Source organism: Argentina anserina, chromosome 1 (genome assembly GCF_933775445.1).
Source record: "Argentina anserina chromosome 1, drPotAnse1.1, whole genome shotgun sequence".
Taxonomy (NCBI): Eukaryota; Viridiplantae; Streptophyta; class Magnoliopsida; order Rosales; family Rosaceae; genus Argentina; species Argentina anserina.
Genome location: NC_065872.1, coordinates 21,855,466 through 21,918,260, shown reverse-complemented (window position 1 = coordinate 21,918,260; position 62,795 = coordinate 21,855,466). Strand labels below are relative to the sequence as shown.

The following is a 62,795-nucleotide window of genomic DNA, read 5'->3' as shown; positions in this document are numbered from 1 at the left end:
ATTTATGAACCGAGCGGAAATCAGAGATAACATTATTCGTAACTAAGCGTTACGTTAATCGTCGCCATTTAAAGTAAATCAGGTTTTCACTAAGTTACTATAAGTCAAAGTAAAACCATTAAAATCATTTAATAAATAGTAAAAATGTAACTTAGATTAAAACAATCAACGTAAAACTGTAACTTTCTGTTATGGGAAATAACGTAATTTCACATGGATGGTAAAATTAAAAATTAAGACTGTTACGGTAAAAACCAGTCTTTTCACCCCCATCAATTTCCGAATAGCAAATCCGGCAAGAAAACGAGCTTCTAAGTGTTCCAAATCAACAAACAAAACCAACAAAGAAATACCAACAGTCCAACAACTCCGAAATAATAAAACAGAGGCAACATAGTATAATTTTCTACCTCCGAAGATCTAAAATGCAGACGTGAAAGCAGGGATGCTCTTCGCCTTGATCCAGAGCTGCTGCATTGCGCATCTTCATTGTTATTGTCCCAAACGTCTTCCAAAAGAAAAGAAAAAAGTCGCCGGAGTTGTTTCTTGGCAAGGACAAAATAGAGGAGGAAAAGGATGTTAAGATTAGGTATGATTCCAGATATTAGAATAGGAATTGAACTGTGTATTCACGGAATCAAGCTTACCAAGATAAAGTTGATATGCCCATCAGAGAGCCTTGGTTATGCCGAGAAGGAGGAGGATTTAAGGGGGTGCAGCAATGACGAAACAAGAAAATCGAAGAATTTGAGTTAAGCTTCAAACCGATGAAATCAAGATAAAGATGAATTGGGAATGAAGGAAGAAGATCAAGCTTACCAATAGATAACAAAAGAGCTCACCGGAGCTCAAGAACTCGTCGGAATCCCAAGATTGCTCCACTGCTTCGTTTTTTATTTGGGGGAAACACGACACCAATCCCACATGTAAGGCATGGGTCTTGTAGAGAAAGAGAAGGGAAGAATTTGGTGGTGGTGTGCCCGTCCGGTTTGGCCGGACGGCGGCGATGTGAGGAGAACCAGCGGTGGTCAGTCTCAGTGAAGACTGAAAAGAAAGAGAGCAATGCTCTCTGTTAAGTTATCGAGAGAAAAAGAAAGAGTGAGAGAGAGTGAGGTGGCACACGAGCTAAAAAGAAAAGGAAATGGGCCAAAGTTTGGACCCGGGTCATGGGTTTAATGAGTAACTCTTTCAAAGCCCTAAAATCAAACTCAATTGAAAATAAGTTTTCAAAAAAACATTTTTAAAACAAGTAAAACCTTTAGAAATTTATAAAAATAAACCGAGCATCGGAAAAATATTTCAAAAACATTTTCGAGCTCGTGGCGACGTGTAATTTAATATTGACGTATTAAATTACATTTTCAATAATTATCTTAAATGTCCATTAATTAGTCCTAATGTGTCGGTTAAACGAGATTAAAAATCTCAAGTATTACACTACTGCTATATTATGATGTTGTTTATTGTGGTCAAAATTTTTAATTTTCGAAGTCCCTTAAAATATATGCTTCACTATACTCAAATGCAAGTCCATAAGGTAAGAAACAAGTTGTAGTTTGAAACTTCTCAAAATTGTCAACATTGTGACCGGAAAAATAGAATTTGCCGGAAATAAATTCAAAAAGAAGAGAGAGAGAAACTTGTTCTTTATTGGTGTGGTAACATGGTAATTATCATGAAATTAGTGGTATTTTGAATATTTTGACTTTATTTATTTAATCAGTTTTGGGGTTACTCAATTTTAAGTTTGGGTTGATGTCTTTATAAACAAAATTTACTATCATCTCAACACAAGTTTTAAAAAAAAAAACTTGTATTCTAAAATGAAGCTTGTTGTAATGTCTTCTTCTAAGCGTGGTCCGGCTTATACGATAGATGAAGATTTGTAATTCACTACTACAATAACTCAATCACACAACACAAATGAGACAACAAAATGAAGGTAACCGCTTGTCTCATGACTCGATTCTCTTTATACAACTAAACTTATCACTATGTGTTGTGTTATCAACAACTTTTGATTTTTAAATTTCATTACACAATACATTTGAAAATTGTGTGTTGTATAGAAATCTTCCATCAAATTTTTGCAAAATGCAAAACTATAGAGACAACAAATTCAAACTACTAGTTGCATGACTAGTATTTTTACAACACACAATATATGTTTTGTTGTTTAAAGGAAACTCATTTTACGTATAATTTGGTCTGACCATGTTCCAATATGTGTTGGGGATGCCAACTGAACTTGCTAAAAAGTTTGTACAACATAAAATAAATCTTGTCTTGTATGAATAATCATTTATACAACTGATACAAATTTTGTGTTGTGTGTTTATGTTTGAGAACTTTCAACATGTTCTTAGGGATGCCAAGTGCATTTGATTGTACAACAGAAAATGAATCTTGGCTTGTATGAATAAACATTTATTCATCTAATACAACTTTTGTGTTGTGTGCTTATGTTTCAAAACTATCAACATGTTCTTAGGGAGGCCAAGTGCATTTGATTGTACAATAGAAAATGAATTTTCTCTTGTATGAATAATCATTTATACAACTAATACAACTTTTGTGTTGTGTGCTTATGTTTCAAAATTTTCAATATGTTCTAAGGGATGCCAAGTCATTTGATTATAAAACAGAAAATGATACTTGTTTTGTATGAATAATCATTTATACAACTAATACATTTTGTCTGTTGTGAGATTATGGTTCGATATAAGCTGGGGAATGCCACTTGCAATGGGTGAAACACTAGTACAACATAACAGATTTTTTAGATGTAGGAATTTAGTTTAGTATTTAGAGTTTATGGTTTAGTGTTTAGAGTTTAAGGTTTAGGGTTTGAATAAGGGGCTAGGCTTTAGGGCTTCAAATGAAATTTAATTTTATATTTAAGTAAAAAAATGAAATTATGAAAAATAATTTAAAAATAATTGAATACAAGGCAGTATTGTGGCACATATGTCATATTTGACTATTAAATAATATTCAAAAAACAAAAATTCTTCAAAAAATCATAGAAAATAGCTTAGGTGTGATAGGAGCACAAAATGTGACGTTCTTAATGTTTATATGCCCTATTCTTATGCTTTGTTACTTCTTATTTAGTTGCTTTAGGTTCATATTTGTTATATGTATGTTTGAAGTAGAGCTATTTCGAATTGAGATGATTTGATGATGAAATTGTGCTAAGTGTTAGAACTCCTGATTGAGCTAGGATTCCTTACTCGACTAGGACTCTACTTTCCTATTTTCATTCTTTCCTATTCCTTAATCGACGATCTCTTTTCAGGAAAGACAAATCATATTTGGAAAGAAAGGAGAGTTGCCGAGTTGCATTCCTAGTTGAACAAGGAAATCATATTCGAGTTGAAGAAGGAGAAGAGGAGGCCGGCCTAGCTACTCCTAGTTGGACCAAGATTGTTGCCGAGCTGCCCTTTAGTGATCTCCCTATTGGACTTGGTTTCCTACATCAAGTTGGATATGGAGTACATAAATCAAATCCATAACAAAGAGGATTTCAGTTTCCCAATTGGATTCTATTTCCTTTTGGCATGGCAAGAAGGCTTCCTAGACCTCTATATATAGAGGCCGGCCTCTCCATTCAGCAACATCATCAGCCCTACACACAAACACAGCCATAGCTCTGCCGAATTCATCCTTCACCATTCCAAGAAATCCTAAAACCGATTCCATCATTCCCCACCTATCAATAGCCTTCAAACACGCTTGTGAAGAAGGTTTCATCCATAGAAGTCTCGGCTACACTTGTGGATTGCTTGATTTATAAAGTGTAATCATGATTCACTCTTGGTTAATTTCGTGTTTGGTTTTGTTCTTGTTCTTGGATGAAGCTTGCGATTTGTTTAGAGTAATCTTGTATCAATTTTGTCTATGAAATAGCTACTTGATTCAATTTATATAGATGATTCGAAAATTGTTTTGGTTTTATGATTTTCTGTTTTTGGTTTCTGCCGAATGCATGTATGATCAATTTTCGATACCTATGTGTTATGACTATGCTTGTAGCATGATATTTAGGTTGTTGGATTAAAGACTTATGCTAAGAACATGTTTATTCTTGTTTATGTGAATTGCGAATTGCATGGTTGTTGGTTAAGTAAGTGACATACTTGATGAATTCAATGTGCATGGCTTTGGAATTACATGATTAAGATGAACATGTTAGAATTTCGATTATGGCTGCTTGGTTTTGATCGAATGTGTTAAGTGTCTATGTGTTTAGGTTACTGCTTAGAACCCTAAATGCATGATCCATCCATGGTTGCTCAAATATATGTCTCGGCATGATTCTATGAATGGACATAGAACTTGTTTCGATTCCCTTTGTATGATTTGTTTTGGTGATTGTTTATGTGTTGGTTGGTTGATCACATGTATATATTAGTTTAGGTTTTATTTTACTGTTTTTATGATTCAATCCAAAATCTATATCAAACCTTAAAACCTTTATGAATTCGTGTAAGTATTGTGATCCTAAGCCCTGGCTGGATCCCCGGTTTGTGAACGATACCCTCTTGCTTTATACTACTATGATGTGTTCAGGGTTAAATATTGATGTCGAGTAATCGAGCAATCATCAAATGGCGCCGTTGCCGGGGATCCATTAGAGATGGATCCCTAACTTTTACTACGAATTCATTGTGAATATTGTACATTTATATATTCTTATTCTTATTCTTATTTCGTGTAACATATAGTAATGTATCTTAGGTTGTTGTTTTGGTGCTTGAGTGAATGATTGTTGTAGGTTGTAAATCGAACGGAATAGGTAAAGTCCATTTTGTTAATATTAGCCTTAACCCTTCATGCTAGCTTTCGAGTTTGCATGAGGTCGAGGGCGGCTTTTATTAACACTTGGAGATTTGTCTAACACATGAGGTTAAGTCCAGCTGAGTAAGGGGCATGCTCTTTTATTACTCTGGTGCATGGGACCAAAATTGGATCTCAGAGAACTACTGACTGACATACATCTCGGTGATGGAGTCGATAGGGAGTTCGCTCTCCGTAGTTCAACAAATGAGTCCTACCATATTCACTATCTCTGATTGAGCTAAAGGCCTTCTGAAACAAAGACTTGATCTTGTGTCTAGGCATCCATACTTAGGCCGCACGTCCACCTTGATTTACAACTTAGAATCAATCGGTCATTCGATCATTGAAATAGCAAAAAGAACTTGTGAATTGTATGAACTTGTGACAACGTAAAGAACTAACACTTGTAAACTTGACATAGTTGCCGTGCCGTTCCCCTTAAGTGTGCGTGTGTGTGACTAAGGGAAGGCACAAATTTTATGTATCCATCATGTATTCTTCAATGCTAACTCGTTACCTTTCATATAACAGGTACTATGCATGTCCGAATTTTCTAAGAAGACACAAGAGCTCAAGGATCGAATTCAAGCACTTAGAGATTTAAACAACTCTTTCATAAGTAGACCTTTGAATTTCGAAACATCTCCAAGCAATTCAATCTTAAACTCTTCACCTAGATCAGAAGAAGAGGAAGATCTGTCATTTTCCTTCGTCTTAAATTCAGACTTAGACACAATTGGGGGCCGTGACATAATTCCTGTTGGTGCTCCAATGGCACTCAAGAATGCATTCATTCCTACCACTCCGGAATCACCCTCATGCATTGCTTTCACTCCACCTGATGAAGCTAACTTCTCCATTCCTGTTCAATTGCTTGGGCAGCTGCCTAAGTACTCTGGCTCTTCAATGGAAGACCCTAATGTTCACCTTAGGGAGTTCTTGGACATTTGCAAGCTCCAATCGATTCATCATCTTTCTCAAGAAGGCTTGAGGTTGCTTTTGTTTCCATTTACCCTTAAGGATGATGCTAAATGTTGGTTGTATTCTTTGCCTGCAGGAATCATCACCACATGGGACGAAATGACTAGGAGGTTCTTGAAGCAATTCTTCCCTGCTCAACTCACGAAAAGACTTAGGAGGGAGATTCAGAACTTCACTCAAAAAGATGGTGATTCACTCTATGAGGCTTGGGAGGAATTTCAGGAACTACAAAGGAAGTGCCCTCACCATGGTATTTCGTTGGATGACTTGGTGCAATTCTTCTATGAAGGACTCGACACCACCAATAAGAGCATGGTGGACTCGGCATGTGGCTGCACCTTCATGAACAAGACCGGTCAAGAAGCTTATACCTTGATTGATGACTTGGCTGACAACAATCGCCAATTTAGTTCCAAGGAGAAGAGAGGAAGCAAGAGCCGTGGGGTGTATGATGTTGATGCAAGGAACCAGATGGCGACTTTAGAAAGGAAGCTTGACGTGCTAGTCAAGGCATTCAATGGTTCGAACATCAACCCTCAAGCATGCGGCATTTGTTCTTTCAAGGATCACACGACTGAAAATTGTCCAAATGGTGCAATGACTGAAGAAGAGTTGAACTTTATGGGGCAACAAAGGCCTAGGTACGATCCATACTCGAACACATACAACCCTGGACTTAGAGATCATCCAAATTTTCGTTGGAGCAACAATGCTCAACCATCCAATGCTCAAGGTCAAGGACCTCGTCCTTCAGGTTTGTTTGTGAGGCCTCAGGTACCTCAAGGTTCTGCTCCCTTTAACTCTAATGTTCATGGTTCGAATAATGCATCTTCACCTAATTATGATGAACTTTTGAAGTCTCTTGCTCAAGGGCAACAAAATCTAAACTCTGCTACTCAAGCATTAGTTACAGGTCAACAAGCTCATTCTAAGGATATAACCGAGCTTAAGAAGCAGATGGGACAAGTGATCGATTTCATGGGCAAGATCCATGAAGGAGGGAAGTTGCCAAGCCAAACTGAGCCTAATCCGAACGTGAAGGCCATGGTGACACGAAGTGGGAGGACCTTGGATGCTCCAATGCAGCAACACAAGAAGGCCGTGCCTTCTAAAGGTAAGGAGGCCGAGAATTGCAATGTCAAAGACTTAGAGAAGGACCCTGCCTCCTCTAAAGCCAATAATGTCGTGCCCCTACCAAAAGAAGATCATGCCGTGCATGACAAAGGTAAGGATCCTAACTCTAGCGGTTTGGTTTCAACTAATGATCTTCCTCGTGTTCCATTCCCTAGTAGATTTGCAAAGCAAAAGAAGGATGACTCTGATCAAGCCATGCTCGACATTTTCAAGAAGGTGGAAGTGAACATGCCTCTTATTGAATGCATACAACAAAATCCTAAGTATGCTAAGTTTTTGAAAGAATTGTGCACCAACAAGAGGATGACTCGAGAGAAGGAGGTTGTTACAATGAGTGAGACGGTTTCTGCCGTGCTCCAAAGGAAGCTACCACCAAAGCTTAAGGATCCAGGGAGTTTTTCTATCCCTTGTACAATCGGAAACATGACATTTGAAAAGATAATGTTAGACTTAGGTGCATCTATTAATGTAATGCCGCACTATATCTATGAGAACCTAGGTCTAGGTGATTTGAAACGTGATAATGTTGTGATTCGATTGGCTGATTGTTCCAACAAAGTCCCTTTGGGCTATGTTGAAGATGTTCTTGTTCAGGTATCGAGCTTGATCTTTCCTGCCGACTTCTATGTCATAGACATGGAGCCAACGGAGGCAGATGACAAGGAGGTTCCTATCTTGTTAGGCCGCCCCTTCATGAGGACTGCAAGAACAAAAATAGATGTGTTTAGTGGATCACTCACCTTTGAGTTCGATGGTGAAGTGATTAGCTTCAACATCTTTGAAGCTATGAGGTATCATCTTTCGGAGTTAAGTGATTGTTTTTCAGTTGACATACTTGATTCCCTTGCAGATAACTATCTAGATACCTTGACAAATGACGAGTTGGCACTCACCATTGCCCAAGGGGCCGGATTTACAAGTGATGGTTCTAACATTGCGGTGCTAGAAGCTAAGGATGCCGTGCCATCTTTCATTCATGAAAACGTGACCTCTCTTGAGGTTGCACGTGAGGTAAGCTTTGTCTCTCCTAGTCCAATTCTCTTAACTACTAACAAGAATCTTCCTTCTGTGGTGCAAGCTCCAAAGCTTGATCTTAAGGTTCTTCCGGACCACTTGAAGTATGCGTTTTTAGGAGAAGAGGATACATTGCCCGTGATCATTTCATCTGCACTAAATGAGGAGCAAGAAGAGAGATTGATTGAAGTGTTGAAGAGACACAAGACGGCAATAGGATGGACCTTAGCCGACATCAAGGGGATCAGCCCGACCATGTGTGTGCATCGAATATTGCTAGAAGATGGTGCCAAACCAACCAAGGAAGGTCAGAGACGCCTTCACCCACCAATGATGCAAGTTGTAAATGATGAAATCACTAAGTTGCACGATTATGGCGTGATCTACCCCATCTCGGATAGTAGGTGGATCTCTCCTATTCAAGTTGTGCCAAAGAAGTCAGGCAACACGGTGGTGAAGAACAAGGACAACGAGTTGGTGCTTCAAAGGACAGTGACCGGACATAGGGTATGTATTGACTATAGGAAGCTCAATGCGACAACGAGGAAGGATCACATGCCATTACCATTCATTGATCAAATGCTTGAGAGGTTAGCTGGTCACTCTTTCTATTGTTTCCTTGATGGATATAGTGGATACAACCAAATAAGTGTTGCGGAAGAAGATCAAGAGAAGACTACATTCACATGCCCTTTTGGTACGTTTGCTTATCGTCGCATGCCTTTTGGTTTGTGCAACGCCCCAGGTATGTTTCAACGTTGTATGTATCACATTTTCTCCGAGTATATTGGTTCTAAAATTGAAGTTTTCATGGATGATTTTTCTGTCTATGGTGAAGATTTCGAAACTTGCTTAGAAAATGTTGAACTTGTGCTCAAACGTTGTGAAGAAACTAACTTGGTTTTGAATTGGGAAAAATGTCACTTTATGGTCACACAAGGCATTGTCTTAGGTCATATTGTTTCATCTAGAGGAATTGAGGTTGATAAGTCTAAAATAGATCTTGTGTGTCACTTACCCCTCCCCACGAGTGTGAGGGATGTTCGATCGTTTCTTGGACATGCAGGTTTCTATCGTAGGTTTGTTAAGGATTTTTCCAAGATTGCGAGACCAATGAGTTCATTGCTTCAAAAGGACGTCCCATTCCACTTTGATGATGATTGCAAGCTTGCATTCGAGACCTTGAAGAAGCTCCTAACTTCAGCACCGATCATGGCACCGCCGGATTGGTCCTTGCCATTCGAGTTGATGTGTGATGCCTTCGACTATGCAGTTGGAGCCGTGCTAGGGCAGAGGAAGGACAAGCAGCCCTACGCCATCTACTATGCCTCACGAACACTCAATGATGCTCAACAAAACTATACCACCACTGAAAAAGAACTTCTTGCCGTGATCTTTGCTCTAGATAAGTTTCGTTCTTACTTACTTCAATCTAAAGTTATTGTTTACATTGACCATGCAGCTTTGAAGTATTTAATGACAAAGAAGGATGCCAAACCGAGATTGATTCGATGGATTCTTCTACTCCAAGAATTTGATCTCGAGATCAAGGACAAGAAGGGAAGTGACAATGTTGTGGCGGATCATTTGAGTCGTTTGGTAAGAGATGCCGAGCCCTTGGCCATCCAAGAGAGTTTTCCGGATGAGCAACTCTTTCGAGTTGAGGTAAGTGAGCCATGGTATGCAGATATTGTCAATTATCTTGTTTCTAAGCAATTTCCTGATACATTATCGCATGCTCAAAAGAATAGACTCAAGGCATTAGCTAAGTATTATGTTTGGGATGAACCATACTTGTGGAAACATTGTGTTGATCAAATCATTAGGAGGTGTGTCCCTGAACATGAGCATCATTCTATACTTACTTTTTGCCATTCTGAATCTTGTGGAGGACATTTTGGTTCACGTAGGACTGCCCTTAAGGTATTAGAATGTGGTTTCTTTTGGCCTACGATTTTCAAAGATGCATATCATTTTTGCATGACTTGTGATAGGTGCCAACGCATGGGAAACTTAGGATCTAGAGATCAAATGCCTATGACACCGATTATCTATGTTGAAATTTTTGATTGTTGGGGTATTGATTTCATGGGACCTTTTCCTAGCTCAAATGGGTTCTTATACATACTCGTTTGTGTTGACTATGTTTCGAAATGGGTGGAAGCAAAGGCCACCCGGACTAATGATTCTCGAGTTGTTGCAGATTTCCTTCGTTCTAACATTTTCTCTAGGTTTGGTATGCCGAGAGTTATCATTAGTGATGGAGGATCTCACTTTTGCAACCGGACCATTGAGGCGTTGTTGAAGAAGTATGGAATTAAGCATAAGGTTGCTAAGCCTTGTCACCCTCAAACAAGTGGACAAGTAGAGTTATCTAATCGTGAGATCAAGAGAATTTTAGAGAAGTCTGTTGGACCATCACGCAAGGATTGGTCTCAACGATTGGATGATGCTCTTTGGGCCTATAGGACGGCATACAAGACTCCCCTAGGCATGTCACCATTTCGACTAGTCTATGGCAAGGCGTGCCATCTTCCCGTGGAGCTTGAACATCGTGCATGGTGGGTTGTGAAGAATTTTAACATGGACATTGATGAGGCCGGATTGCATAGGAAGTTGCAATTGCATGAGCTTGAAGAGATCCGAAATGAGGCCTATGATTCGGCAATGGTTTACAAGGAGAAGACTAAGACATTCCATGACCGCATGATTAGAAAGAAACACTTTGTCGTTGGACAGAAAGTTCTTTTGTTTAATTCTCGACTTAGATTGTTTCCGGGCAAGCTCCGTTCTAGGTGGCTTGGACCGTTTGTTGTTACTAATATTTTTCCTTCTGGTGCTATTCAGATCAAAAGCATGGTGCATGGAAAGGAATTCACGGTCAATGGACATCGCTTGAAGCCGTACTATGACAATTTCGTGGAACACAATGTGGAGGAGACGTCTCTCCTTGATCCTACGGCAAGCAAGTGATGATTTGAAGATAGTCTAGGCTATAGACTCTAAACTTAAGCCAATGAAGGAGCCATCAACGAGTGTTTGCATTTTCTTATCCCTTAACTGTTTCTAATTTTCGTTGCTTATCATATTGTACATTGAGGGCAATGTAAGTTTTAAGTGTGGGGTGGGGTATACATCATTCGTTGTATTCTATTGTTTGATGCTTATGTGTTTCAATTTTGTGTTTTGATTTTCGAATTTTAGTGTCATTTTTAGTTTGTTTTTCGAATTTTAAGTTGTTTAGTTGTTTTGTTCTTGTTTTGAGTCCTAGGTATGCCTTTGACTGTCTAGGATGAGTTGATCTTTGAATTTATGGTTGATAGATGATCATGATATTGGAATGAACTTCATTGTTATTTGATGGTTAATCGATGTGTAGATTTTGTACGAACATGTAGTAGATGAGGATTTTGAAACTTAGGTACAGAATGAGCATGTTCCTTACTTGTTTAAATTCATGTAAACCTATGTGAGATTCGAGCCATATACTTGTGCATTTCTTGGAGAGTTTTATTCTATCGTTTCTTGGCTTTATAACCTCATTACATCTATTTTGATCAATTCATATGCCATAGAATTGCAATGAACTAGAGAATGCTAGAACTTACTTTGTGAAACTTTCGAAGCTTTATGTCATAATATGCTCTGATTTTGAAAATGATTGTTGGATCTTTTTAGGATTTCCACCACTTAAGCCAAAAAACCGTATTCCCTATTTGAGCCCTGCTTGGGACACCTTAGTTTTAACCCCTTTGAGCCTACGTTAAGCCTTTTCTTTCATTACCAACATGTTATATCCTTGCTTAGTATAGTTATATCTCTACCTTGTCTTTGAGGCGTGGCAGAGCCGATTCTTGGATGTTAATATGGAGTGATGATTCGATTCAAGTGTGGGGTTATGCTATTGTATGTTATGCCGTGAAAAGAGTATGAAAAGAAAAAAATGTATTGATGCCGTGTGAAAAGAAGAAGAAAGAAAACATTCATGGTGCACGGCAAGAAAAGAAAAAATGAAAGAATGATGAAAGATCTCGGCATACATACTTGTTTATGTGAATTTGGAGTTGTGATGTATTTGTTGAAGGCTCAATAATGTTATACTTTAGCCTTTGTTCGTTTTCACAATGTTTAAAGTGATGAATGGGTCCAACATGATGATATTTGGCCCTTGTTTTATGGAGTATGGCGACATAAGGTGGATGTTTTGCTCTGCTAAGTCTTGAGGATGACCTTTGTGATTCCTTTTACCTTGAAAATATATCAATGCCGAGCCTAGCCTACCCTTTTATGAAAGATCCGCATGATTCTTAAAATGAGTAGCTCTTGATTTGTGGAGTTTGTTTCACGAGTAAGCATATGGTTTGGGTTCATTTGTGCATATGATTGGTATCTTTCATGAGGTTTTCGATTTTCACTATGTTCATAATTCTTGTGTGTGAAAAGCTTTTAAGCATATGCCATGTTCTTGAGAGAAAAGATTTGGAGTGCATATCCCTTGTGAGTTGAATTTGAACTTGTCTTGAACATGTCGAGCTTAAAATCATCTTTGTTTCTGCCATGTCTTACTTGTTAAACGAAATTTCATGTTTATTAACCATTGAATTCATTTTATCTAATTCGATTGAGTGTTATTCTTGATGCTATGAGTTTGAAGATCTCTGAGACAAAATGTTGAAGGCATTAGTGTTGTGTCGTTAGTTTTAGTGTATTGATTTTCGTTTTATGTTTTGATTTCTACTTTTAGTGTTTGCTAAGGGACTAGCAAAGTCTAAGTGTGGGGTTGTTGATAGGAGCACAAAATGTGACGTTCTTAATGTTTATATGCCCTATTCTTATGCTTTGTTACTTCTTATTTAGTTGCTTTAGGTTCATATTTGTTATATGTATGTTTGAAGTAGAGCTATTTCGAATTGAGATGATTTGATGATGAAATTGTGCTAAGTGTTAGAACTCCTGATTGAGCTAGGATTCCTTACTCGACTAGGACTCTACTTTCCTATTTTCATTCTTTCCTATTCCTTAATCGACGATCTCTTTTCAGGAAAGACAAATCATATTTGGAAAGAAAGGAGAGTTGCCGAGTTGCATTCCTAGTTGAACAAGGAAATCATATTCGAGTTGAAGAAGGAGAAGAGGAGGCCGACCTAGCTACTCCTAGTTGGACCAAGATTGTTGCCGAGCTGCCCTTTAGTGATCTCCCTATTGGACTTGGTTTCCTACATCAAGTTGGATATGGAGTACATAAATCAAATCCATAACAAAGAGGATTTCAGTTTCCCAATTGGATTCTATTTCCTTTTGGCATGGCAAGAAGGCTTCCTAGACCTCTATATATAGAGGCCGGCCTCTCCATTCAGCAACATCATCAGCCCTACACACAAACACAGCCATAGCTCTGCCGAATTCATCCTTCACCATTCCAAGAAATCCTAAAACCGATTCCATCATTCCCCACCTATCAATAGCCTTCAAACACGCTTGTGAAGAAGGTTTCATCCATAGAAGTCTCGGCTACACTTGTGGATTGCTTGATTTATAAAGTGTAATCATGATTCACTCTTGGTTAATTTCGTTTTTGGTTTTGTTCTTGTTCTTGGATGAAGCTTGCGATTTGTTTAGAGTAATCTTGTATCAATTTTGTCTATGAAATAGCTACTTGATTCAATTTATATAGATGATTCGAAAATTGTTTTGGTTTTATGATTTTCTGTTTTTGGTTTCTGCCGAATGCATGTATGATCAATTTTCGATACCTATGTGTTATGACTATGCTTGTAGCATGATATTTAGGTTGTTGGATTAAAGACTTATGCTAAGAACATGTTTATTCTTGTTTATGTGAATTGCGAATTGCATGGTTGTTGGTTAAGTAAGTGACATACTTGATGAATTCAATGTGCATGGCTTTGGAATTACATGATTAAGATGAACATGTTAGAATTTCGATTATGGCTGCTTGGTTTTGATCGAATGTGTTAAGTGTCTATGTGTTTAGGTTACTGCTTAGAACCCTAAATGCATGATCCATCCATGGTTGCTCAAATATATGTCTCGGCATGATTCTATGAATGGACATAGAACTTGTTTCGATTCCCTTTGTATGATTTGTTTTGGTGATTGTTTATGTGTTGGTTGGTTGATCACATGTATATATTAGTTTAGGTTTTATTTTACTGTTTTTATGATTCAATCCAAAATCTATATCAAACCTTAAAACCTTTATGAATTCGTGTAAGTATTGTGATCCTAAGCCCTGGCTGGATCCCCGGTTTGTGAACGATACCCTCTTGCTTTATACTACTATGATGTGTTCAGGGTTAAATATTGATGTCGAGTAATCGAGCAATCATCAAGGTGTCCGAAAATGTTGTAAAAAAAACATTATGCTCACACGACAGTACGCTCTACGCATCCTATAAAAATTTCAATAGATTTATTTTCGCGTAACACGGCTACCCTTAGGGAAGTATAATGAAAATATATGATCTGTACTTTATATATAAGGGTTGACCGGATCGAGCAAGATCTAATCATTGTCGAAAATAAATGAAATTTGAACCTTAATTATATTTAATATGGCGACCACATCCTACGGTCGATTTTTAAAAATATGGTTTACTCAATATAGTTGATTTAAAATGACACGCGTTCAATAGTCATTAGTACACATGTCGTGGTTTAAATGATCAATAGTCACAAATACATAAACTTCGATCAATCGTGAGCTAGTATAGTGTACGTCATCAACAAAACACTTGTGTGGTACCAAATCGACATGATTTCGGCAATTTTTAGATCTTGATTCGCAAGATTAACCCTAAACACAACCGATACATATATACTTATTACATGAAATTTTTTTTTAACTACTCATCTTCAATTTTCTTTATGTTTAAGGAAATTAGACCGTACGTAAGATGTGATCACTATAGTGAAATATAACTTTACGTATTACAAGAGTCAATCACCTATTTACGATAAAATGTGTGATTCACTCTAAACATATAGTTAAAACAAATTCACACAACAATGATGGGATGTTAGAATCACTTTTACTCAAACCCTATCTAGGTGGGAATATTGTCTCCTTCACTTTAACATTTCAGAGTTCATTTTGGCATGTTAACATGGAAACTCATACAACAATAGAGTTCAAAACTTTTGTGTGAATGAGAAGCCAAACTTACCATATCACCCAAATTTTCCATTCCCTCCAACCAAAGTTGCCAATTCCCTCCAACTAAAGTTGCCACATTCGCATCTCAAGTTTAGAAAACACTCCCATTTTTTTATTTAATTCCTAATTAAGTTATGAATCATCGCACGTATGTCACTACGCTGACATACGTGTCGTTACGAGTTACCTAAACAAAAAACCATTGCAACGGAAGTGTCACGCTGTAGCAATTGTGAAAAGTCTCTACCAACACTTCGACATTTATTAGACAAAATAAAACACTTCGACATTTAGAAACCTTATCTTCTCTCTGACCTCTCGATCCCCAAATCCTCATACTAAAAATCATCTCTCTTTCGTCCCTCACTCTCTCATCCTCAAATTGGCCTGGTTTCCTATATTCCCAAACCCTTTCTCTCGTTCTATATACATTAGTCAGAAAACCCTAGATTTCCAAATCCCCAAACACCCAATCTCTTATGTTCTTGATCGTATGAGTTCGACGAGGAAGAAAAAGGCAAGTTTGACGAGGTCGATTTCCCATTAATCCTAGCCCACCTCATCTTGTCCTAGCCCGCAGGAAAAACCCTAGTCTAAAAACCCATAAAGGTCGTCGAAGCGTTTGCACCACAGAGAGCTCAGAGAAACTCACCATGGTGAACAAGTCTTTTAATCTCCAAACCGAATTCGTCTCCCTGAAACCCTAATTCAGACTCAACTGAATCATCCCAATGGTCCTTGTTTGTAGACTTTCAAGAGAAGAAATGGCGGGCGCAACAAGCACGGTCGCGGCCACACAAAGTTCATTCATTGCTCCAACTACGGCAAGCTTTAAATTTTAAAGTACCTTAAGGTTTTAAGCTTTACTCAATTTAACGAGCAAGCTTGAAATATTAGGTCAGTTTTTTTTAAATTGGATTCAGGGCTAATTTTAGTGTTGGGTTTGTTTGGATCAAGATAAAGCTATTAACAGGTTTCTGGTGAGGAACATTGTTGAAAGCTGATGTTAGAGATGTCCAGGAGGCTTGTGTTTATGATAGTAAATTTCTCTCCTTTACTCTTCCACCCACTTTTGTTCATTGTTCTTGGTGTAACTTTTGTTATGTAAATTGAGTTGATGATAATGTTGTTAGAGATCTTGTCAAATTGTATGTTCCAGATACATATGAAGGGGTCAACCAGATGCTGGCTTTGCTCTTTTTGAATCTGAGTCAAGGTACTCCAACTCACCATCTTGTTAACCTATTTTCGGTTCCTGAGTGTGTAATTCTTCATTTGCACTTGAGCTTTAATGTTTCAATGGAGTTTGTAATAATCATATACTCAATCCGAAAAACCAAAAAGTGCTCAAGAGTGTTTATATTATTACTACCACTAACAACAATTTCTCTATTGGGCTGTTAGTATTACATATAAAGTTAGCTATATTCTTTGAAGTTATAGTTGTTGAGAATCTGGTGAAACAAAAAAATTATTCACTATACCGGTATGACTTAATAAGCTTAACTCATAGTTATAGTTGTATTAAAAAGGCTACGATCATTATTGCTGGAAGCTGTATTTAGTGTCCTGTTTATGTCATCTATTTTCTCTTTACATTGATCCTGCTACTATAGAGATAAAAATGGCTTCATAACAAGTTTCAGTGATTCTGTTTGGAGATACAGAATCAAATAATATCGATAAGCAATGTTTATTGATATTTTTGTTGCGTATTAGGTACTGAATTTGGTCAAGAGGGTGACTGCAACCAATGAAACTTATCCCCGATCGAAAGAGAAAACTTAATAAGGACATTTTCTTTAATTTATATATGTTCTTGGCCAGGTGACTCTTGAGGTAACCATATTGTTGATATGATAGAATTAGAGATTGCTCATATATCAAAGTCAATTGGTTATAGCTTAGAGGACAAGGTTTACCTCCATATATACATCTAATTATGGTCTAACCTATGTAGAAATGTCGATAGCCATACTTGTACTTCACTTTCTTTGTTCTACAACTATCTTGTATGCTATGATGAATTAATGGTACAAGTTTGGGTGCATTTTAATATTTTATTTGTTTGCATTGGTGCTACTTTGTGTCATCATTGTCATGCACTTGGTTTTGTTGCAGGATAATGACTTTGGGAGTAGGCAAGACAATACGTTGGAAAAGGTTAACCAAATTATGGATAAATATATGACACGGAAAGGAGGATGAAAGAAAAAGGTCAGTTCCATATTTTTTATTTTTACATATTTTCTGTTATGAACTTTTATGCTTTTAATTTTCTTTTTTCCTATGATTTCATAGATTGAGTTGGTTCCCTGAAGACTGTGTGTTTTTAATATATTTTATTGTTACTTGAAGAATGTTAAATAACAAAGACTTTCTTAGTATGTGAATTATGGTCATTGCATTTAGGCCCAACCAAAAAATTTAATGTTCAGTGTGCCATTTAGTTACTTTGTCAAGTATCTTGTACTTTTTCATGACTGTTTCTGCCGTCAATTTTCTATAGATGAACCACATGAATGACTTTTTATGAATTCATGGTTACACTATCTTGAATGACTTTTCAGTGGAAACGCAGGGGTAAACATGCTTACACCAAAGCAGATATCGATAAGATTAGAGAGGAGTGGGCTGATCATATCCTCACCAAGTGCATGTAGGAGCATTATGTGGTACCTAAATTGCTGTTGTGACTATCTAAGTACATTATCTAAGTAGATGCTGTATTTTGTTGAAGTTATTTTAAATAGCTGGTGTGTCATTTGGAATCATATTTCAAGTACATTATCTATCTATCTAAGTAGGGAGGTTGGAGTACTAAATGCTGCTGTGACATTTGAGATATTTTGTTGTGAAGTTTATGATTATTTGCAACTATTACATTTGATTTTGTCATGATGATACCATATGAACAATGAAAATGAATTGATTCACACAACTAGTTCATGTTGTTTCAAACTTGATTGGTTATACGATGTAAACTCACACAACTAGTTGAAGTATGTTCAAGCTTTGGTTAGTTATATAATGAAATGATCACACAACTAGTTGAAGTCATATAAAAATTAATTAGTTGTGTAATGAAATCCCACAACTAAATAACAATGGTCTAGACTAAGATTGGTTGTGCAATGCAAAGCCACAAAACTAAATAAAGTTGGTTCAAAAGACAGCTCATACAACAAAAGGCAAAACTAGTTTTTTTGTATGAGTGCAATCCGCCCACAACAAACAAGGGGCTAAGAGTAGTTAGTTGTTTGACTCCGCCTTCCTACAACCAAAAATGTGACAAAGTGTTAGTTGAATGAGTAAGAAACATACAATCAATTATGAGAATAAGTTTTGTTGTATAATTAAAACACTCCACAACTAAATGAACCAAATAAGTTGTTATACCAATGGAAGAATCCCGTAAATTATAAACAATATTTATTGTATGAATTCACTAAGAACAACTAATTGTAAAAATCACTTAAACTAATTAGTTGTCTGATAAACAACACACAGCAAATATTGTGATTTCTATTTGTTGTCTGAAACCCACATGTGAAGTAGCTGTTGAGGTGCTGTCGAGGATTTTGCCGAGAGTCAGACAACTAAAGTTAATCTCTTGTATTAATGTTTCAATCAAACAACACCGCCATACACAACAGTTTTGTCCTACACACAACTGTGAATAACTCTTGTGTGGTGAAGTTATTGTACTAGTGATTGTGTCATATCTATCTTGATAGTTCTCAATGTGCAATCAATGGTGTTAACAAAAAAAAGGGATGTATTGTGGGAGAGAGTTGTTGCTGCCTACAATGAAGACAAGGGTGGAGAGAAGATCAGAACTAAAATGTCTCTCCAAAGTCGATTCTCTAATCTATGTTTACTGGTTAGTAAGCTTCGTGGTCATATTCGTCAAATTGAGCACCAAATCGAAGTGGTGCATCTGAATAATGGATTGTAAGTATTTGTTGAACCATAATTTGTAATATTATAATTTAAGCTCCAACTTACAAAATTTGTGTTTTTTCACTTGCTAGTTGAAGAAAACTAAAGAATCCCTCCAAGATGATCCAACTTTCAAGAGGAAAAAGTTTCAAATTGATCATGTGTCGCCTATATATTCTGAAAAATACTGGAAAAATGGCTGGACAATGCTGCCCCACATGCTGCTAAATCGCGAAGGAGAAAGGAGTTATCTGAAGCATCTCAAACAGGTTCTCGCACAAAAAAAATGAAAATACACCATTTTGTGTTGATTTGAATGCAGATGAGGACAATTAGGAGTACATCAATCATGAACTCGCTTCACGAGAGCGTCCTATAGGAACGAAGATGACAAAGATGAGAAGGAAAATCGCTGATGAAAAGAATAAGGGTTATGAAAAGATCATAGTTGACAACCTAGGAAGCACGGAAACGTGCATACACCCACGTTTCCCGCTTCTGAAGCGGAACCACTCCGGAATCACTCCGGAAACGTCCGGAAACTCCCGAAAACGCGCCGAAAACGCCCGAAAACGCCCTGAAACGTGTTTCTAGAAAAATGAGTTTTAGAAACGCGGTGGAAACGCGAGTTTCCAAAAAATAAAGGTTTTTTAATGTTTTTTTTATTTGAGATTTTGAGTTACTTAAACTAAAATTTTATTATTATATTTATTTTTTTGTATAATTTATATATATTTATATATATTTTTTATTTCGACGTTTCCAAAACGTACCCGTTTCCTAAAATTTTTGAAAAACACGCTTCCGCGTTTCCAAACGTTTCGCTTCCACGTACCCGTATCCGATTCCATACAGCCTAGTTGACAACCAAGCAATAAAAGAGTTGCTTGTAAAAAAAACATGTTGGAGAAATCAAGCTTTGCCTTCAATATAGAGCAGTACACCTCAAATAAACTGAACATCCAACGTTAGCGTGATGAAGGTAAAATCATGCTAACAAGTTTGGATTCTATAATAGATCCAATGGTTCGTGAATTCTTGAAGATGAGAACGATAAAAATCATACAGAGAAGAGTTTGTGAGTCACAATCACAAGAACTGCCCCTACATTTGTTTACAGTATTTTAATAATTTGAACAAATTCTAAAGTGATTTTGAGACTACTTTTCAATCAGGAAATTTTGGTAGCATATTTCGAGAGGTAATGCTTGGTTTAATTAATAGAGATATGATATGATTTTTTTTTGGATCTTTTGTCTCATATTATTTTCTATTTTTTCTTTCGTTTTTAACCTGTGGTAAGAATTGTGCCTGTGCCCAATTGTGTCGAAAAAACATAAGAGAGACGGTTGGGGGACGGCGGCGCGATCAGTTGGGCGGTGGTAGAAGGAAGAATGCGACGCAAACGAGAATCATCATCGGCTTCTTCAGCTTCAGGTCCGCTCAGAGGTCATCATACCTCGCTGTGTTTAGTAATGACTTCATCAAACTTGTGGGTTTTATTCTGTTCTTCCTTGTGGGTTGCTTCATTGCATTTCTTGCTGTTGTTTTCTTTTCTTATTATTAATAGATTTTTTTTTGCTAATCAATAAGAGAAATGTTTACATATGAGCAGATATGTCTTTTGGGCTCTGAGAATTTTAATGTATATGGCTACTTGAATACTGATGTAGTTAATCTGGGATTGTTAAACTAGTAGTGTAATGCATTTGGTAGCTTGCATCCCTTTGTGAATTGCTTATGGATAATTTGACTTCAGGGTCTCTGGGTGACATATCAGAGGAGGCTGTGGCCAAACTCGTACGACGTGCAAGTAGAAGTGGGAAAAGGAGATGTGAGACTGAACCTTGTTGCAGAGATGCTTTGCGAAAGGTATCAAAGGATGTGAAAGGTGATGGGGAAATCATTCAGTGCTCTTTTACAAAGAGCAGGGAAGGACTGAATGACTCGGATTGGGAAGATGTCCCAGTTCCAGTTTCAAATGCCATGGGTGGTCATGAAGTGACTATTGAAATAAATGACACACCAGATTTCAGAAGCCGGAAACATAGTCGTTGGGCTTCGGTTGAGGATAAGGTACATTGAAGGTCTCTAATTAGCATTTGACATGGAATATATTCTCATGACACTTCTAGTGCCCTGCACAAAGGTTTTAACGTGCCCTGGTTTTCTCCCAGGAAGTGGCTGAACTTGTTCATAAGGCTCATTTACTATGTTTAATTGCACGGGGAAGATTGATTGACAGCGCTTGTGATGACGCTCTTATACAGGTTGTTTTACGGTAATTAGGATAGCTAAGCTGATCATCATGAGTAAATAAACAATCGTAGTTATATGTATTACTAAATCTAAGTGATTGCTCATATTGATACTCTTCTGGAGGTTATGTCCTTTAAGTTACTGTAGCTATTGTCATCGTGATAATCCATGCATATCAAACCATTTTCATATATTTATATATCAGTTCATTATGTTGTGACCAATCTCTAAGTGTGCTTGGTTTGGCAATAAGGAGCATAATGAAAAAAAAACCCATACTAAATTTGTTACTGAAGCACAACAGTTTTCAACTCACAGTACCTGTTACCTTCAAATTTTTGTTTTTTTAATTCATCTTTTCCTTAGTTTTTTTTTTCATTTTTACCTCTTCTCTCTTCCTGCATGTGGAAAAGGCCTCTATTGTTTAGATATAATTGTGAAGAGGAAAATAATTGCCCACTTCTTCCTAAGAAAATTTGATTACTGTGGCAGGCTGCCTTACTATCTCTTCTACCAGAACACTTGCTGCATCTATCCAAGGTTGCAAAACTTACTGCAAAGCATTTGGTTCCCCTAGTATGTTGGGTATGGTTTCAGCTTCACTTGTTATTTTCCTGCATTAGATATGTGGACTTTTTGATCTAGGTAGACTGATAATGTATACTCTCTTCATTGTTTGATGTGTGGTATCATTTTGTTTGATGTGTTACCACACATCAGTTTCAAAATAATTTTCGTGTTAGAACTACAAGTGTGAGGAAATCATTCCATTCGGCTCTTACCTTAGCCCTTGAAACTCGTGAAGGGACTCAAGAAGCGGTGAGTAGTTCCTAATACAATCCCCCTAATGGCTTTTTTTATTTATTTCTGTGAACTTCTTTGAGTCAGTTGTCTTGTAGGCCTAGTCAAGGGAATTTGACATAAAGTGGCACTTATGATATTATTGGAGTCTATAATTGAAAAATTATATTTACAGCGACAATTTCAGTCTGAATTTTATTACTTGGGCGGTTGCATTGTTTATGTAAATCAATTACAACTCTAAGGTGCCATTTTTGTTGCAGATTGCTGCATTGTCTGTGGCACTCTTCAGAGCTTTGAATTTGACAACCCGGTATGATATCGATTATGCCCAAAATTATAATATTATTATCCTTGCAGATGATCACTGCTTGATATAACTATATTCTCTGAATTTGAAGGGAACTCATCATGAATTTTTGTCTTCCTAATGGCATTGCTCTCTCTCATTTCATTTTGGTGAATTTAAAGTTGTGAGTCATCTGTATCTAATAGACTATTGCAGAGTGTTCGTCTAAGTACTGAATTGAGATGGCCTTAGGAAACCACAATATCTCTTTCGTGGTATTTACTGATAATTTTCAAAGGAAACAGTGTAGTAGTAGTAACTGTGTATCTTTACTCAACCCTAATTGTTATACCAAAAAAAAAAGTACATTCAATATTTAGTAAAAATATGCCTCCTGTCTATGCTTAGTTTCTAGTGGTGATCAAAAGAACCATTCTTCTATTATTTTGTTGCATTATTACACAGTACAGATTTGTGCTTCCTGCAAGTCTTTTCCATAAAATTTTAGTGACTTTCTCTGCTCTAAATTTTGATCCTGCAAACTTTCTCTGAAATGCCATTCCTCTGGAAACTGAGATATTAGGTTGGTTGGTGGCACATGAAAAATTGAATACATGTGAGATGCTTCGATGGAGGAGGCACTTCTTGTGTCTGGTGGCAATGATGTGTCGTACATTAACTGAAAGGAGAGAATGCTAATCATACTTTTTTGCCATTTGAATCGGCCTCCTAGATTGGGCTAAAGTTGTATAAGGGGGTAACTCAGGAAGCTTAAATACATATCAAAATGGTCCTGGTATTGGAGAAGGGAAGAATGCCCGAGTGTTGTGAGGGCCTGGTGTCCTTGAAGACTATAAGCGTATTAAACAGAAGTGTTGAGGCTTTTGGGAGAGTAAGATATGAGCGATACCTTGGGCTTCATTCGTCACCTTTTAATAATTTAATTCCTCTTGTAGTTTAAGGAATTGGAGAGCCATGGTAGTTTAAGGGTACTATTTGTTTCTCTTTTGAGAGTTTTGTTAGGTGTCTTTGTTTTTCTTTTGAGTTTTTGCGTATCTCTGTTTTGTGGGCTTCTCGTCTGCGTAACTGTGTTTCCACTTATTTGCAATGACATTTGTGAAAATAACTATTTATTGAAACTAGACAACTCTCCCACGTGTGGTTGTTCTTTCACATTAGGTAAATCTTTTTTTAGTTCACTACTTGGAAAACAAGAAATGGTTGTGATTTTTTGAAGTTTGAACCAACAGAATCATTGTCATGATATTTGAGTTAAGCTAATTGTATGCTCTTTACATCTAAAGAAAATTGTAAAAGCAAGAATAAAAAGATCACATGCTCTACTCCTTGTAATACCATATTTTGCATACATTTATTTGAGGTTGGTGTCAATTTTGAATGTTGCCTCCTTAAAACCAGAGGCTGACAAGCCTGACTGTCCTAGTGAAGGTTCAAGCAGATTGAGTAAGGGAATATTCAGCACTTCAACCCCAATGGTGGCTAGAAGAACTAAGGTCCCTTTGTCTCCTGCTACAAATAGTGAGAGAAAATCTGTCGGTGAAACTCCTAATATGGGTTCATCCAAAAGTAAGGACTGCCACCTTACCAGTAGCAACTGTCCAAAGGTCTTATGCTTATGAGTTGACAGATAAAATGTCAGATATTGTAGGTTGTGAGGAACAAAATGATACCTCTGAAGCATTGCAGGAATCAAAGAGAAAAGGGGATCTTGAGTTTAAATTGCAGATGCAAATGGCTCTTTCCACCACAGCAGTTCGGAGTGTGGAGATAAAAATAGTTTCAGATAATAAAGACTCAAATAGTCATGTTGCAAAAAGATTGAAAAGTACTGTCTGTGAAGAACCACCAATCTCCTCCCAGAGTACCTATAGTGCAGTTGGATCAAGAAAAGAAGGATCACCATTGTTCTGGGCAGAAGTGTACTGCATTGGGGAAAGCTACCTATAGTGCAGTTGGATCAAGAAAAGAAGGATCACCATTGTTCTGGGCAGAAGTGTACTGCATTGGGGAAAGCTCGACTGGAAAGTGGCTGCATATTGATGCTATCAATGCAATTATTGATGGAGAACAGAAGGTCGAAGCTGTAGCTGCTGCATGCAAAACCCCTTTGAGATATGTAGTTGCATTCGCTGGGAATGGGGTCAAGGATGTGACTTGCAGGTTATTGTTTGTCTTTGATTTTATCTGTATTCAGCATTTTAATAATTTTGGCACGTGGTTAAATTTTCCTCTTTTACATAGTTTTTCATGCATTATCAGCTTCCTATTAACACAAATAAGTCGGTTGAGGTTCTTTACGCACTGCAGATTACTGATGGATTTAATTAAAGGCCTAGGATAAGTTTGTCCAGGTGTCTTGCTCTTTCTCCTCACTTTTAAACATCTGGTTTCTTTGTCTCTAGCTGTGTGCATCTATGCTATTGATGGCAATTAGCTGTTATGACTTATTTCTAGTTTCTTTAGGAATGCTTATTATGTCTGTTGTTCTAGAATTTGCTGTTTCCTTTGCTTATTAGGTTATTTCATGGTATTAGGAGTTATTTTCCTAGCTGATTTAGCACTAGTTATAGTTCTTATAAGTAGGAGCTATGTGTTGAGTTAAAGGGCAGACTGGATTATTAAAGATTACTGCCTTCTAAACCTCCTATTCTCTATTCTCTTCTATTCTGAACCCTCTTCTAACCTCTGCCCCTTAGTCACCCTCTGCTCCTACATCAATTTGGTATCAGTAGCCTAACCGGTCTCGCTTCCCTCCATTCCCAGCTGTTTTTTTTTCACAAGAGACACCATGACAGTGAAAGACCTAGAAGAATCCCATGCTGCGCTCAAACTCCAATTTAGTGAACTTACTGAGAACATGGCTATCCTTACCAAGGCTGTGACCAAAGCTCAGGAGCAGAACATTGATTACCTCCATGCTTTCTGTGAGAAGATTCAGAAAGAAATTCACTCAACTTTGGCGGATGCAATAAAGAAGATAGAACCACCTCAGGACAAGCCAGCTGGCTCTGGCCTCCTCCCTACTCCTAAAGGCTTGCAAGATTCTTCCTCAAAACCAGAGGATCACCAACATGATGAGTTCTCTTTGTTTGACCAACCCTTCTCACCGCGACTTGGTCGTCGTTTCCGACAGTTTGAAAAAGGTTCGACAAGTCACAATGACCACCAGTCATATCGCTATGATGACGATATTACTAGAAGAACCAAAGTTGATGCTCCAGAATTCGATGGTCGCATGGATCCCAGTTTCTTTCTTGACTGGCTTACAGCTATGGATGACTACTTCGACTGGTATTGTATGGATGACGAACAACGTGTGCGATTTGCAAAGCTGAAACTGGTAGGTTCTGCAAAGAAACATTGGCAAAAGGTATTACTTCAGTTGCACAATATGGGTGAACCCCCAATCGTCCATTGGACGGAGATGAAACTTCGGTTAAAAGAGAAATACCTTCCTTACTATTATCGCAGTCAACTTCTTGATCAGCTTCTAAACTTCCGACAAGGCTCCCTAACCGTGAGTGCCTACATGGTTCATTTTGACGAGCTCATGCTCCGTTGCGAAATCATTGAAGAACCCTATGTCACTGTGACTCGGTTTCTCAATGGCTTACGAGCTGACATCAAGCGTGAAGTGTCTCTTCACTCTCCAAGCACTATTGACGAAGCCTTCCATAAAGCTTTGGAAGTGGAAAAGTACCTTCGGCCACTCCCTGTTCGTCGTTTTGTTGGTACTGCACCAGCCCCTGCCCCTACCAGTAGCTTTACTTCATCATCATCTCCAACACCTGTCAATCCACAAGTTTTTTCCTCTTCTCGCCCTACACGTCCCTTTGCCTCTCCGAATAGAGCCTCAACTACTTCAACTTTTCCTTCCCAAATTGAGTGCCATTATTGTCATGCCAAGGGACATATTGCTTCTCGTTGTCCCCAACGTACTCTAGCCCTTGCTCATGCTGAACCTGAGTATTGCAGTGTGCATATTACTGAGGAAGTCATTGAACCCCTGGATGATGTTGGAGATCTTGACCTTGAAGATTGCTACAGCGACAGTGTTCCAAATCAACAAATACAAGTCATGCGTTGCATCTACTCTGTTCCTGTTGAATCCGATGCTTGGAAACGTACTAGTATCTTCCATACATTTGTCCCTTGCAACGGACAGCCCTGCAAACTCATCATTGACGGAGGTAGTACCATGAATGTCATCTCTAAGGCCGCTATCAGCAAGTTAAATTTAACTCCAGAACCTCATCCCCACCCTTTTCGCGTTGCTTGGGTTGATAAGACACAATTACCTGTGTCCGAGCGGTGCCGTGTTCCTCTGAAGTTAGGATCTTACTCTGAGGACCTTTATTGTGATGTTCTTCCCATGGAGGTTGCTCATCACTTGTTGGGACGCCCATGGATTTATGATCGTGATATTCGTCACTTTGGAAGAGAGAATACATATATGTTCAATCATGGGGGCACCACCATTACCTTGAAACCTGCCAAACCAACAGTTCGTCCTCCTCCACCAAAACCCTTAATTGAACCTCATAAACTTAATATTTTAACCGCAGGGGAATTTGCACGGGCAAGTGAAGAATCTGGTCTTTTCTATGCAGTAGTATTAAAGGAAAGGTCTGACAACACCTCCTCACCCGAGTCTACTGTTCAACACCTTTTGGATGAGTTCCCTGATGTCATTCCCGACGACTTGCCAAATGCATTGCCGCCTATGCGAGACATCCAACATGCTATAGATCTTGTTCCTGGTGCCCAACTTCCCAACCTCCCTCATTATCGCATGAATCCCACAGAGCGTGCTGAATTAAATAAACAAATTCAAGGTCTTCTTGACAAAGGCTTTATTCGGCATAGCCTCAGTCCTTGCGCTGTCCCTGTTCTTCTTACACCAAAAAAAGATGGTTCATGGCGAATGTGTGTTGACAGTCGTGCAATAAACAAGATCACTGTCAAATATCGCTTCCCTATTCCGCGCCTTGATGATATGCTTGATGATGTTGCTGGGTCTCAATGGTTTTCTAAAATTGATCTTCGTAGTGGTTACCATCAGATTCGAATTCGTTTAGGGGATGAGTGGAAAACTGCGTTCAAGACACCTGATGGCCTTTATGAGTGGTTAGTTATGCCTTTTGGCATGTCTAATGCCCGAAGTACATTCATGCGCGTCATGTATCACGTGTTACGTGAGCATATTGGCAAGTTTTTGGTGGTCTACTTCGATGATATCCTTATTTACAGTAAATCTCGTGAAGAGCATCTTGAGGACCTACGGACGGTCTTTTCTACTCTTCGTCAAGCTAAATTGTATGCTAACCTTAAGAAGTGTTCATTCCTACAACCGCAGGTCCTTTTTTTAGGATTCATTATCTCTGCTGCTGGCGTTAGTGCTGATCCAGAGAAGGTTGCTGCTATTCAGCGTTGGCCCTCACCTCGCACTCTTACTGAAGCTCGTAGTTTTCATGGTCTCGCTTCATTTTACCGGCGATTTATTCGTGGGTTTAGCACTCTTATGGCTCCCATTACTGATTGCATGAAGCACGGTGAATTTCAATGGACCCCTGCTGCTACTCGAGCATTTGAAGTAATTAAACAGAAAATGACCGAAGCCCCTGTTTTACGACATCCAAATCTTTCCAAAGTCTTTGAGGTTGCTTGTGATGCTTCTGGCGTTGGTATTGGAGGTGTCTTAAGTCAAGAAGGTCATCCTATCGCCTACTTCAGCGAAAAACTTAATGAAGTCAGACAACGATATTCTACTTATGACAAGGAGTTCTATGCTATTGTCCGTGCTCTTCGCCATTGGCAGTACTATCTACTACCTAACGAGTTTGTCCTTTATTCTGACCACCAAGCCCTTAAGTACCTCAATTCACAACGCAAACTGACTGGAAAACATGTTGCTTGGACAAAATACTTGCAAATATTTTCTTTTGTCCTTCGTCATAGACCTGGGATTGATAATAAGGAAGCAGATGCACTTAGTCGTGTTGTTGGTGTCTTACAAACCTTACATGTCCAGGTAGTGGGTTTTGATCGCATGAAATCCGAGTATGCGTCATGTCCTGATTTTGGGTCTATATACATGGATGTTTCTACTGGTCACCGTCACAATCACATTGACTTCATTCTCCGCTACGGCTACCTTTTTCGTGGAACACGTTTATGTCTTCCTCGTACCTCTATTCGAGACTATATTGTGTGGGAGATGCATGCTGGTGGCCTAGCTGGTCATTTTGGCAGGGACAAGACTACTTCCCTCTTGGAGGACCGTTTCTATTAGCCATCGCTACGAAAGGATGTTGTTCGTATAGTTTCCCAATGTCGTACTTGTCAATTAGCTAAGGCACGTAAGAACAACACAGGTTTATACACTGCGTTGCCTATTCCTCACACTCCGTGGCATGATCTGAGTATGGATTTTGTTTTGGGATTGCCTAAAACTGCTCGGGGACATGACTCAGTTTTTGTTGTGGTTGATCGTTTCTCGAAAATGGCCCATTTTATTCCTTGCTCCAAGACATCTGATGCTTCCCATGTTGCTAAGTTGTTTTTCAAGGAAGTTGTTCGTCTACATGGCTTACCTCTTTCCATTGTTTCCGATCGTGATGTCAAATTTGTCAGCTACTTCTGGAAGACTTTGTGGAAGCTCTTTGGGACCGCCTTGAAATTCTCCTCTGCTTTCCACCCCCAAACTGATGGACAAACTGAGGTTGTTAACCGTAGCCTGGGTAATCTGCTTCGTTGCTTGGTTGGTGACAAACCCTAAACCCTAAACCTTGTGCTTCCTATTGCTGAGTTTGCTTACAACAATTCTGTTAACCGATCTACTGGGAAGAGTCCTTTTGAGGTGGTCCATGGAATTTCTCCTCGTCAACCTGTTGATCTTATTCCTCTTCCCGCTGATTCCCGTACTTCTGATTCAGCAGCTGCATTTGCTGAGCATATTCGTGATGTGCATGCTGAGGTTCGTCGCCAAATCTCTTTTAAGTGTTGACACCTATAAAGCTGCTGCTGATGTTCATCGCCGTATTCAGGAGTTTCAAGTAGGTGATTATGTAATGGCTCGCATATGCAAGGAACGCTTTCCTAAATGGTCATTTAAAAAATTACATGCTCGTTCTATGGGACCTTATCAGGTGCTGAAGCGGCTCGGCTCCAATGCCTATCTTCTGGACCTACCTTCCACCTTGAGCATTAGTCCCATTTTCAATGTGGCTGATCTTGTTCCTTATCGTGGTACCTTTACACCTCCCCTTGCATCTCCAGGTACTTTTGCTAACACCCCTGCTAAGGCTCCTAGCCTTCCCTCTTCTGGTTCTCTTCACTCGGATCAGATTGCTGACGTCCTTGATCATGAGTATGTCACTTCCTCCTCCGGCGGGTTTCAGCGTTTCCTTGTCCGTTGGGCCACCCGCCCTGCTACTGATGCTACTTGGATCACAGACGATGAGTTTCGTCTCCTGGATCCTTCTCTTTTGCAGCAGTTTCAAGATCATCTTCGCGCTGAGTCCAGTTCCAGTTCTCTTGCCTTGCCAGCCAGCCGCCCTCCTATTATTCATACCTACACACGTCGTCGTCATCCTCAAGTTGTTGTTTTCCTCGACGGTGTCGAGTCTTTTTCGCTGGGGGAGAATGATGGCAATTAGCTGTTATGACTTATTTCTAGTTTCTTTAGGAATGCTTATTATGTCTGTTGTTCTAGAATTTGCTGTTTCCTTTGCTTATTAGGTTATTTCATGGTATTAGGAGTTATTTTCCTAGCTGATTTAGCACTAGTTATGCACTAGTTATAGTTCTTATAAGTAGGAGCTATGTGTTGAGTTAAAGGGCAGACTGGATTATTAAAGATTACTGCCTTCTAAACCTCCTATTCTCTATTCTCTTCTATTCTGAAGCCTCTTCTAACCTCTGCCCCTTAGTCACCCTCTGCTCCTACATCAGCTATAGCCTATAGGAATTGAACCCATTTCATGAAGTGGGTAGTTGGTGCAAAAAGTAAATCATTCTCTGGCTATCATGATCCACCACATCAGGGAAGTGACGGTATCGTTACACAGATTTAATCTGTTCAATTTCTTGTTTCCAGTTTGTGCTTTCATAAATCAGATCTGGAAAGACCTAAAACTTCCAAAGTAAGCACATAGCCTTCACTGTAACAAATAAAAACATGACGTTCACAGTAGATTAAGCACATAAGTCGTAGTTAATCTGGGTTAAGTTTGAGTTTTGACACTTTGGGTGAGGTACTTGAGAATATTTGACTTACATTTGCAAAGAAGAATATATATATATATATATATATAGGAGAATTTTCAGGTGCGGATGTCCGTATCTTACGTAAGGTACGGATTCGCCGATTCCGGCGACGGCAGGCTGGAACGGCGGGGCGGACCATGACAGCCACACTCCCCACCTCTCGGCGGTCCCGTCTGTGCCGGTCGGAGCTCCATCGGCGACTCACGGAGGCCGGAATCGCGAAATTGCCGGAATCTGCCCAAAAACTTGATTTTTGCAGATTCCGGCCTCCATGGATTGCCGATTGAGCTCCGGCCGGCACATACGGGATCGCCGGGAGGTGGGTAGTCCGGCTGTGCTGGTCCGCCGCGGCGTTGCGGCCTGCCATCGCCGGAATCGGACGTCCGCACTTGATGTTGTACATGGCTGTGTGCATGTGTGATTGAAGTTGCTGTATCATTTGATACTAGCATGTGTATTTCTAACATGTGATGGACCTGTCTGTTGATCCAAAAATGTTGTATTATCTTCTAGGACAATGTAGTTCTTGTCAATCAGCTTCAGAGTTGTATTATTACTGTTATTGGTGCTTTTTGGTTACTCACTGGTATCAGCATTTTTATATACTCAAATCACAGGTACTGTCTCAAGTGGTATCAGATAGCAGCTCAACGAGTAAATCCACTTTGGTGGGATCAGATATTGGCACCACTGAGAGAGTTGGAGGTGAGAGCAACAGGAGGCATGGTCTATCTGGAGAATAATCACACTGGTTCCTCATCTGAACATATTAGAGAAAATCTTTCGAACGTCTCTGGTAGTGCAGAAATGAATTATCTTCCTAGAAATGATATATATCTCTTTTCTCATATAATTCTGACAATTGCATAGTTATACGGTTTTTACATTGTGCAAGATCTGGACTTCCATCTGCAGGCCTATAAAAATCATCACCTTTATGCTATCGAAAAATGGTTTACCAAGCATCAGGTACTCCATCCTAGAGGGCCAATTCTGGGGTTTTGTTCCGGTCATCCAGTTTACCCTAGGACATGTGTGCAAACTCTAAAGTCAAAGCACAAATGGCTAAGGGAGGGGCTGCAAGTTAAATCAAATGAGCATCCTATCAAGGTCTGGTCTGGTTAAACATGTTAAATTCATGGTGATGCAGTAAAACTGTTAGGTTTAATGTTGTTGTCATTTACAACTGCCTCACTCTTCCCATGTTGATTCTCTAGGAGTTGAAACGTTCTATCAAGCTTCAAAAAGTTCTTGAAGATGATGATTATGTTGGGGGTAATTCAATTGGAACTATTGAACTTTATGGGAAGTGGCAACTGGAACCATTGCATCTGCTTCATGCTATTAATGGAATTGTGCGAAAGGTATATTGAATCATATATTACTGTTGATTTGTATTGCAAATGCAGATGGGTGATGAATATGCATCACTTTTCCTTGCATAGAACTGGTTGATAATACTTTACTTAGCCTTCCATGTTACATTGTATACGTAGAGAAAGCCGGAGATTAGCACTGTACACACTTTCTGTTTGCTTTTTATATTCTGTGCTTTGATGAACAATGCGAATTGGAATTTTGTAAATTTTTTTGTCATTTTGGCTCCTCTGAAGATGAGGTGTTCCTTGTACATTTTGAGATTGTGTACTCTTCTTTATTCAATTTCTAGTTATCTGCTCGTTCCTGATCAAAGCTGTTGTTCAAAATCATCTTTTAGGCTTATGCAGAGGAACGGGACAGAAGAGAGGCTGCAGAAAAGAAAAGATATGAAGCACAAGCTATTTCACGGTGGTATCAGCTTCTGTCTTCCATTTTAACTCGGCAGAAGATACAAAATCGTTATGGGGAGTCTTCATCTAGAGCATCAGCTGAGACTGAAAATGCGAGTGTTAAACTTGATGTACAGCCTGGTGGTGGTCAGAATGCTGAGGAACCTCTTGGATCCCTGCAAGGAGCCCTACATGAAAATACACTGGATGATCCCACCATCGTGCTGGAAAACCATGAGCATGTATTCTTGACAGAGAACCAAAGTTTTGATGAAGACAACTTGGTAGTTACAAAAAGGTATCTCTGTGGATTTTCAGTGCAAGTGGAAGAACTATAGCATGGCCACTGAACTAATATTTCTCGGAGTTGGAAACCATGGTTCTTGTTGCAATCTAAGAATGTTTCAGAATTGCCAGATGAGTGGGTTGCTATAGTTCTCAACTCTTGTCAGGGGCTGACCTCACAACGAAGAACAAGCTACCATGTGTTTTTGGCGTCCACTCTGACTTTAATTAAGGCGAGCTAGATGTGAACGAAAAGTAGTGTACAGAAAATTTGAGGCCGTCCTTTTTCCCTAGAAATGGTCAAGGACTAAAGGGTACGATGTTTTTGTTTAAATCTGGCCTTTGGTATTGTTTTGAGTTGATATATGACAGGAAAGTTGAAAGGGAAAGAGGAAATGAAGATGTGAATAGTTGTGTCCTTTTCCGAGTCATGGACTATACCTGAGCATCCCCAAGCTCTGGTCTTCCCATATTCCCCTTCATATTATCGACCATGACCATTTTAATGCAAAACAAAACAATCAACGAAGTAGACTTGACAATTTATGCCTGCAGTACCATTGGTGACTCCAATTCTTAAGATGCACTGTTGCAAGAAAAAAAGAAGAAGGAACATAGAGTGAGCAGAACTTTTGACCGCATCATGCCGCAACCAAGTCTCAAACTATGCTTCCTTCCCATGAAAGCCACTATATGAAATAGGCACAGCAATAGAAGACTGAAACATGATCCTCCACAATTTTGCCACTTTCAAATAAAGCATGAACATCCCTAAGGATCACTTCCACTATTTGAAATTCGGCACAACATTAGAGATGACAATCATAACATAAATACTCAAGATAGCAGTCATGTCCTATAGGATATAACTGAAACAACAACTTCATTACAGATTGTTCAAGCAGTTAAGATCACACCAGACACAACTAACTAACAACACAGCAATTGCATCCCTACGCAGAGAATGAGGATCATAAAGACTAAGAACACTAAAACAGAACCACTAATATAAAATCTACTGCTGAATGGTCACTTCAGTAAATGAATCCTTCACCTTAGGAGGTCTACCCCTCGGCTTCCCAGTCTCTGAATCTGTTAGGGTTGTCGAGCCACTTAAACCTCCAGTAGGCCGAGCCATCTTCCTCGGCCTTCCTCTAGGCTTTCCACTCCCTGGAGACGACTTAACCTTGGGAGGTCTTGGAGGTGCATTAGGATCCTTAGGCGGGCGTCCCCTGGGCCTTCCGGTGCCCAAGTTAGCAACCTGTGGCTGGTCTGGATCCTTGGGTTTCGGTGGCCTCCCACGCCCCCGTCTTGGTGGCGCATTTGGGTCAGACTTTGTGTAGTTGTTCTTCCAGAAAACAAGCTCACCGCTGTCTTTCATTTTGCTGAGATGATCAGACAGTATCGCAGAGTGTCCTGCTGGCAATTCTCCATAAGTTGATTCAATAAATCTTGATATTGAGGATCTGTTTGAGCCATTACTCTCATTCAATTCTTCTATTGCCTTGAGAATCATCTGCAATACAACAAACTGATCTATTAGCCAAAAACTTCTTCCTCATTCCCAATTCAACATTGCTTGCTTCGCCTCATCAGAAAAAAAAAAACAAAACAGAACGAAGGTAGAAAAATTGATATGGTCATCAGTTTTAGCTATGATTTCCAACAAAAAAACAAAACCCAACTTGTAATTTCATCAACTGCTTCAGTTCTAGAAAAAGCAGAACCAAAGCAGCGAAAAACATTGTGGAAATTTTAGAAAATCCTAAACTTGGTAGTCACATAATATCAAATTGAACAAAAACACGCATATAATTTCTCTTATAAAACACAGAAAACACTGTGATTTTATTTACACAATGCAGAACCCTCTCCCAAATCCAGAAAGGAATTACATCAGACATGTGAAAATAAAATACAGGAAGAAATTAAAAAAAAAGTGGGGGAATTGGAAAGAGAAGATAGATGCGGACCTCAGGATAGGGAGGAAGCGATGGGGGTTTCTTGACCTCTTCAGTCGCCATGAAATGTGAGAAACTGAGAAAAGAACAGTCTTTCTTTCTTCTTCTTCTCAACTTAAGGGCAGCTACAACACCACCTTGTGTTTCAAACTTGGATTTGGCAGATTTAAAGTGACCAAAAAAGGATAAAAATAACAAAATATAATAATCCCAATATGGACGGCTGGGAACCATCCAGTGGACAAAAGCAACGGTTCGGAGAGCCCTTCCTCTGCCACCACGTTTCTTTCTTTTTTGATAGAAAAATTAGCCCATGAAGCTTCCTTTTTTTTTTTTTTTTTCCTCATGTTCTTATGATCATTCATTCAAGGAGTTCCCCTGGGTTGGGTTCTTGAGTTTTATCCGAACGAGGTTTTGATAAGGCCACCGTTAGTTTAGGTTTAGAGAATAAGACAATAAGTGATGACATTTAATCATTTTTATCTTTTGGATTTCAGTTACAAGTACGTTTTTTTTAGTGAAGACTGGAAATATCTTGTGTCCTCTTTTGTTTTATGGCTCTCTTAATGAATTTTGGAGTATCATTGTTGACTCTCCGGTACTCGTATCATCTGTACTTATGCTCGATGCATATATGTTCATTTTTTTTCTCAAGAAAAAAAAGGAAGGAGTTCCATTCATATTTATCAACCAAGACTGGTCCTTCTTCCAAACGCAGAAAAAGACAGAAATTAGTAGTTCATGTCTTCTGTGCAAAGGGAACAGAAAACAAGAGGATAGCTAGCTGTAATGACAGAAATTAGGGAAGGAAAACCAAAGGGACTCAGCTTGAGTGGGTCTGAAGTAATCACAGAAACATACTAGGTCACACGCACACCGCATGTTCCTTGTGATCACCTGTTTTAGGTAAATGCAGCCATTAACAAGGATCATTGTTGTACTAGTTGCTCCCAAAAGACATGCTAGTTACGGCTCTGGCTGCAGATCGCTTATGAATTTGCTTTATGCACCTGCACAATCACCAAGCTCAAATGTTAACTAACATATACAACCTTAATTTATGACTAATCGGATGTATATCAGATCATGCAGGAATTCCTATATTGACTAAGAGAGAATCGTACCATCATAAAACTGATTTTATGTTTGTAAGAAACTTTTCTATTTCGCCAAATTAGTTCCCATAAAACTTTTCTATTTTATGTTTGGTATAAGAATGACTACTACCTCTTCTTATTGTATCAAACTATCAATTACCTGCAGATTCATCTATGTTTCTTAGGTGGAGTTCAACATCCCTCAAATCTCGGAGATGTTGCAAGCTCTCTTGAAGAAGATCCATCCCGCTGTCATCTTGGTTTATGGAGCTCATACAGTGCCTTAGAAACTCCGTGTCTCCTTCAAGAGCTTGTAGTCTGTCATAAACACGATCGACCTCCTCCTCAATGGCTATTCTGGTTTCATGCAATTCAGAATTGGTCGCCGAGTTATACATTGCACCAGATTCAGTTCTGACTTGTTTATCATTTGTTAAACCTTCTTCAGCTTCATTATTCTCAGCTGCTACACCCAAAAGTGGAAGAAGCCTCTTTGCCATGGATGCCAATGTTATTTTCTCATCTGATATTTGTTTTTCTTCGAAACTGCTGGAATCCTGATTTCCTTCAGTGATTTTTGAGCAATTCTCGGCCAAGTTAGCATCCTGAGAGTTGTCCTCATTTTTACTCAACACTATTAGCCTATTTTCCAATGCTTTAAGCTGATCCAGAATTGACAACCTCTCTTCCTGGAAGCCTGACAATGAGGTATCAAGAATGCTCATTTGCTTGACACAATCCAGTGCCATTTCTTTCAAACTTAATGTTGCTTCATCATCTGGATTATTGGTGTTACTGCATTCTTCAGGGAAAGAACTATCTTCATCCCTTGCTTCACGACTAAGATCAATGGATAGTGCATCACTATCCCAAGATTGGCTGCAGGAAGAATTTCTACTTTCTTTACTTTTATCTTTGGTTCTGCTCATGATCCTTGTCTTCTCTTTTTCCTCATAATCCAGGACTTTCTTCTGATAAATTTCCAGTTTCTTCTCTAGCTCTTGTTTTTCCCTCTCCATTTTGTTCATCAACTCATTCAAAAGTTGCAAGGCTTCTTGATCATACTCAGATTGTTCTTCCATCATTCTCTGATATTGCAGTGCCTCCATCTGCATTGCTGCCTTCTCTTCCTGAAGCCTTGTTATCATAGCCATAGTCTGGTTCGCAGCGACGGCAGACGCACTTCTCTCTTCCTCTAGCTCTGCATATAAAGCACTTAAAGCTTTCCTTTCATTCTTCAACGCTTCTTTCAGCTGTTCAATTGTTGTTACAGGTTCTCCACCATTCGTCACACTTGCCACACTTCCATCTGCTCTACATTCTTTATTATCATTCGCCTTTTTGTACATGTAATGGACAGTGTGTATACAATTTTGTCTGCATACGAACCTCTCATCCTCAGGTTCACTAGGCTCTGACCACATTAATTGATTTTCAGTTATACTTGTTTTGTCTTCCAACATTAATTGTCCTGTAGACCCTGTACATGTTTAAACCAAACTGTTTTATAATAACACAGTTATTTAGAGTACCACTGGTTGAATCTGCAAAAATATATGAACTTGATCGAGATTTACCAACATCACTGTGAGCTGGGGATGAATGAGGCACATTAAATACTTCAAGGAATGGCACTGAAGAATCCTCTAGTGCTTGAGGCCGATCAGCAGCATGGTCTATTACTTGTGTGTGTGATCGATTTCTTAATGTGACAGTCAAAATTCTATCTTCTTTAGGTGCTGCATGCATTTTTAAATATTAGAGTGTATAACATAATACAGCGCTATTTTATCTGGAAAATGCACCAGACTAATAAAACTGGGGTGTATATAGTATATACTACAGGCATATAGTATATACTACAGTTCCACCAGACTAATAAAACTGGGGTGTATATAGTATATACTACAGGCATAATTCACTTTTCTACATCATACCTCAAATTATTCCGTCTATATATTCAATTGATCATAATTAATTATTTCTAACATATAATTAAGTGACTAGCAGGGAATGATGAAACATGAGTTGTCAAGAGTGGCAGGCATGATGAAAAAAGCACCAGAAAAAGAAAAGCTGTATGGGAAAAGTGGACCAAATTAGGGAGTTGGGTAGTCTCACTCCCTGGTCTAGGCAGCTCTTTTACTTTGGAAAAGTTCTCTCATGACTATAAGAATCATCCCTCCTTACCACATGAATTCTTGTATAAACAATTAAACATACCTACTTTTTACTGTTTTTTCTTCTGGTAATTTTTTTCCCCTAAAAAGCAAATAGCAACAGATAATATGAAGGCTTCAATATTGTAAAGACTAAAGACTTGAGGAGAAAATAAGACAAAAGTATGTACCTGAAGAACATGATAGACTTTTGATCAGCACCTAGCAGAACTAACAAATTTGATTATCCATGGTGCATTTTCATGTGAATGATTTGAATCAAATTTCCCAACTTCAATATATATATATATATATATATATATATAATCAGAATATAATAAAATAAAGCTATAGCATATATTTACAGGAGTTAAAATGACTTTGTATTAGCAGTTTTTTTTAATCCTAAACTAATTAAAATCTCTCAGTAGATAGCAGAATATCTACACTAAAATTGTCTAAATTCTATAATCTGTATCAGAATTATTATCAGCTTCTTGGTCGTCCCCTTTCTCTTCCATGCTATATTGATTCATTGTAAACCTCCAGCTATCTCCTTCCTCTATCTCCCATTGCTTCTTAAGTTCATAGATAGCTTTAGTTGCTGCAGCAGCAATTGCTGGATTGCTATCTTCTGCCAGTCTCTGCAAGACCATTGATAGACATAAGTTTCTGACATCATTATAAGAAAAAAATTAATGATACTCGTTATCTGACATCATCACTATGGGAAAAAATATTGACAGACCTGCAAGGCTCCCATTCCTGCATTACCCAGAGTCCACATAGATGGAGCTGCAGCCAGAGCATTGGCTAATGCTCGCCTACATGACAGGAAAGAAAATATTAAATAAAAAATAACAGTAATGTCAAAAGGGAGCACAACGCCTAAGATACTCTTAGAACTGTAAAGGAAAGACGGGCTAAGTACTAAGTAGTCCCACTGTACGACTTCCAAGAAGAAACAGATTATAGCATTTTCTTTTGGAACAGCTTCAGCCTTGGGCTGTTGCCCAAGCATGGGTTTGAAGATTAAAGCATATTGTACAGTTGGGATCATGCTATTCTGTTATTTACTTCTCAAAAATAAAGAACAAACCCAAAGCTAATGAGGGAAAAACGTTTGCATTTATCAAGTTGAAGGCCGTGAGTTGACATTGCCAAAAAGGACCCTATAAGATACAAGCACCAATGCTTGAACATCTTACCTAGTACTGACATCAGGGGAACTGGAACACTCTGCCAACAAGGACACACTACTTTTACCATCCATGGCATCAAGATCTATAAGAGCTGCAATTAACAACTCGAGCTGTGCAAGATACAAAAAGAATCGTTAAATAAGCTCAAGCTACTTTTATCATCCACAACCAACCAGATATTAATCACTAAACCAAATCAACAACATAAATACATGGGAATATGAACCTCTTCAGGATCAGTATAGTCAATTCCATCAGCTTCAGAGAGGGCAGATGCCATACTCCAGTAAGCTTCCTGCACAGTATCATTAATGCAAGTATAAATGTTCCAACTCTCAAGCAACAGAATAGGAAACAGGATATGAGATAACCAGTAACAGGTACCTGAACTGCAGTAATTTGATCACTAGATATTACCCCTGGAGGGAAATTAAGAGTAATGCCATTCTTTTCAAGCATTATACGCCCCGATTTATCATTTTCTGACTGAATACCATTTACTCTCTGCAGAGGACTGGATGTCAACGTGTCAGAAATAATTGTATCCAAAGGTAACATTTGACATAAGGAACTTACAAATTGTAAATAACAGATGTCAATTAAGTTAAACAATAACAATTAATGCCATCAATTGTGTGTAGGTTACGGGAACAGCCCGAGGGAGGCAAAAACATATATAGTTGAACAATAACATAAGGAACTTACAAATTGTATGTCTTGTTCAACATCATTTCATGAATATCTTTAACAAACTGTACAACAAATTGAAAAAAGATCACACATAAGCTCATAATGGAAAATCGAAATCAGATCAGTATGAATGGAAAATAATGAAATTAGAGATGAAAACTATAAACATCTTATCTAACAATTGTTAATGACTGCTATAAAAAAAAGGTTCACCTCCAAAGCCATTAGGGCGTCATGCATTGCACGTTGTTTGGCACGGATGTCAGCACGGCGCAGATCAGCCTAATATTAGTCAAAAGACATTTTAGTTCTCTTAGAAGCAAAAGTATGTTTGAAGAGAGAGAGAGAGAGAGAGAGAGAGAGAGAGAGAGAGAGAGAGATTCAAAGCTGGGGTGAAAGCAATTATTTCAAAGACAAAATTCTAGTTAACAGTAATAATATAAAAGAACACTAATTTCAGAGCCTCCCCTTTCTGGTAAAGGAATTGTAATTCTTATCATTCGCATCATCAAAGAACTCTGATGTAAAACAATTATTTACTAGTGTAATTTCTATATTTGATAGTTGATCATTTTATCTCTATGCCCTTCCACATTCTCTCAGATTGATCACTGGCATTCTTCCATGCAGATCACATTATACGTTAGTTGTATACGCATATGTTAGCTCAGTATAAATGATCTGGGAAAAAGAATGAAAGGAAGACGAGAAAGGGAAAGAAGGGAATGGGAGTGCTGATGAAGAGAGACGGAAAGAATCAATACAAGTTTACATCATTCATTAAGTCTACCTAACAAATAAACATTATGAAATGAAGTATCTATTATGTACAGCAGCCCATCCTATAAGAGTTGGGAATACATGTTACCTCTAAGGCTCCGTCACTCCAATGCTTATCGGCAACACTTTTCAACCTAGACTCTGCTTTGTCTTTTAAGATCTGTGGGTAATAGAGAGCTATAAGACATAAACCAAAAATGTCCAGGTAATGGGTGTTTTTTCACCTCCCCAATAAGCTAATAATATTCATACCCTAGCAATATGATGCAGGCGCTCAGCTTTCTTCTTCACCTTACGGTCAATTTTTTCAGTATCCTCTCTTGCCCGAGCTACAAAGTACACAGTTAGAAAACCATATGCACTCCCTTATAAATTATCGAAGCAAAGAGATGAAGCATATCCTACATCCTATGCTCCATCATTATCATAATGGATTTACTTACACCCATTAAATTTAGGGTAATGCCTATAACAAACAAACCATTTTAAAAAGAAGCCCGGAGTTCAGATAATAGAACATATATCAATACATGTATGTACTTTTGCACATATGTAATGGCAGATCAAGTGGCTTGCCAACTTTTAAGAAAATTGGGTCCTCAGATCGATATCAACCATTCAATCATGCGGTGGATGAGACAGCGTCCCTATTATATATTTTTTTATGTTTTTTTGTGCTCATTTAATTAAGCCAATTGATCAAATGAAATGAGTGAACACAGTAGTATTAGCAATCTTGAAACTCTAGGCCAAAAATGAAAGATATTCTCACAATTAATTTACAAAATCTACATAAGTCAACCTAAGTAACTTCATGCAAGTGTGCATTCAAAGAAAAAACCGCTTTCTGAAAGACCCAGTAGAAATTTTTATGACAATGGACAAGAATGTAGAAGAGAATTACCATCAAGCTTAAGAAACTCTGACCCAAGAATAGCAACATCTTGACGCACACGAGCATCCAATCTCAATATGCCACTGGCAAGAAATAGCGAATAATGAGAAGTGTTTTCTGTGCATGTAAAAATCATGAAAACCACACATTACGTGAACATGCCATTACAATTTTCACATTCTGCCATTACAATTTTCACGTTCTTTATCTTTTGTAAACCATACAACCTAACTATTATTATACATAATTACCAGAAAAAAAAGGCTGCGAATTTGGCATAGATGGTGATCAGTTTTGAAATTCCTAAAATTATCAGCATACTTAACCGTGCAGCTTCTTTTCTAAGTGCATAACTTTAAGGGCAAGAACTGACGATATTAAAATTACTGCAACATCATCTTGAAACAGTATATTAGTGAATATTACCGAGACAGCAGGATAATGTCATTCCGAGCCCTTTCGTTTACAAACTTTGCATCATTGAAAACAAATTTACAAGCTTCAGTTAAGCCCCGACCAGAACTAATAGTTCTCTCAGGAAAGACTTGATGTGTATCTTTTTCTCTAGTCTGTGCACTGACATACAAATAGGGTTTGGGTTAGCAAGTTCTTTAAATGTCACTTTGATCCACATTACAAATACTTATTTAGCCAAGAGTTTTTAAGTGCTTCTTTAAGACAAAAATAAAATAAATAATCAAAATAACTTCAAAAGTAATCCGTAAATTGGAGAATACATCACAGTAAAAAAAATTCAACTTGGAAAGCTCTCTATCAGTCTCTTTAACAGCTGCATCATATAACTATTGGAATGTACATGGGAATTTTGCTTATGTACCACTGACATTATGTAAATCCACGCACTATTGTCCAACTTTCAGATATTATTACAACTGCTGACCTTCAAAAACCATAACATCCGAGCTTCAGATAAAGAATACCAAATTGGTCAAGATTTCGATCAATATAATCTTCCAATTATCTCACAGTATCTAGAGCTATGTACATGCTAGTTGAGCAAGTTACTGGCTTTCAGTCACAATTTGCATCTAAAATGTCAAGATCTATAAAAAAGAGCGGCAAATAAAGATAAACCCAAATGTAATCATAATTCACAGCATCCATATTAAATGGGAAATCTCATGAACTACAAGGGGGCAGAACATGCCAACGTTGAAAAAAAAGAGTTGTTAGGCCTGAAAATTGCTTTACAAATAAATGAAAGAATGAAGAAATTCCTCGTGGGAACAACAGTTCACAAAAGAAATTACTACTTTCGAGGTAAAAAAGAAAAACGGCATCATTCTTTAAGATTGTTAATGACTCTTGGCTCTGTGGTTTCTCTTAATGCAACTACAGATAACATACAGAAAGTGAATTTACATATAGTCGCCAAAACAAATGAGCTAGTCTGAAAGTAAGGTCATAGTTAAACTCAAGGTCTTGCAAGATGAAGGATTTGCGAAAGCAATTGAGTCATATGAGTGCATAATGGCGTAAAATAAGAGAAGAAAGGGGGGGGGGGGGGGGAGAGAGAGAGAGAGAGAGAGAGTCAAAATAAATTATGAGTAAGTAAACATCAAACTCTAATTTGATATGAATTCTTGCTTTTTACCTAGTGTTCTCTGCACAATCACCATAAGTCATAATGTCACCTTTCTCTTTGGTATTATGAGTGCCCCTCGAATGGTGTGCGACAATCGATCTCTGAGAGACAGATAAACTAACTGGTTTACTATACATACGCCACAACCCATCATTAGAGTAGTTACTTTTATCTGTCAACAGACATCCATAGTTTAGCTGCCTTAGTTCCACTCCTTGACTCGGACAGTGAAATTTATTCCGTTGCACAGACTTGGCAACGTTATTTGATATTCCATAGGAACAAGTCATCCCAGGACAACTTGGCATCTTGCTTGCAGAAAATGCCATTTTGCGATCACCCCAAGAAGGAAGCAAGTTCTTCCCTGAAAATACGTCAAACTTCAGTGGCCATGGACAAACAAAACAAGCAAGTGTTATACACTGCTAACGTAAACAAAACCACAAGATTTGTTGAAAGGTACATGATTATCACAACCCAAAAGATATTCTAACAGTTGCATGTTCGTTGGTTCTGGAAAGAATGAATTTTGACTTTTGAGATGATCAAAGTGCCTTAAAATCATGGTGGGTATGTTGTCCCCTGTTGAATAATCAGCACCTCTAAACTGAATGGGAAGAATGTGGCATTTGGGCATATCAGCAGATGATCACCAACAACTTGGTATATGCAATTCTATCTTAATCAGCTCAGGAATACAGCAAGGGAGTGAATCTTTTGGCCATGAATGCATCGGATCAAAGTGAATGAAAGGAAAGCAGGTCAGCAAGAAGAAGAAGAGAGCAGGAAATGCAACTAACCTCTTCTGTGAGATAGTGATGACGATGATGATAAGACTGAAATATTCCGAGAGAGAGAGAGAGAGAGAGAGAGAGAGAGAGAGAGAGAGTGCAGCAAGTGAAGGAATCCCCCAAATTTGAAGGCAAAGGAAGAGAAAGAAGACCAGAACCACAAGCACTTGTTGTGGCCCCGCGATGGCCAACACGCTAACTTACAACAACGAGGAATTTTATTTATATAAATTTAAATATTATATATATATATATATATTGAATTTCATTTATATAATGAATTTCACTTCACCCTTGTGTTTTGGTTAAATGACCAGACACATTTTTCACTCGTTGTATTATTATGTGCCAGACGTTATGGATTGGGATTAGCAAGCAACTTCTCGCTGAACGACAGAACAGCCCGTCCATTTTTAGATTACTCACCGGAAAAGGATTGCAGATGAGCTATCCACAATTTTGGCAATATAAAAGATGGCTCACAGCCCTTTAGATTCTCCGATACATCATATACATGTAGGCTAAAGTCACTCTTTCTTCTGAAAAAGAAGAAGGCTAAAGTCACTCTTTACTGGATATCTCATGGTCTTCTGGATACAACATGTTTTAAATCTCATGGTCTTGTTAAATCGCCAGAGACTATCATGGTGTAGTTGGCTGGCTATCCTACAAGGAGGTGATTGTTTTTGGACTATTGATTGTTTAACGCCCCTTATAGTTTTCCAAAACTTCACTACCAGATTGCAAAATTAAAGTTGTTTCATGTGTCCCTGAGGGCCATGCTATTTCAAATTTCTGATCTATGGTTCCAATATTCCCATTTTGCGTTTTGCATGGGTCTATGTTGCTAAGGCCAGGGGTGGCGTGTATCTTATAAGAAACAATACATAAACTTCTGCATGAGCATACAAGTTTCACACATCTGGTGCTTTTTTATTATCTTTGCGAATTCTGTTAAATTGTACAGCACCTTCCGAAGGTTGAACAGAAGACTAAAGAAATTGTGTAACCAACTAGGGGGTGATTCTGGAATACGAAGAAATTGGTTGACCCCGGCATCAACCAACGCCGAATTGAAGAGCAACTCAGCAACCACTCTTAGTGATGGCCTGATGGGACATCTCTTTGGTTTAGTGGTACATCCATACTAAGCAAACCTATGATTGATCGAAATGTTCATTCGATTTTCCGACTAACAAATCTAGGTTTTTTGATAAATTTGCTCATCAATCCTACTGAGTAAACCGACTGGAACCCGGTTGTTTTACAATTCCAACAAACTTCATCTTCTCTCGTATTCTACTTACATCACTCCATCTATTTGCAGACTCGTATATATTGGACGTTAAAAGAGTAAGATGATATTTTTAAATCAGTTAATATAAAGAGAGGCTTACAGCACCCAACATGCGCAACCAAGTTTTCTATCAATGTCCAAAAAAAAGTTTGATAGAAATGCAATATCTCAGAAAACTTTCAACTTTTGCCTCTTGACCCCTGGTCCAGATTGTATGCAAAGCCGCAGAGGCACAATGTTTATTTTTTGATAGTGTCAATTGTCCAATATGTTTAAACGCGCATCATCACAATGTTCATGTTTTAGAAGGCCCAGATTGAAATTGTTAGATGGAAAATTGAGATCCCTATCAACTTGGATGGTTGTTGGTTTTCCCAATGGACCTAGAAAAGTGCCATGATTTCATAACAAGGTCCATAAATTGGCATGGCACTTTTAATTTCATGAAAAGAATGAAGATTTTAGAGTGAAATCAGAGAAAAAAGAATTATTGACGAATTCTATGAATTACAATGGAGAACACTGCAATATATAGCAGGACAGGACTAAAACTAAATCTAAGATCTAACAACTAAAGATTTGCAGTACATCAGCTTTTCCTTAATTTCAAGTGATAGAGAACACATCACAAGAAAAGAGGAATGGTGACCAAGTTGTAAATACATCCCTATACCACTGTGTAAGGGAGGCAGGTACAACCTAATCCCACTCATATAATTCAACAAAGAAGTGTACAAGGTCACGCTTGTTTGTTCCCTGAGCTACTTTTGTAGGCATCTTCAATTAGGAAAAGAACGCACGTTTATTGATTAAAGAAAAAAAAATATGATTGGAAATCCGAAAAAAAAATCGTTTTTTTTTGTATAAGGGCCCTTTTTTTTTCTTCGTAGGCCTCAAATCCCTCAGGGCCGGTCCTGACACTGAACATATGATTGATGGGCCGATCCCGGTAAACATTTCTAACAAGAGAATGCCAAAGCTGTAGACATCCCCGTTTGCGGATACCTCACTTCCCATACCATACTCTACAATTTACACATATCACATATACTTGTAGCTACGATTGTGCATAAATCGAATTCAAAAGCGCTTATTGTTGTAGAATTATATTATACTAAAACATGGGACAATAAATTTAAAGCATATGAGAAGAGTTACGTGGAGCAGCATACCCAACCGATCCTCTAATTCCGATGGAGCTTGATTGATTTCCACTAACACTAGTAGTTGGAACTAAGAGAAATTTTGACAGCCCAAAGTCCGAAACATGTCCAGTCATGTCGCTATCCAAGAGGACGTTGCTTGGCTTGAGATCGCAGTGAACGATCGGTGTCTCACAATGGTTGTGAAGATAATTTAATGCACTAGCAACATCAATAGCAATGCCAACTGCCAAGCCTCTGATTAAGATTTAAACTTTTGGATGATTCTATTACCTCTCCAGTTCCAATAGATGGATGTAACCACTCCTCCAAGCTCCCGTTGTCCATGAACTCATAAACAAGAGCCTTAAAATCATTGCCGCTGAAATCAATGCTCGAACATGCAGTTATTATCTTGACCAAATTTTGATGTCTGATATTTCTCAACACCTCACATTCGGCCATGAAACTCTTAGATGCTCCCTGGTGTAACATGTTAAGTACCTTCACAGCAACAAAGACTCCATCATCGGCAAGAATTCCTTTGTAAACAGACCCAAATGCGCCCACACCAATCAAATTAGCCGGAGAAAAGCTATTGGTAGCTTTTAGGAGTGTAGCATATGAAACTTGCAGAACAGAATTCCCCAAAGTGCTTGATTTAGTTTATTGTCTTTTCTTCTGAAAATGGAAAAGACACAACACCAAAGAAAATCCCAAGAGAGTGAATCCAAATACCAACGAGATAGTATAATTCTCCAAGATAGCCTAACTCCTTTAGACTCCTTAAGCTTACAGGGGGGAAGTTTAAGACTAGCCATACCTCCACAAAGTCTAGCATTTCCAGCAAGTGAAACAACACTTTTAATCTTAAAAACACCACCAGTTGGTACTGCGCCAAGTTTAATTTCGCAAGAAATTGTGGAATAGCACCTGAGAAATTGTTGCGAGAAAGGTCAAGATCTCGAATACCTCTCAAGTCCTGCATAGATGTAGGGATTATCCAGTTGAAGAAGTTGCCTTGCAAGTGTAGGACTTCTAGACTCTGGCAACTACTTAGGCTGCCAGGAAGTTCTCCTGAAAACATATTGTTAGAAATGTCTAGCTGACTTAGAGTAGTCAACTTTCCAATCTCAAAGGGAATAGAACCAGTGAAGCTGTTTGACGACAAGTTGAAAGAAATAGATAAAGAGAGGAGACCAGTAAGTAATTGCTGAGGTACCATATGTAAATCAAATTACATGATATGAGTATAAAACCAAAGATCATATGCATAACAACTAATCGTTAACTTAGTGAATGAGATTAACTTACCATCTTCATGAACGACGACACCATGATCCATTGTGCCTTAATCCGAAGTCGCAAGGTGCTAGGCAAAGTCTTCTGTTAGTCACTACTCTCTGCTTTCTCAATGGACATAAACTTACGCAAATAACTCGTAGTAATAACATGGACGTTTACCATCTATATATAGAGAATCTTTAACCCTTAAGAGTCCTTCCATTAAAAACATCTTGTAAGTTAAGTAATCTTATTTAGATTCATGATTCAATACTGATTTGTAGTCTTACTTCTAGACTTAAATTAGGATTCCTTACCATAATAATATAATACACGAAATCATTAGGAACTAGATTTGATACTATCTTTGTTTCCATGTAGAAATAGATTATGACATTAAACATGATAATCATATAATATGTGATACGTCCAAAATTGATCTAACAATCTCCCACTTGGACAATCACTTCCGGTTTATGAAAATCAAGTTCCTATAATGTCAGAAACTATACTACCTACTGTAGTGCGCGCTAGAAACAATTTAATCAAAAATCCCATCACAACATGGTCACCTTGCAGTTACTTATGCAGAACAAGAAACGAGTTACACTTTAACAAAAATACAGAGTTTCTTTGCTATAACATAAGCTCCTGCAAAATACATATGTCCAAAACCTCAGTATTGAGATATATATATATATATAATGTGTATTAACAAGTATAGAATATATATATACATCAAGTCCTATCGTATGTTCTAAAACTAGAACTTCAAGCAATAAACTAGACAACAATGACTTTATAACTTGCTTGAACCATATCATCATGCTAGACATGATTAAAGTCATCTGATATGCAAGTATATATACAACTGTAACTTATTTGTATAAGTTTTCAGAAACTAATGTAAAGCTGCAACATGACATAACAATTCTGAAATACATCAAGACTTTATTTAAAACAAAGAAAACTGTTATCACAATGATAATTAAAACAAGAACTCGAAACTTGTAAATTTTAGTTTGCTCCTACTGGACTTAGCTCCCACTGACCTCAAGCATCTAAGTTAGGCAAAATGCCTATGCTCTCTATGTGTTTCTTGAACACTTTAACTGGTAATGCTTTTGTGAAATGATCAGCTAGTTGTGAGTTTGTATCTATGCTTAGAACCACTAACTCACCCCTTTTAATCCTCTCCCTAACACTGTAATACATGCTTGGAATTGCTAGATCTCTTATTGTTCTTGCAGAAGTACACAGCTGCCTCATTGTCACAAAAGACTTCCAATTTGTCTTCCACAATGTGACTGAGTATTTGAGTTTGCTGTAGAAAATTTCTTATCCATACCCCTTCACATACTGCTTCATATACTGCTATGTACTCAGCTTGCATGGTTGAGGTTGTGATCAATGCATGCTTCATAGTGTTCCAGGCAATAGCTCCTCCTGCTAGCATGTACACGTATCCACAAGTGGACTTCTTTGAATCAGGGTAATTCCCTGCAAAATCAGAATCTGAAAATCCAATAACCTTCAAATCCTTGACTTGTCTGTAAAGTAGCACGTGATTCTTTGTCTTCTGTAGTTGATACCTCAATACCTTTTTCCCTGCAACCCAGTGTTCATAACCTGGATTAGATTGAAACCTTGATAACATCCCAACTGCAAAAGCTAAGGTTGCGTTTGGTGCAGCTTATCAGCTACTTTTCTTATAAGTTAAGGCGAAGTTGGTGTTTGGTAAACAATCAATAGCTACTTTTCTTATAAGTGAGGACGTTTTGAAGCCATAAGCAAAAGTCAAGAATCCCTTCCTTTTAGAAATAAGTAGAAGTCACCGAAAACACGGAGATACTCGCGAATAAATGAAATTTTCGTAAAGACATTAAGTACCCTCTCAAAGTCGAAGATATTACACGACTACAACTTCTCTTCTTTTTTTTTAGACTTCAGTTCTATCTTTTCCGTTGACTCTCTCTCAATGGGCGACATTGTTCATCCATAGGCCCCTCCAATTTCGCTACCGCCCTTGGCCACCTCGAATTCGATAAGGGGTTGTATTTGATTAATTACATAATTCGCTTTTTCATGTCAGTGAATCTGTTAATTGTTCTTGCTTTCTGGGCGGCTGTGCGTTCTTGTTTCCCAAAGCTCTCTACAATTATGCTTCCCCCGAATGTGATAAGACGAGAAATCCTATAATTTAGGCTAACATTAATTGGGTCTCCGCCTTCTTGATCTTTAAAGCTTTAATTAAGTAAAATTAAAAGATAAATCGGCATGGAATGTGTTTTTAATCAAATCTAACCAGTTTGTGGGTTATAATGCAGATTTGTGAATGCATATTGATATTCACATAGGGATGTTTTGGTTAATAACTTGAATCTGAAATGTTTCCTTTAGATTGGAAGTACAACCAATGGATAAATTGAGTGGTGAAATGGATTGTTCATTTCGCTTTTGTTACAATGGAGTTCATCTTGAGGAAACCTGCAAAATTTTGGGTAGTCTGCATGTTGATCTTGTGGAAACCTGCAAAAGGTTATGTTTGCTGAAGTGGGCAAGAAATTTGTCGATTTTCAATTCATTTGTGATATACCTATCATTTAGATATATGATTCTGCATCTCCTTGTAGATCTTGTTCAACGAACGATAAATTTGACCATTCAGCTTTGTCCATGAATCCATGATTAATCTTTACTGTGTGGAGTGTTTAGACTTGATCGTACTCGACTACTCGTGTGGTCTTTTGGAGACATGTCTCGTCAAATTAAGGAAAAAAATTTAAGTTTTCAGACTCTAATGTATAGCTTCTACATGAGCTAACTGTCCTACTTTGTGTATTACTTATTTGAAATCATCTTGAATACCTCCAAGCATTCCCCATTTCCCAGAGCCTAGATTTTTTGTGCCCAGGTAATCTTGTGAGTCATGCATCAGCTGAGTGAAAGCTTGATCAATTGCTTGATATAATTGGGGCACAAAATGGAGGAGTGTCATTCTCTACAACTTGTTTTGCTCAACCATTTAATCATGAACACCCAAAGTCATACTGATTAAGAAAAATTATATTAGTAAAGAAATAGAAATTATATCTTAAAAAAAAGAGATATTTAAAATCATCTAATGTCCAAATTGGTCATTCTATAAACAAAAGCATAAGTCAGTTTTAATTTACCAAACACTCTGCCCAACTTATGTAATTGAAAATCATTTATAAAAAAGTCAGTTTACCAAACGTTCAGCTACTTAATTTATCAGAAACTTATTCTCATAAATAAGTATAAGTCAACTTATCTTATAAGTTACAGCTGCACCAAACACAGTCTAAGTCAGGTCTTGTGCAAACTTGAGCATACATGAGGCTTCCAACTAATCTTGCATAAGGCTTTGACTTCATGTTCTTCTTCTCAATTTCAGTTTGTGGCTGTTGACCTTTCGTGAGCTTGTCACCTTTAGACATTGGAACTTCTCCTCCAGAGTTCCATACTAAATCTTTTCAGAACTTTAGAAATGTAATTTTCTTGGGACAATCCCAACAGTTTCTGTGTTCTATCTCTTTTAATCTCAATCCCTAGTACATATGATGCTTCACCTAGATCTTTCATGTCAAAATTCTTTGACAGAAAGCTTCTGGTATCTTTTAGCAGTTTTAGATTGCTGCTAGCCAAAAGTATATCATCAACATATAGTACTAATAAAATAAATTGATCTCCAACTGTTTTTAAATAAACACACTCATCAACTAGATTTTCAGTGAAGCCAAAAGAGGAAATCACTGAGTCAAATTTCTTGTACCAATGCCTGGAAGCTTGCTTGAGTCCATAAATTGATTTCTTCAGCTTGCAGACCAAATTCTTATTCCCTGCTTCAATAAATCCTTCTTGTTGTTTCATGTAGATCACTTCATTAAGCTCTCCATTTAAGAAGGCTGTCTTGACATCCATTTGGTGTAGCTCCATATCATAGTGTGCAACTAACGCCATAATAATCCCAACAGAATCTTTACAAGAAACTGGAGAAAAAGTCTCAGTGTAGTCTATGTCTTCTTTCTGCGTAAATCATTTTGCAACTAACCTTGCCTTATGTCTTTCAGTGTTTCCTGTTGCATCTTTCTTGGTTTTGTTAACCCACTTGCAGCCAATTGCCTTTTGACTTGGATCAGCTTCAACTAATTCCCAAACTCCATTTTTATCCATTGACTCAATTTCAGATTGCATAGCTTCTTGCCACTTCTTTGACTCAACACATTCTGTAGCTTGAACAAAATTTGTTGGATCATTGTCTTCTGCACAATCATCTACTACGTCTGCCTCAGTTAGATAACTGACAATGTAAGGACAATTCCCCCCCCCCATTTTGCTTTTCTAGCTCTTTCAGATCTTCTAAGCATAGGATTTTGAGGAAGAGCTGGAATTGGATTATTTTGAGGCTGTGGAGGTTGTGGAATTAGATTAGGTTCTGCTACAGGTGTCACTGCAGCAATGGGAGGATTCTGAACAACTATATTATTTTATGGATTGTCAATTTGCATTCCTTGATCAATTTCATGATCATCAGCATCTTGATTTTCTCTAATGATGTCATCTGCTAATTCATTATCATTATCAAAAGGTAATGTATTTGCTAAATCCTCATCCATCACAAGTTTTTCAAAATCTGAAGATAAATCCTCATAAATTGTATTGTGAATTTTCTCATTTATGAATTTTACTTGATGAGTTTCAAAAATTTTGGGTGAGTGTTTAGTAGAATATAACTTGTAACCTTTAGATTTATCTGGATAACCTATGAAATAGCAGCTAACAGACTTTTCATCAAGCTTGCTCATTTTTAGATTATAAATCTGAGCTTCTGCTTGACAACCCCATACATGACAATGAAAAAGACTTGGTTTTCTACCACACCATAATTCAAAAGAAGTTTTCTCTATGGCTTTACTTGGTGTTCTGTTGCAAATATAATTTGCAATTTTTAAAGCCTCTCCCCATAAGAATTTTGGCAAACCAGTAGTACACATCATACACCTAACCATATTTAGAAGGGTTCTATTCTTTCTCTCTGCAACACCATTTTGTTGGGGATTATAGGGTATTGTATATTGAGCTTTAATTCGATTCTCTTGCAGATACAAGGCAAAAGGACCCTTTTGTTGACCCGTTTCTGTATATTTTCCATAAAATTCCCCACCTCTATCTAATCTTACTGTTTTGATCTTTCTCTCTAGTTGATTCTCTACCTCAGCCTTAAAGATTTGAAAAGCTTAAAGTGCCTGTGATTTTTCTAAGAGTAGAGAAACATAACCGTATCTAGAGAAAAATCATCAATGAATGTAATGAAATACACGTTTCCATAGATAGTTTGGTGTTTAAATGGACCACAAATATCAGTGTGTATGAGTTCCAACAACTCTTTACTTCTTACTGCAGTCTTTTTCCGTTTGTTTGTCATCTTACCCTTAAAACATTTAATACAATCATGAGGGTCTGAAAAGTGTAACTCGTTTAAAATGTTGTTCCTTACTAATAGTTTCAGTCTCTCTTTGGATACATGGCATAATCTTCTATACCATAAATATGCAGATTTTTCATTGTTCTTGGTTTTCTTAACACCAGTTAAGGTGCTAGTACTTTTAGTGTTATCTGTCTCAACAAAAGAAATATCTTGTTGAGATATTGAACAATTTAACTTTATATGATCATCCAATATCACACCAAAACCAATTTGCTCTTTATTCCGAAAAATAAGAATTCCTTTATTTTCAATCAAAAAACTACATCCAGCTTTAACCAATTGAGAAACTGAAACTAAATTCCTTCTCATGGAAGGCACATAATAAACGTTATTCAAAACTAGAAATTTTCCTGATCCTAAATCAAGCCTAAGACATCCTGCAGCTTTTACTGCCACCTTCATCCCGTTTCCAACACGCAATCTAACATCCTCACTTCTTGGAGTCCTGGTCTTTTTGAACCCCTGTAAGGAATTAGTTATGTGAATAGGTGACCCGGAATAAATCCACCAAGATTGTGGATTGATATTAACAAGATTAACTTCTAAAGAAAAAACGGTATTAGAAATAATCTTACCCTTTTTAGCTAGCCAAGCCTTATAGCCAGTACAATCCTTTTTCATGTGACCTACTTTCTTACAAAAGTAGCACTTGAATCTGAATGGTTTGTTATCCTTTGGCCCTGTGGTTACTGATGTCTTAGAGATGATCTTGTTAGGCTTAAGCTTGTTCTGTGGATGTGACTTCCTTTTCTTAGGCTTTTCAAGCAGGTAAATAGTTGGGGTTTGCTTCTTAATCCTCTCCTCCTCATCAGAACAGATGGCTATTAGTTCATCTAGAGTCCAGTTTTCCTTTTGAGCATTATAGCTAGTCCTGAGATGGTCAAAACTGCTTGGAAGTGTGTCCAGTGCATGATGCACCAGCAAGGTGTCTTGTACTTCCACCATCATCACTTGAAGCCTATTTTTGATATTAATCAACTTTAATAAATGCTCCCTGACTCCTCCAATTCCTGAGTATTACAGGCTATGATATTCCTTGTTTAGCCTAGCTATCTCAGCTTTCTCACTCTCCTTGAACTTAGCTGACACGGCCTCCAGAAAATCAGTAGCAAATTCCGGCTCAGCCACGCATCCTCTAATGCTTTTAGACATAGACTGCCTAATAACATTCTTAGCCATCATGTTTGAATGCATCCACTTTTTATAGTTAGCTTTGACTGTGGTTTTATCATCTTCTGCTGGTGTTTCAGGTCTATCCTCTTGAAAACAATAGCCTATCTTATCATTCATGGTGATATAAGTTTCTACAGAATCCTTCCAAACTCTAAAGTTTGACCCAGTAAGCATTAAAACACTGTTGAAGGTGAGGTAGGTGTTACCTAAAGAGCAAAAGAAGATTTTGTGAGTTCTTAGCTTTCAGTGTTTTATGTTTTGTCATACAATGCCAATCAAGACAAGCATAAAACAAAAATACCATAAAACAACACAGTCATATACTTGCATGTAATTCAATCCATAACTTTAATCAACATTAAGCAATACTTTTGAGCAATTACTTAACATTCTGTAATTCTTTTCAATAAGCCACACAAGATAAAAACATGTTATCCAAACAATCAAATCAACATCTTTAGACAAAAGATCTAATTCCAAGTATCCGAATTTATTTTCATAAAATATGCTTATTGTTGTCTGTATTCTAAAATCATATTTTAACCACTTCTTTGGAAGAATAAAATATGAATTTAAAAACACAGAACATAACTTTTCAGTTTGTTATCTTGAAAATTCTCTGCATATATAAAAGAAGAATGCTTTGTGCAATATGTTCAATTATACCAACTGGAAACCACAAACCAATTTTGAGCTTATAACTTTGTTTTCTACCCAGATAATCTTTATAAGAAAACGAAGCTCTGTGCCATGTAAACCTTTTACAGTGTATAAAATTGGGAGATTTTAAACTTCTGCATTCATTGTCCATCAATTACAACACACACATAGAATGTAATCATTCAATTCAACCATAGAGTATATATTTGCATAGAAAATTAAATTTTCCAGCCATACAGGAACCACACGTCAACCACAATCCAAGTGTCTAAGCTACTCTTACATGTACGCTGGGTGTGCTCTAGGGTTCTTATGTATATTCATATACATATATATATATATATATACTTCATATAACCTGCTTAAATTGAAATCGGAAAACCTTTAAGAAAAACCTGTTTTGCTTTCTCCCCAAATTTGCTGCAGTTTTTGAGCGGAAGCATAGAACAAATTTTTGAATCAGCAACAATTCTCTTTGGGTTATGAATCCAGTAAGAGACGTAAAGGTCTCAATCGCTTCCGATCCAGTCGTCTTCCCAAATCTAGAAACTCAACGTTGTGAAAAACACAACGGCTAAAAATTTTCTGGGTTGTTGTTCTTGAGTTCGGATTTGGTTGAGACCGGATCCGCCTGTTTGCAACTGGTTCGACCCGTAAAACAAAATTCCTTAGTAGTAACGCTCGCAACCTTTCGTAACGCTCGCGATCCTCAGTGACGCTCGCGATCCTCAGTGACGCTCGCGATCCTCAGTGACGCTCGTGACCATCAAACAATGCTCGCGACCATCAAGTAACGCTCGCGACCATCAAGTACACCATCTTTTTTTTTTTTGTTAAAATCTAAAACCGATTTTTAGTTATGCAAAACTGATTTTTGTGCTCATAATTGCTCTGATACCATATGTAAATCAAATTACATGATATGAGTACAAAACCAAAGATCATATGCAGAACAACTAATCGTTAACTTATTGAATGAGATTAACTTACCATCTTCATGAACGACGACACCGTGATCCATTGTGCCTTAATCCGAAGTCGCAAGGTGCTAGGCAAAGTCTTCTGTTAGTCACTACTCTCTGCTTTCTCAATGGACAGAAACTTACGCAAATAACTCGTAGTGATAACAGGGACGTTTACCATCTATATATAGAGAATCTTTAGGGTTTAGGGTTTACCCGCTACCTCTGCAACACCCCTGCACGCTGCCCCTGCATCGCCCCTGCACGCACCCCTGCATGCACCCCTGCAGCCCCCGCATCGCAGCCCCGCATCACAGCCCCCCGCAGCCCCACACACAGATTCTGCCCTGCAGCCCCTGCGACCCCCCAGTTGCCCCTGCACGCAGCCCCCGCAGCCCCGCAGGGTTTCTTCCGCATTCGCTCCGCAAAAACATCTTTTTGCCCCGCAAGACCCCGCATCAGAGGATTCAAAATTGAACCTCCCGCATATATATGCAAGAAACGCGAACTGCACAAGCAAACTCTTTGCTCAAGAGAAGCTACTATCGTCTTCTCTACCCTTTTGGGCCTATGGCCTACCGAGAACAATAGCCCTTTGGGCTTCTACTATATTTTCTTTTCCTTTTTCCTTTTTCCTTTTTCCTTTTTCCTATTTCATTATTTAAATGTTCATTGACACGTTTTTATTTCTAACGATATTTCACGTGCTCATATAGGTAAAATCATTGCTCGTCGTACTATGGTGATGACATTCATGCCGAGATAGACGATACTTTTGTCATCTACTTACGATTTCGATCGTATTCTCCCAAGATTTTTATGTCATCAGACGAAGATCGAAAAGGAATTCATCAAGCAACTTCATGCATGACGATCGATTTGCAGAGCAATTTAATTATATGCGGTCTATTTGGCAGACCAACAAGTATGTTTTTCTTAAAGTTGCTACTTTTGAACATATATATATAAATTATCGGGCGCTATTAGCCTTTTTCATGTCTTCTTTTCCGGCTTTTCTTATAACGCCGATGAGACCAAAGAGGGATATGATTCCCCTCTTGGTCGACGTTTTTCGTGTGACGGTCCTAGGGGAGTCACGTTATTATTTAAAGGGAAGAAATCGATTTCGTGTGGTCGCCTGAGTGCACCGCTGTTTTGGGTGCGATCATGAGAATCGCTGATATGCATCGATTATTTTGTGACCATATACATCACAACCCTTCTAATTCCGGTTACATACTTGAATATTTCGATTATTCGAAACCTATAGAACCCTCGTTTGTCATGGATGCGTCGCCATCGCGACTGTTATTTGAATGTTTGAGTTTTCTTAAACTCATGTCTATAAACGATAATCTCAAGGTCTACGTACTCATTTATTTGAGTTGATTCATTACTCTGATGCAGCACTATTTGCTGACAAAAGATCCCAAAAATAACGAATTCTATAGGACATACTTCAAGTGATTTAATGAACGTCTATGACGTTGTATTATCAGAGTTGACCTTGATGCATACTCCACATCCAAGAAACGCATGCCATTTTTGGCACTTGTATCTATTTCTTGAGGGAATTTTGGAGATGGAAAAGTAAAATTCTTCCATTCTCAAGTAAGCAAACATTTTGAGCCTCAGGCTAAGGCTCCGCTTGATCCGATATGCAAGATTTTGTTGCTACGGACTTCTGATTAGTCAATCTATTTTGACTATGTTTTCTGCTTACTATTTTTCAAGTATGACGTTGGCATTGTCATGTTTCTTGCTCGACTTTAGCTTAAGTTGTCTATTGGAATTGGAAGTTTGGTTGTGTTGTATTAAATATTGGCGTATTCTATAAAATTTCTCATATTTCTTGTTTACAAGATGGAGTTGTGAGAATTTTATTTGCCTTGGCTTAGCATGCATGGTCAACGTTTGCAACTCACGTGGTTTTTAAATTGGCCGCTTTTGGGTTACATGGGACCCCAATAGCACTACATTGTGATTTTGGACCTTACAATTTGGAAAACGGACCTCGGAACGTCAAAATTGACGTCGTTTTTTTTGGTTACTGTTCCGGCGTTTCCGGAACGTTTTCCGGCGTATTCGCCTCCTTCCGGCGTATTCGCCTCCTTCCGGCCATTTTCCAGCATTTCCGGCACCGCCATCTGGTTCTTGACGGCGTTCCCTGTCGGACTTGAAATTATGGCTTCGATACCGGCCAGCTTCGGCCGCTGCCGGTCGGATTTCCGGCAATCGGTGCCGCCGGCTTCTGGCGAGTTTTTCCGATGATTTTTTCATCGTTTCTCGTCATTTTCCCGGCATATTTCAGCAGTCCTTTCTGTCACATTTTCCTAGTCCAAATTTCACCTGGTTTTGAGTTATTTAAGTTGAAGAATGTAATTCTATTTCCATGTGATACACTCGATGGGATTGCACATTTGTTTCAATCCCCCCTCTTACAATATCATACGACGTATTATCTAGAGAAGTTCACCGCGTTGTTGACTCTCTTAATCTTCATTTTAAGAATGTCCCTCCGTGAAATCGAGTGTCTTGCTAATTGTGTAATCACCCACACTGTCCTACGGCGTAGGTAGTTGTTTTATGGATCTCGTGCGGAGATTGTGTTATGTATCTTCGTGCCTTGCTAAGTTTTAAAGGGCATACATGCCAATGATGGATTTTCATCTTGATATTTATGTTAAGAATGGAGAGGAATAAATCCGTCAGATTTCATTGATAGTAGTTTTTTCAAGCTTAGACAGTAGCTTTGTTCGCCTGCAGACATAGTTTTGCTTGCATGCTGCAGTAGCTTTATGTAACTCAAGATTCTTTGAATTATGGGTTCAGTTTTGCTGTCTTCTCGGTTTTGACATGATCATTTTTTGGTCATTTTGAACAAGATATGATGATTCGAGTTCTTTGCAATTCACATGATCATCTATTTTTCATGTTCACGAAGCGATTGGAGGACCACCTCACCCGTGCTCCACACGGTGAGGCCGTGCCTATCCGTGCCATGCACGGTGAGGCCGAGCCTGCCTTTCTCGGCGGCTCCATGGCATTTAGGCCATCGGTGGCGGCATCCCATCCTTCACAGGAGCTTGTGATGCCTCCCGTGTTTTCTAATGGCTCCATGGTAATCTCTGATGCCCATCGCTCATTTTGCAAAGCTAGTTCACTTGCTAGATTTCAAGGAAGTCATTTCTTTGATAAGTCTCCAACCGAGAACATTCCATTCTTACAAAATATTTAAGGTGACATTAGTGGACCCTATCCAACCGAATGCGGACACTTTTCGGTATTTTTATGGTATAGGTTAAGAGCATCGACGCGTTGGTCACACGTAGTTTTGCTTTCCACAAGGAACACTGCATTTGCTAAGTTTTTAGCTATGATCATCATACTAAGGGCTCACCACCCTTCCCATCCTCTCAAATCTATTTGATTGGATATTGTTGGAGAGTTCACCTCCACGATTTTTGATGATTTCGTTTTGCATGTCTACTGGGATCGTCGTTGAACATATTATTCCTCATGTTCATTCACTGCACGATCTAGCAGAGCTCGGACTTGGTTATGGGTACTAACCTGCCGATTTTTGCATGGAGATATGTAATGATGTTGCATGCAGCGACACTTATTCGTTTTAGACCAACAACTTGCCAAGCGTTTAGTGCGTACTAGATGGTTACTGGATACGATCCCAACATTCTTTTCATTAAACGCCTATTTGGTTAAAGTTGTTTATGTGCCACTATTGTAGTTATCTCAATGGGTCTACTTGAAACGATTAAGTATTCTGGTTGGTTATGATTTATGAATCACCAACACTTGTCCGTTATTTCCAATCTACAACCATTGATCTCTATCCTGCGATATTAGCAGACGGTCACTTTGATAAGACATACTTTCCGTCGTTAGGGGGAGATATGGAATGCTCCCATTCCGGTTTTAACGCCAGGAATTGACGTGGTGTGGCACTATGTCTCATTAAGATCCCGCATTACTCAAAGTGAGCAAATGTGCAACGCATTATCTACCTCTAGAAAGTCAAAGATTCGATGCTTAATGACTTTACTGATATTGCGAAAGTGACGAGATCGCACATAAATACTGTGATGTGTCGGTAAGGTTGGAACTCTCAGAATATGGGAGAATTTCATATGACCTGGTCCTAGCACCGTTGGCACCATCCCTGATAGTGGGAAGGAAGCCGGCGATGGCACCATCGTACGCTGTGGTGTTGTCGGCGCCCGTGGTATTGCACCACAAAACAAGGGCGGCAAATGCAAAGATGGACTAGTAAGGGTCATAGCTTCGGTCTTGGCTCCTGCATAGATGAGGGGGAGACCATTATTCTCTGGAATCAAAACCAGAAAGAAGCGAAGTGCGTAGGCACAAGTATTTCGCCCATCATCAAGAAATATTCTCTAAACATGTGTATCAACTAAGTTTCTGTGGGACGCTACAGACTCCTTTTGTTGATGTTAGAGAAGAATAGAAATCTCAAAAATTGATCATATACAGCGCGCGCGCGTGTTTAATGGATTGATCTCCCATGATTGATGATGTATTCGTTTATGCTCTTATTCCGTTGTAAAGTATCAACGATGAGCAACTTGACCGAAGTGGAAAGAATCAATACAGGCTGAACTAGACTTGTTATGTTGGTCGTTGTTCGTAAGTGTAATGAGAAAGATGAAGTCATGCGATATATGCAGGACTTATGGCGCAAAGATTGTCTTATTATTCTAGTATTGACTACAATGAGTTATATTCTCTCGTTTTGGACATAATTTCTTTCCGCTACTTGATCAGTAGTAGTGTTCATGAAAACTGATTTGCAGCATATGATAGTGGTCATAGAATATCTGTAAAGGGATCTTGACGTAGGTATGAGAGTGCCCGAGGGACTTTAAATGCCTCCAGACCACAGAGAGCTTATGCAATCAGATTGCGACGTTCGAGAGAACGTAGTACAATCGATTGCAAGAACTCATACCCATATGTGTTCATATGAAAGCTAATTCTTGATTCTCTATTCCGTCTAAGTATAGATGATGAAGAGATTCAATGAGCAATAGATTCATATATGTAAGTGTTGTTGGGACACTATTGCTTTCATTATGATGTGATTAACTATGCGCCTATGCATCGTCATTGGACTTGCATTGTTCCATTGACATGGGTTTAGTTCTACACTTGGTGAACCAACACAAATCCTATCCACACCAGCGCCGCCAGCAGCTTCAGCAACATCAACGTACGCCTTGGTGTAGTAGTCGACACTGGTAGTGTAGAGGATGCGTACGGTTCCATCTCGGACCAAAATCAGTCATTCATTGGTCCATCCCCCCATTCTTTTTGCGAAAGACACATTGAATGTGGCAAATCAGATTATGTCCAGTTTCGTAGGTTAACTTCAACGAGACTTACAACACAGCTCGCTCGATGAAATATGGTGAAATTGGTACCATTGGAAAGGCCTATGTGTCTACTTTCCAGGGACACTAACCATTCGTTCATAGCTATCATAATGAGTGAGTTATGGCCGTTTTAGCAAAGTAGGACAGTTCTGTCCGGAAATTTGCAAGTCAGTCAACTTCGACAGAGCATTGTGAACTGCTCCGATCGGATTAGGTTGTGAACCTTATGTCACTGGAAAGCCACGGGTGTCTAATTTTCAGAACATTTTACGGTTCACTGATACCTATTTTGACAAAAAAGTTATGGCCATTTAAGTGAGTGAAGGTCATTCTACCCGAAAATATGATTTTCATTGCAAACTCTTGTTTTGAGTTGTTATGCAATCTTGTTTCCTAAGATCTAAGTTTGGCTAAGTATTGCATGTATGATCTAAGGATGTGTGGCTAGATTAATGATTAATCATTAGCCTAAGACTATGTTTGAGAAGCATGTAATGAACGTTGTATACGTTGTTCTTTATACTCCATGATTATGGCACTAATCAGGGGGAGTCTATCTCACATGATGCTATCAAATGTAGACGGTGCGTTGTGCTCTTTTTCCCTTCGATCAAGTTTTTGTTTTTACCTAAGAGGTTTTTATTTTGCTTGACAAGGTTTTTACCGAGGCAACGATGTGTGCACCATGCAACCTAGGCATGCGACACAAGGAGGAGTGTTCCGGGAGAATTACTATTCTACCCTTGTGTGTCTTAGCCTAATATGTTTCATGTTAGGAGATAGATTAGCATCTCCGTAATAGATTAGTACTCCGAATCATACGGGATTGTGGTTTTGTAATGCCTATATATAGGCCCCATTATCATTCAATAATGATTCATCCTGAAACACACTTAACATTGTTAAATTTCCAAGAGCAGACGGAATACTCCCGGAAAATTTGTTGTTATTGAGATTAAGTGGGATTAAGTGCCCCAGGCATTGAAGCTTTCCCGATATCCGTGGGGATGCTACCCTCAAAGTTGTTTTCATTCATAGTCAGTACTTGAAGGTTGACGAGATTCCCCAATCCAGTTGGGATGCTTCCATGTAGATGGTTTTCCCAAATTGTAAGTATCTGGAGATTGGTTGAGAGATTGGATATTAATGTGGGAAACGTGTCTCCAAAATTGTTGTCGCTCAGCTCCAAAATTCTGAGTTGTGTGGCATTGATCAAGTCTGAGACAAAATTCAAGTCACCATTTTTACGGCTTCCAAGATTATTAATACTCACACTGAATACCATAAGGTTGTGAAGCTTTTGTAAACTAGGCACCTGCCCAGTGTGGTTGTTGGATATACATTGAAAAATTTCAAGATTTGTTGCATTGGATATTGACCATGGGATAACC

At 38.3% G+C, this 62,795-nt stretch overlaps 4 protein-coding genes, 1 non-coding gene and 1 pseudogene across 8 annotated transcripts; 1 reads left to right on the top strand and 5 right to left on the bottom strand.

Annotated features, from left to right (window-relative positions):
• Positions 1-5,970: 5,970 nt before the first annotated feature.
• Positions 5,971-6,077, bottom strand: LOC126805338 (small nucleolar RNA R71). The gene has a single exon (XR_007674010.1). It is a non-coding gene; the product is annotated as a small nucleolar RNA R71 (small nucleolar RNA).
• Positions 6,078-20,401: 14,324 nt separating this feature from the next.
• LOC126792053 (DNA repair protein RAD4) lies at positions 20,402-33,217 on the top strand. The gene is given in 12 exon segments (XM_050518557.1): positions 20,402-20,527; positions 20,850-21,166; positions 21,268-21,360; positions 21,842-21,934; positions 22,070-22,168; positions 22,414-22,463; positions 23,821-24,054; positions 24,056-24,321; positions 24,398-24,620; positions 31,346-31,838; positions 31,946-32,092; positions 32,446-33,217. Coding segments are annotated over 12 exon segments (2,448 nt in total). The 5' UTR covers positions 20,402-20,484; the 3' UTR covers positions 32,836-33,217.
• Positions 33,218-33,580: 363 nt separating this feature from the next.
• On the bottom strand, positions 33,581-34,891 carry LOC126791912 (HMG-Y-related protein A-like). Its single transcript, XM_050518411.1, has 2 exons — positions 34,756-34,891; positions 33,581-34,298 (listed from the first exon to the last, which is right to left on the bottom strand). The coding sequence occupies exons 1-2, from the start codon at positions 34,804-34,806 to the stop codon at positions 33,798-33,800; spliced, it is 552 nt and encodes a 183-aa protein (XP_050374368.1). The 5' UTR covers positions 34,807-34,891; the 3' UTR covers positions 33,581-33,797.
• Positions 34,892-35,535: 644 nt separating this feature from the next.
• On the bottom strand, positions 35,536-37,608 carry LOC126791800 (myosin-binding protein 3-like). 2 transcript variants are annotated; one of them, XM_050518294.1, is made up of 3 exons: positions 37,418-37,608; positions 36,001-37,311; positions 35,536-35,753 (listed from the first exon to the last, which is right to left on the bottom strand). In XM_050518294.1, exons 1-3 carry the CDS (start codon positions 37,587-37,589, stop codon positions 35,746-35,748), a joined length of 1,491 nt encoding a protein of 496 aa, XP_050374251.1. In that variant the 5' UTR covers positions 37,590-37,608; the 3' UTR covers positions 35,536-35,745. The 2 variants fall into 2 exon arrangements, with proteins under 2 accessions (XP_050374251.1, XP_050374245.1); XM_050518288.1 differs by having other exon boundaries at positions 35,537-35,753; positions 36,001-37,320.
• Positions 37,609-38,283: 675 nt separating this feature from the next.
• LOC126791822 (senescence-associated protein AAF, chlorolplastic) lies at positions 38,284-44,075 on the bottom strand. Of its 3 annotated transcripts, none has more exons than XM_050518322.1 (13): positions 43,973-44,075; positions 43,182-43,552; positions 41,993-42,142; positions 41,576-41,649; positions 40,924-41,000; positions 40,760-40,831; positions 40,105-40,173; positions 39,907-39,953; positions 39,586-39,715; positions 39,428-39,496; positions 39,208-39,311; positions 38,748-38,823; positions 38,284-38,643 (listed from the first exon to the last, which is right to left on the bottom strand). In XM_050518322.1, the coding sequence occupies exons 2-13, from the start codon at positions 43,499-43,501 to the stop codon at positions 38,458-38,460; spliced, it is 1,374 nt and encodes a 457-aa protein (XP_050374279.1). In that variant the 5' UTR covers positions 43,502-43,552; positions 43,973-44,075; the 3' UTR covers positions 38,284-38,457. The 3 variants fall into 3 exon arrangements, with proteins under 3 accessions (XP_050374279.1, XP_050374287.1, XP_050374272.1); XM_050518330.1 differs by having other exon boundaries at positions 43,182-43,536; positions 43,973-44,007; XM_050518315.1 differs by lacking the exon at positions 43,973-44,075 and adding an exon at positions 43,650-43,937.
• Positions 44,076-46,395: 2,320 nt separating this feature from the next.
• Positions 46,396-47,740, bottom strand: LOC126803965 (probable LRR receptor-like serine/threonine-protein kinase At3g47570; annotated as a pseudogene).
• Between the last annotated feature and the right edge of the window lie 15,055 nt (positions 47,741-62,795).

Bases quoted from the DNA above. Each gene is read 5' to 3' on its own strand.
- LOC126791912 (XM_050518411.1), bottom strand. From the start codon at position 34,806: ATGGCGACTGAAGAGGTCAAGAAACCCCCATCGCTTCCTCCCTATCCT. The intron at 34,299-34,755 runs GTCCGCATCTAT...GTTGTATTGCAG, and splicing joins CGCTTCCTCCCTATCCTGAG to ATGATTCTCAAGGCAATAGA.
- LOC126791800 (XM_050518288.1), bottom strand. From the start codon at position 37,589: ATGCATGCAGCACCTAAAGAAGATAGAATTTTGACTGTCACATTAAGA. The intron at 37,321-37,417 runs GTAAATCTCGAT...AAACATGTACAG, and splicing joins CCCAGCTCACAGTGATGTTG to GGTCTACAGGACAATTAATG.
- LOC126791822 (XM_050518322.1), bottom strand. From the start codon at position 43,501: ATGGCATTTTCTGCAAGCAAGATGCCAAGTTGTCCTGGGATGACTTGT. The intron at 40,832-40,923 runs GTATGAATATTA...TATTACCCACAG, and splicing joins GCCTGCATCATATTGCTAGG to ATCTTAAAAGACAAAGCAGA. The intron at 39,954-40,104 runs GTGAACCTTTTT...TTTGTTGTACAG, and splicing joins ACGCCCTAATGGCTTTGGAG to TTTGTTAAAGATATTCATGA.